Source organism: Anas platyrhynchos, chromosome 32 (genome assembly GCF_047663525.1).
Source record: "Anas platyrhynchos isolate ZD024472 breed Pekin duck chromosome 32, IASCAAS_PekinDuck_T2T, whole genome shotgun sequence".
Taxonomy (NCBI): Eukaryota; Metazoa; Chordata; class Aves; order Anseriformes; family Anatidae; genus Anas; species Anas platyrhynchos.
The window spans coordinates 509064-580152 of record NC_092619.1 but is presented as its reverse complement, the minus strand read 5'-3'; the positions used below and the strand labels follow the sequence as shown (position 1 = coordinate 580152).

Genomic DNA, 71089 nt, shown 5'->3' with positions numbered 1-71089 from the left:
TTGTGCTCTTGCTCCCACAGGAGCTGCAGGAGAGGCCAAAGGGACAGCGTGCCTTTCTCCTCCTGCAGCACTCTAATTTTAGGGCTGCAGACCACCACCTCACCCCACCTGTCCCCCACCCAGCACAGCCAAGTTCCTGCCGTGCTCTCCTTCCACCACCACAACCCCACTGTCCATCATCCCACCCGAAGTCCTTACGTGTGCAGGTGACATGAGTGCCATTGCTGTGGGTGCAGGCCTTGTCCTTGGAGGTCCCCCAGGGGCAGAAGAGGATGGTGGATTCATTCCCCACACACTGCAGCTCTCTGTCCCAGACAGGACCGGCCCCTTCTCCCAGCTGAGCTGCCCCATGGACAGACAGGGCTGTGCCACACTGCAGCTCCCTGCACACCACCTCAACAGCTTTGTCATCCAAGTGGGAGTGACAGACAGCTTTCCACTGGTCCCTGTCGTAGACCTCCAGAATTCCTGAGCAGGGGCTGTCCCCTCCGACCAGCCGCACAAATCCTGGAGCAACCAAGGAGACCTGTGAGTTCCCAGAGTCCTCTGGCACTTCTGTGCCCACCTCCCACCTCATCCCTGAGGTGACCACATGCAGAGCCCCATGGCCAGCCCAGTAACTCTCAGTGGGTGCTGGTGGCACAAACACATCAGAGCCCCCCTGCTGATCCTCAGAATCCAGCCCAGCACCCATGGGCTGCCCTCTCTCCCAACCCCCAGCAGCGGTCACTGCTCAAATAAACTGTTTCTTGGATCCCCTGGGTTGCCCGGCTCCAGACCCAGCACTGCAACACCTGCAGCACGTGGACCCACGGAAATGGGCCCAGGCACTGGGGGCTGCTGTAGCCTGCTCTGCCCCAGGCCAGGTTCTGGTCTCAGGCCAGTTAGAAGAAATCCTTGGATCTGCCAAAAAGCCCCTTTTTCCCAGGGGCTGCTGGGGCTCTTGGGGAGCTGCTGTTACATGGGGCACATCTGGGGAGCAGGTAAACGGGGAGGTGTCCTCAGGGAGGGATAGTGTGGTGCCAGGCATGCATATCCCCAGCCACCAGCCAGACAGAGGGCAGGAGAGCAGGCAGAGAGCTCCCGGTATGAGGGCAGGCAGAGAGGAGAGCCAGGAGGTGCTGGCACAGCCCCTGGGGCACAGGGCAGGCAGGAGAGGCTGAGCAGTGGGTCAGCACGGCCTGGAGGGGCCGTGTCCCTGGGGGCTGGCTCTCATAGGGTGACCCCGGGACAGAAACAAGGTGCCACTTGCCACCCTGCTCCTCTGTGCAAGCCCAGTGCTCCTGCCCTCTGAGCAGCCCCTCTGCTATGGCTGAGGTTCTCTTGTCTGCTGGGGGTACAACCCAAAAGTCCTGGGCCATTGCACGCCCTTCCCTGAGGCTGCTGGTGGCTGGGGGAGCTGCTCTGGATTCCCCTGGCATAGGGACCAGCCTGCCAGACAGGGCCTGGGCGAATGGAAGAGAAAGATGGGAACCAGGCAGCACAGTGGGGAAGGGTGAGGGCTTTCCTCTCCCAGCCCCAGGCACCTTTCCAGGGTTGACTTCTCCAGCTCAAGGACAGGTCTGGGTTTGGGTATCTGGGCTGGGCTCCACTGGGCTTTGCCTTGGGATGTGGGACAACAACAGTGACAGACCAAGCTTATCAGTGCCCTGACCTAAGAGGTGTTACCCTTTTCCCCTTTCCCATCCCCAAAACATGGGGAATGGGCTGAGCGGTTACCTGAACATATCACTCCAGCATCCAAATCGTGAGAACAGTAGGATTCACCGCGTCCTATGTGACTGCAGTCAGACAGGGCAGACTCGGTGCCACGACAATCAACACCAACCATCCAAATGGGCCCAGATCCTGGCCCAAAGTGTCCGTACTGAGGAGCTGCAAGAGCATCCCCACAGCCCAGGTGCTTGCAAACCACTGCAGCATCTTTCTTGTCCCACAAAGCTCCACACACGGTCCCCCACTGGCCCTGTTGTTTCACCTCCACTCTTCCAGCACAGCGACTGCCGCCATCCGCCAGCCTCACCTCCGCAGCCCCTTCAAACATCAACAGGGGAACGGTCAGGAGAGCTTTGAGCCCCACAGTGAGGGTCTCAGATTGTCCCTGGATCAGGCACAGTCACAGACCCCAAGGTGGGAACCCTGCTCCCATGGGCTGTCCCTGGGGCAGTGGGATGTCCCCATGTGCTGTGCTGGGCTGGGAGTGCCCAGCTCCAGTCCTCCTCAGCCATCTGCTGCCCCACAGCCCTCAGCACCTTCTCCCACCCCAGTGGCTCCCTGCCCCTGCCCATGCCCACTTGCATACCTCCCCCAGCCCTGCACAAGGCTCCTGTTCCTCCCCAGTCCAGCACCCCTTGAACAGCCCCATGTTCCTTGACCAATACTTTCCCCTGGCCCACCTGACCCAGGCTCCTCCAAAATGCACCAAAACACCTAGGGCTCCCTGTCTGTACAGGGGGCACCGAGTCAGTCTCAAGGTTCTCCCCCAGCCTGAGTCCTCTCCTCATTCCTGCTGTCAGCCCAGCCTCTAACCTTGGCCAGGCCTCCCAGGAAGGATACCTCTCTGCCACCTTTGGTGCAGAAGCCCCAGTCACCTTTTGTCTGGGGGTACAACCTTCCCTCCTAGGATCAGGGTTTATCCATAACGCAGGGGCAGGGAGCAGCACGCAACATCTCCAGGACACCCCAGGCATTGGCTGTCAGCACCTGGGCCTCCTCCAGCTCCAGAGGTTTGGTGCTGGGGAACAAGGGGTCCCAAAAGGGTACCTGAGGACAAGGTGTCTAGAAATGCAACTGGACATGGGCTGCCAAAAACATGGGAGCTGTGGAAATGGATTACACTCTCCCATCCAGACAGGAACAGGCTGAGAGACAGAGAACTTTCTGCCTCTCATATCAGTGGTGCCTGCAAAGCAACCCCACTCCCAGAGGCATCCCAATGACCCCACTGCTGCCTGCTGGCCACAAGCTGTTGAACAAAGCAGCTGGTACTTACCTCTGCAAGGCTGCACCCAGAGGAACAGACACAGCACCCAAGGGGAAAAGAGTCCCGCTGTCCCCATCCTGAGGCTCCTGTCCTGACAGCACGGCCCTGCTGCTGCAGCTCCTGGGGGCCAACGGGGCAATGGCGATGATGGGAGGGCAATATATCTGTGCAGATGCTGTCCCAGCTGCAGGAGGAGCCAATCGAAGCAGCAGGCACCTTTTTAGACGTTATCGGCACTTATCTCCCCTCCGACGCAGCCCAGCTCTCCAATGAACTTCTCCAGCGCTCTTCATGACCATATATGAGGGACAGCTCCGCTGCGGCTCTCACGTCACTGCGGTGGGACATCATCGTGGGGTAGGGCTGGGTGTGGGGGCAGATGGCTCTGACACCCGTTGCAGCCTGCTGCGGGAGCACGGAGCATCTCCTGAGCTGTAGCATCCAAGAGCCCAAGGTGCGATTGTCCGGCCATCTCTGCACCATGGGATCCACGGGGCTGGTCCTGCAGCAGGGCTGTGTCAGGCTGGGAAGGGACCAGCCCCTGCCCCTGCTACAGCCCCTGCTGTGCTGGCAGCAGCAGCTGGGAAAGGCCCTTGGGCAGGGCCAGAGCCCCATGATGGGGGTGCTGGCTGTCCCGTCCCTCCCCAGGGAGCCTCCTGTGGGGTCCCGGCAGCAGCCAGAGCTGGTCCAGGGCCTGCCCTGGCAGCAGAGCTGCAGCCCAGAGCCTCAGGCGTCTCCGTGGCTCTCAGCGTGTCACCCAGGGGCCGTTATTCCCCGCGGCGGGTCGGGAGCTGGAGCCTGCCTGCCACTGCAGGTGCACAAACCGCAGCCCACGTGACATGGCGCCCGGGCAGGAAGACGGTGGTTTCCTCCTGGCCCCGTGCCCAGGCATGGCCCTGCGGTGCCTCCCAACCTCCTCACAGCTCCAAGCCTGGCAGAGTCCAAGAAGTGTTGGGACAATGCTCTCAGACGTATCGTTTATTATATATATATATATATATATACATAAATACACACATATATATATACATTTTATATTTTTAATAGAACACACATTTTTCTGAATATATACAATATATATATTACTTATACATTAATATATTATATTTTTATATATTTTATTAAATTAAATATTATTCTTACATATTGTATGTATTATTATATAGTTCATTTTATATAATATATAATTACCGATATTATATTATAGATTATATTATATTTTTATTTGATATATATTTATATTACATAAAGTATTGCGGTATATTATACAGTATTATGTTATCTTATACAGTGTAATATATTATATTAATTATATTATATATTTTATTTTATTTTATTTTAATTTAATTTTTATTTTATTTTTATTTTATTTTATTTTATTTTTCATTACATTAATTTTATATGTATTATACATATGTAAAAGGTTTGGGTTTTATGAATATATACATTATATATTTTAATATTTTTAATATACATTTACAGTTTGTATAGTTTTTTAGATACATATATAATTTATTTTGTTGTCTGGTGGCTGGAGTTTGACTCACTGATCCTTGATTCTTTCCAGCTCGGGCTATTTCATGATTCTGTCCAACACAGCTCCAGGTGATGCCATAGCATCTTCACCTGCCAAGGGCCTGCTCTTGGCCCATATTCAGACAGCAATGACCTCACAAACACTTACACAAGTTCTTGGTCTGTTCCAGGCCTGCCACCTCCTCAGGCACCAGTGACCTCACAGGTACCTTTACAATCCGTGGGCCTTGCCCTGACCTATCAGCTAATTGATCACCAGTGACCTCCCCACAGACCCACACAAGCCATGTGCTTATTCCTGGCCTCCTGGCTTCTCAGGCACCAGGGTCCTCCCAGCATCTAGCACAGGCCATGTTTGCTCTCAGCCAGTTAGTTACACAGGCACCACTGGCATCCAAATGACATCCATAGGCCAGGGGCCTGCTCCTGGCCTATCAACTCCTCAGCTGACCATGACCTCATAAGCACGTGTAGCCTAATGGAAGGTGTCCCTACCTGTAGCAGGGGGTGTGGACTAGATGGTCATTAGGGTTCTTACAACCCAAACCATTCTATGACTCTGTGATTCTCTGATATCCGTGCAGCTGATGCATACTCTCCATGGAAGTAGTCAGGCTCCAGTGACCTCCCAAGAACTTATCTGGCCATGCACCTGCTCCTGCCCTGTCGGCTACTCAGCCAAGAGTGGTATCACAAGTCCATTCCCCAGGCATGGGTTTCCTTCCTGCCTGTCATCTTCTCAGGCAACAGTGACCTCACAAGCTCTTACGAGAGCTGTGGGCCTGCTGCTGGTCTGTCAGCTCCACAGGCACCACTGACCTGAGCACCACATAGACACCTATTTAGTTTCTACTCCCCTATGAAGTAGTGTGATGCACCAGTAGAGAGGTGCCTGGGGTTTCTGTTGGATTTCAGGAGAAATCAAGCATGGGGTGCCATATCTGACGTTACATCATAAGTTCCCAAAGACCCACACTAGCCATGTGCTTATTCCTGGCCCGCAAGCTTCTCAGGAACCAGGGTCCTCATAGCGTCTAGCACAGGCCATCCTTGCTCTCGGCCTGTCAACTACTCAGGCACCACTGTTATCACAGAACATTCACCTGCCATGGGCCTGCTCATGGCCTATCAGATCTTCAGCTGACAGTGACCTCGTAAGCACATATGAGCTATTGGAACATGTCCCTGCCTATCATATGTCGTGGTTTAACCCGGCCGGCAGCTAAACACCACGCAGCCGTTCGCTCATCCTCCCCCCTCCCTCTCTGGGACGGGGGAGAGAAATGGAAAGTGAAGCCCGTGAGTTGAGATAAAGACAGTTTAATAAGACAGGAAAATAATAATAATAAAAATAATAATAACAATAATAATAATAATGATACAATGGTGATAATAGGAAAGTAATAATAATATGTACAAACAAGTGATGCACAATGCAATTGCTCACCACTCGCTGACCGATGCCCCGCCTAACCCCGAGCAGTCCGGCCCCCTCCCCCCGGCTAGCCACCCCTATATATTGTTTAGCATGCCGTCAGATGGTATGGAATACCCCTTTGGCTAGTTTGGGTCACCTGTCCCGGGTCTGTCCCCTCCCAGCTCTTACTGCACCCCCAGCCTGCCCGTTGGCAGGACAGAGCAAAAGGCTGAGATGTCCTTGGCTTAGTATAAGCACTGCTCTGCAACAATTAAAGCATCGGGGTGTTATCAGCACTCTTCTCATCCTAAGCCAAAACACAGCATTCCACCAGCTACTAGGAAGAAAATTAATTCTGTTCTAACTGAAACCAGGACATCTATCCACCCCTTATTCCATACCATTTATGTCATGCTCAGGTTACACTCTTTTCCATACATTCTAATTAGTCACCTATAGTAATCATGGTAGTGATAACATACAGTATAATATACTAATTAACATGGTACTATTCAGTTCATGGGCTATTCTCACCCAGTATTAAATCTCCTTGAGGTACACACTGGACCTCTCCGTTCTTTTGCATCACCCACCAAGTGGATCCAGGTCCCTGAACGAAAACAATTCCACGAATAGGTTTGCCTTTTCCTGAGGCAGGAGTAGCCCAGACTGTTTTACCCAGCATATTTTTTACATGCACTACAGGAACTTTATCCCCATCTACAGTACGTAACAGGTTTGATTGGGCAGGTCCAGCTCGGTTGGTAGATCCCCTAGTATTGACTAACCAGGTGGCCTTTGCCAAATGCGTATCCCAGTTTTTGAACGTCCCAGCGCCCATTGCTTTCAAGGTAGTCTTTAACAGGCCATTGTATCGTTCAACTTTCCCGGAGGCTGGTGCATGATAGGGGATGTGATACACCCATTCAATACCATGTTCTTTGGCCCAAGTGTCTATAAGGTTGTTTCGGAAGTGAGTCCCATTGTCTGACTCTATTCTTTCTGGGGTGCCATGTCGCCATAGGACTTGCTTTTCAAGGCCCAGGATGGTGTTCCGGGCGGTGGCATGAGGCACAGGATATGTTTCCAGCCATCCGGTGGTTGCTTCCACCATTGTAAGTACGTGGCGCTTGCCATTGCGAGTTTGAGGGAGTGTGATGTGATCAATCTGCCAGGCCTCTCCATATTTATATTTCAGCCATCGTCCTCCATACCAAAGAGGCTTTGACCGTTTGGCTTGCTTGATTGCAGCACATGTTTCACAGTCATGAATAACCTGTGCTATAGCATCCATGGTCAGGTCCACCCCTCGATCACGAGCCCATCTGTATGTTGCATCTCTACCTTGATGGCCTGAGGTGTCATGGGCCCATCGGGCTATAAATAATTCACCTTTATGCTGCCAATCCAGGTCCACCTGAGCTACTTCAATCTTAGCAGCCTGATCCACCTGCTGGTTGTTTTGATGTTCTTCAGTAGCCCAATTCTTGGGCACATGAGCATCTACATGGCGTACTTTCACAGCCAGGTTCTCTACCCGAGCAGCAATATCTTGCCACAATGCAGCAGCCCAGATGGGTTTGCCCCTACGCTGCCAGTTGTTTTGCTTCCATTGCTGTAACCATCCCCACAGGGCATTTGCTACCATCCATGAATCGGTGTAGAGATAGAGAACTGGCCATTTTTCTCGTTCAACAATGTCTAAAGCCAGCTGAATGGCTTTCACTTCTGCAAACTGACTCGATTTGCCTTCTCCCTCAGCAGCTTCTGCAACTCGTCGCGTAGGACTCCATACAGCAGCCTTCCATCTCCGATGCTTCCCCACAATACGACAGGACCCATCAGTGAACAGGGCATATTTCTTTTCATTCTCTGGCAACTGGTTGTACAGTGGGGCTTCTTCAGCACGACCCACCTCCTCCTCTGATGATACCCCAAAGTATTTGCCTTCTGGTCAGTCCATGATCACTTCCAATATTCCTGGGTGACTGGGGTTTCCTATTCGAGCCCGCTGAGTAATCAGTGCAACCCACTTGCTCCATGTAGCATCAGTTGCATGATGTGTAGAGGGGACCCTTCCCTTGAACATCCAGCCTAGTACCGGCAATCAGGGTGCTAGGAGGAGCTGCGCTTCAGTACCGACCACCTCCGAAGCAGATCGAACTCCTTCATATGCTGCCAATATCTCCTTTTCAGTTGGAGTATAGCGGGCCTCAGATCCTCTGTATCCCCGACTCCAAAACCCCAGGGGCCGACCTCAAGTTTCCCCAGGTTCTTTCTGCCAGAGGCTCCAGGTGGGGCCGTTCTCCCCGGCTGCAGTGTAGAGCACATTCTTTACATCTGGTCCTGTTCGAACTGGCCCAAGGGCTACTGCATGGACTATTTCCTGCTTGATTTGTTCAAAGGCTTGTCGTTGTTCAGGGCCCCATTCAAACTCATTCTTCTTACGGGTTACTTGGTAGAGCGGGTTTACAATCAGACTGTAATTTGGGATGTGCATTCTCCAAAACCCCACAACACCTAGGAAAGTCTGTGTTTCTTTTTTGTTAGTTGGTGGAGACATAGCTGTTATTTTGTTGATCACATCCATTGGGATTTGACGACGTCCATCTTGCCATTTTATTCCTAAAAACTGGATCTCTTGTGCAGGTCCTTTGACTTTATTTTGTTTTATGGCAAAACCGGCTTTCAGAAGGATTTGGACTATTTTCTTCCTTTTCTCAAAAACTTCCTCTGCTGTTCCACCCCAGACAATGATGTCACTGATGTACTGCGGATGTTTAGGAGCTTCCCCCTGTTACAGCGCAGACTGGATCAGTCCATGGCAAATGGTAGGGCTGTGTTTCCACCCCTGGGGTAGCCGACTCCAGGTGTATTGGACACCCCTCCAAGTGAAAGGAAACTGGCCTGCACTCTGCTGCTAAAGGGATAGAATAAAATGCATTAGCGATATCAATTGTGGCGTACCCCTTGGCTGCTTTTGATTCCAGTTTGTACTGGAGTTCCAGCATGTCTGGCACTGCAGCACTCAGTGGTGGCGTGACTTTGTTCTGGCCTCAATAGTCCACTGTTAGTCTCCACTCACCATTAGACTTTCGCACTGGCCATATGGGACTATTAAAAGGTGAATGAGTCTTGCTGATCACTCCTTGGCTCTCCAATTGACAAATTAGCTTATGGATGGGAATCAGGGAGTCTTGGTTGGTGCGATATTGCTGCCAGTGCACAGCTGTGGTAGCAATTAGCACTTGCTGTTCTTCGACCCTCAGCATCCCCACAACAGAAGGGTCCTCTGAGAGACCAGGCAAGGTTGACAACTGTTTAATGTCCTCTGTCTCTAAGACAGCTATGCCAAAAGCCCTTTTGGGTCCTTGAAATATCCTCTCCTGAGATAGTCTATGCCAAGGATGCACAGAGCATCTGAGCCAGTCACAGTATGATGTTTTTGCCACTCATTCCCAGTCAGACTCACTTCAGCCTCCAATATAGTTAACTGCTGGGATCCCCCCATCACCCCATAAATGCAGATGGGTTCTGGCCCTTTATAGCTTGATGGTATTATAGTACACTGTGCACTGATATCTACTAAAGCCTTATACTTCTGTGCATCTGACATGCCAGGCCACCAAATCCACACCGTCCAATAAACTCGATTGTCCCTCTCCTCCCCCTGGCTGGAGGCAGTGCCCCTCTGATCCTAGTCAGAATCTCTGTTTCTGTGTCTAAAGTACTGCATGCTGGAAATTGGAGCAGCAAATTTTTCAGAGAACCCCTTTTCCCCAATTGTTTTCTTTTGCAACTCCCATACCCGTGCTTCCAGGGTCAAGGAAGATTTTCCATCTCATTTTCTCATGTCCTCTCCATGGTCACGTAGGTAAAACCACAGTGTGGCACGGGGTGTGTACCCACCATATTGTCTTCCTTGTGCGGATGAATGCTTACAGTGAGACACTGGTTTGTACAGGTGGGGAAGAAAATAAACTCTCTTCAAGTTGGTGGACCTTTTCAGGAAGTTTCTCCAACGTATTCTCTTTTAGTTGGTGGACACTGGTTTGTGTAGGTGGGGAGGAAGATACGGAGGTAGATAAACTCTTTAACTTGGTGGAATTCTTCTGAAAGTTTCTCCACAGCTGAGACACAGGCCTGTAAGGAAGAGGAGAGACTTTCTTCGTACTGCCAGAGTTGTTTAGCCACTTCATCCACTGTGGGTTCCTCATCCTCTTTCCAGGCCATTATTGCCAATGAGCTGGCATATGATGATGGTGCACTCCGTACAAACTTCCGCCACATGGGTCGTGTACGCCTGACTTCATCCGGATCTGTGGATGTTTTTCTGAGGTCTGGGTCCTAATAAATCACCTCCTGTATGGCTAATTCCCTCAGGTACTGGATTCCCTTCTCCATAGTGGTCCACTTGCCTGGTAGACATAAAAGTTCTTCCTTGAAGGGATACCTTTCTCTCACAGCTGAGAGGAGACGCCTCCAGAGGTTGTGAGATTGTGCTCCATCTGCAATTGCTTTGTCAATGCCGGCATCTCTAGCAAGGGATCCCAGCCGCCTGGCTTCCCTGCCTTCTAATTCCACACAATTGGCTCCAGTGTCCCAGCACCGGAGCAGCCAGGTGACAAGCTGCTCACCTATGCAACAACCAAAATCTTTTCGTACATTTCATAGCTCACGCTGGTATAGCTTTTGGGTAGTTACTATTGATTTTTTGGCATCCTCATCTTCCTCCTCCTGAATCCCTGATGGCCCAGCATCGTCATCTCTATACCTAGATTTGGCAGAAGACTCTCTGTGTTCTAAACGACCTGAATCCCTATACCATTTTTTTACCTCCTCTAGAGGGGCAACTTGCACTGCTACAGCTCGTTTCTCTGACCCAGCCACAGGAGCTGGAGCAGCTGCAGGAACTGGAACTGGAGTGGCTGCAGGAACTGGAGCTAGAGCGGCTGCAGAGTCCATCATAGGGGTTGCAGTGGCCATTGGATCTTTCACAGGACTCGGAGTGTCCACAGGGTCTGTCACTGAGTTGATAGTAATATCATTTGCAGCTCGATAGGCATGAGCCAGGCCCTAGCACGTTACAATGATTTGTGTCACTTTGGAACTGCCATAGTCATGACACCTTTCTTTCAAGCATTCTACCAGTTTTTTAGGATTTTGCAGTTGTTCAGGGGTGAATTTCCAAAAAACTGGAGGTGCCCACTGCTCTAAATGCCTGCCCATATCCTCCCATACTCCCTGCCACTCACAACTATACTGCCTCCGGGCAGATCTCCGGATGAGATTCCTAAGCAGTTGTTTAAATTTAAGCAAAACCTGAAGCACATTCGGGAGGCATAACAACAAGACCATGCTGGTCTAAGTATCCCAAGGATATTCAGTATCTTGGAGAGCTACTGTAACAAGCTCGGAGGATAAGAGGGTGGTGAAGGAGAAAGGGAGAGTGATCAAGGAGGATACAGGGGTGGTGAAGGAGAAAGGGAGAGTGAACGAGTAAGAAAAAATATCTTCCCCTTTCCCCTCCACAGATTGACTCCCTGCTGAAAAAAGGCAATAGGTATGATTGCTAATAGTTTCCGAGGTATCATTTCCAAAGTATAGAGTCGACAACGTTGCTGAGTACAAATACCAAGTTAGAGTCATGACCAGATATTTCATCGTCTCATAAGCCACTGTTACAATGCACAGTACCATAATGATCTGAAACCAGGGCCCGGAGAGGATAAACAACATGACAGAGAGCACATACAGAAAATAATGTGCTGTAATACTCAATTTGGAAAGCAGCTACAGCAGAGTTGAGATGAAAGCAATCAGCATTATGACAAGTGACTATTAAGCAGGTCTAATACTTATACCAATTTTAGTTTAACACACTCTGGTCAGATCTGTCATTATCTCAACCCTTCATGCCTCACGTTGGGCGCCAAAAGGACTGTTGTGGTTTAACCCGGCCGGCAGCTAAACACCACACAGCCGTTCGCTCACCCTCCCCTCTCCCTCTCTGGGATGGGTGAGAGACACAGGAAAGGGAAGCTCATGAGTTGAGATAAAGACAGTTTATTAAGACAGGAAAATAATAATAACAATAATAATAATAACTTTAATATCAATAATAATAACAATAATGATGATAATAGTACTACTAATAATAATGTGTACAAACAAGTGATGCACAATGCAATTGCTCACCACCCGCTGACCGATGCCCAGCCTAACCCCGAGCAGTCCGGCCCCCTCCGCCCGGCTAGCCACCCCTATATATTGTTTAGCATGATGTCAGATGGTATGGAATACCCCTTTGGCTAGTTTGGGTCACCTGTCCTGGGTCTGTCCCCTCCCAACTCTTGCTGCACCCCCAGCCTGCCCGTTGGCAGGACAAAGCAAGAAGCTGAGACGTCCTTGGCTTGGTGTAAGCACTGCTCTGCAACAATTAAAACATCAGGGTGTTATCAGCACTCTTCTCATCCTAAGCCAAAACATAGCATTCTACCAGCTACTAGGAGGAAAATTGACTCTGTCCTAACTGAAACCAGGACAAGGTCCTCGGGTTCTTCTTCCTCACCCCCCCCCCCCCCTTCTTTTTCCTCACTCTTACTCCATTTTTCCCTATCTCTAACTTATGCTCCTATCACTAACACTCTTTCATATCCTACTGTTATCTGTTACCATCACCACCCCACCCTGCCATCCCCTCACCACCTGAGAAGTGACATTTAACATGATTTGGGTGCTTGGGTGCAGAGTTGACTACTATAGTCACATATGTTTATCATGTACTTCATTGAGCTCATTATCATATTCAGACATCTTAACATCCATATTCATTTTACAAATAATCATGCAAAAGCTTTCACTCTAGACACTATAGCTGCCAATATTTTGTTCTGTCACCAAACAGGGTTGTCCTGCCACTAGAACACTCCCTCCTTCAGCTGTCTCTCACACCAAGATTGTGGATCACCATCTTTAAGTTTATACAAGAGAAAGCAGGAACAAGCTGTTCAACTCCCCTTTTGTCCTGTGTTGGTGCCTATCAGTGACACAAACTAGTCTAACTACTCTCCACACATGAAATATCCTGAGTTGGAAGGGATTCACAAGAATCACAGAATCCACGGATCACATGGATCATAGAGTCCACACCATTTCCAGAGTCTTTTGGGGTGATTCACTAGATCCACTGATTTCACTAGAGGAATACCAAATAATTCACCAGGCTCCTTTCTCTATGGCTGCTGTGTTACCTAGTGTAACAAAGCTCTTCTTTACCTGTAGAAGGGAATGAATATTGTCATATCTTTGTGGAAAACACTATGACAACTAAAGCAAAGAAATAACAAATAAACATGAAATAACAAATAAACACAAAATAAAAATAATAAAAACAAAGTAAGTAAAAATAAAATTAAAAGTAGAAAATCAGGGCTTGTAACAAGTTACGTTATGAGTGATATATAGACGAAAACAGGAAGATTAATGCCTCTCAGAAACATTCTGTCATCATTTTCCTAACTGCATCCTTGAGTTCCTGGTTCCTCATGCTGTAGATGAGGGGGTTCACTGCAGGAGGCACCACTGCATACAGAACTGCCAGCATAAGATTCAAGGAGGAGGAGGACATGGAGGAGGGCTTCAGGTAGGCAAATGTGCCAGTGCTGATGAAGAGGGAGACCACGGCCAGGTGAGGGAGGCACGTGGAAAAGGCTTTGTGCCGGCCTTGCTGTGAGGGGATCCTCAGCACAGTCTTGAAGATCTGCACATACGACAGCACAATGAAAACAAAACACAAAAAGAGTAAACATAAAGTAACCACAACAAGACCAAGTTCTCTGAGGTAGGCATCTGAGCACGAGAGCTTGAGGATCTGGGGAATTTCACAGAAGAACTGGTCCAGGGCATTACCTTGGCAGAGGGGGAGGGAAAAGGTATTGGCAGTGTGCAGCACAGCATAGAGAAAAGTACTACCCCAGGCAGCTTCTGCCATGTTGACACAAGTTCTGCTGTCCATTATGGTCCCATAGTGTAGGGGTTTGCAGATGGCAACATAGCGGTCATAGGACATGATGGTGAGGAAAGAAAACTCTGCTGCGACAAAGAGAGCAAACATAAAAATCTGGGTAGCACAACCCAAGTACGAAATGGCCCTGGTGTCCCACAGGGAATTAGCCATGGCTTTGGGAACAGTGGTAGTAATAGTGCCCAGGTCAAGGAGGGCAAGGTTGAAGAGGAAGAAGTACATGGGGGTGTGGAGGCGGTGGTTGCAGGCTATGGCTGTGAGGATGAGGCCATTGCCCAGGAGGGCAGCCAGGTAGATGCCCAGGAAGAGCCCGAAGTGCAGGAGCTGCAGCTCATGTGTATCTGCAAATGGCAGGAGGAGGAACTCAGTGGGAAGCTGCTGTTGGACATTTGCAGTCTCAGGGCATGACTGGCTGTCCATGGTGGAAAAAACAGACACAAGTTAGGTAAACTTCTGTGACCAAAACCTCTAACATATTTCACAGAACCCTCCACAGCAAGACACACTGCTTCTTCCCTGTGAGCCATGTTTTTTTTCTGTCTAATGGTGTCAGGGATCAGGCAGATCCTCTGTGAGATCAGAAGTTAGTACTACTTTACAGCATCTGGTAAAGAGCACCAGGTATGGATCTCAGGTGCACACTGGCCAGAGGTATTTCCCTATTTGCAGATCCTGAGCAGGATATCCAACAATCTTTCAAGAAACAGAGACAGTGGTTTTGGTGCTCTCTAGGTGAAAGGGTGTGGAACAAAACTGTGAGTTTCCTCAAAGACCGACAGACCTTTCAGTGTAATGTTCTCTGATCTTCGGTCATTCATTCAAACCAGACAACTCTATTACCATCCCCCTAGCTGCCCTTCAAAACAGAAAAGTGAAAGCAGAAACTTCACAGAGTACCTTCCCTTCAGATACAGCAGATATTGGTCTTCCCTGTGAAGAATCTTCCCCAGAAATGCAGTGGGGGTGCTGTGGAAATGTGAGCAGCCTGATCTAGGTAGCAGCCTCTGGCAGCAGCAGGACCCTGCCCTGCCCTGTCACAGCTCCTTCCTTCCCTTCTACCCTCAGCTTCTCCCCGCAGCACCCTGGGCAGCTACAATGCAGGCTGAGTGCTGAGCCTGGCAGGCAGCAGAGGCCCTGCCCTGACACACAGCCCCTGGGGCACTGCAGGGACCCTATTCTGCACCACAGCCCTGGCCACCCCTGCCTGCACAACGGCTGCACAGCCGACAGCCAGCCCCTCTAGAAGGAACCCTCATGTCCTGTCCCTTTGTTATTTACGGCAGAGAATCCCTGCTCTGGTCCTTGTCATTCTTCTCTACCATAGAGAAAACAGAGTGCTCCTGAAAGCTCCTGTAGGCTGTGGGATTTACCATCAAATCTGGAGATGGCACCAGGAACAACAGCTGTGCTGCCCTGCAGCCAGAGACTTACCCTATTCAGGGCTGTGAAGATTTCTCCCACTGTGAGCTCTCAGCATCCCCACTCCACACTGCCTTTAACATCTCCCTCCCTTCTCTAAGTTGTCCTTGTCCCCTGCAGGCAGTGCCCCGAGCCCTGCTGCGCTGTGCAGAGGAGCTGTTCCTGGGCAGAGCTGTCTCTCTGCAGTGCTGCCCGCTTGCCAGGAGCTCCCCTTAGGCCCAAGAGCCCAACCCAGCTCAGCAGCACAGCTTCAGCCCAGGGCCTCACTGTCTCTGCCCTGTCTTGTGTCCCTTGAGATATCCCTGGGTCTCTAGGGTTATCAACATTGAAACAGGCTGAAGCAATCCCTGATGTTCCCTCCCACAGCTGAGGAGAGATACTTACTTCCAGCAGTGTCATTTCTTGTAGCAGGAGAAGTTTCATCAGAGAATTCCCTTGTCATCTTCCACTTTTAGGCAGGACACCCAGAATGTGACTGGAAGGGATCGCATTTTCCCAAGCTGAGGGAAGTGATCACAGGGAGTCAACTGATGCATCTCATTCTGAGTTTGATGTCCTAGGCCTGTAATGGGACCCAGAACCTTCCATATCAGCCACAAACCCACACAATTTGGGATTTCTCTCACCTCTGTTCAGATATGTACAAAATACTCTAGGCTAAGCTCCCACGGTAATTAAAGGAGATAGAGAAGAACAGTGAGTTGTTCAAATGCAAACGCCATTTGACATTTGAGGTGCCCGAGGATGTCCGACTTAGCAGTAATCCTTTAAGTTAGGACTTCAGAGACTGCGAATGTAGGTATTAGAGTTTTTTCAGTGTAGACTGCCTAAAAATGTGGCCTCCCTTTGTGCCTTGTCACTAACCTGGAAGCTGTCCCTTGTCATTTAGCTAAACAATATAAACCTCCCCTTTAACATATCTCTCTCCTCCCCAAAAGTGGGAGTAGATTAATGGAGAAGCGGTAATTTAGAGACAGTACTTTCTGAAAGGTGCTTGAAAGCTTAGGCACATGAGTAGACTGCCCTACATCTACTATATTAGTAGGCTTAGACAATGGAGTTGAGTGTAGAGGGGCCTTACGGAGACATCTTGATAGATTGGAACATTGGTCTGTCACCTACAATATAAAATTCAACAAGAACTAGTGCCAGGTTCTGTACATCAGGCTGTGTATTCCTGAATATACATATAGACTGAGGGACAAGTGGATGGAGCATAACTCTGCAGAAAGGGATCTCGGGGCTGATGTTCCACAATGTTCCCTGCAGGGACAATGGTGGAGTTGATCCTGCAGGAGGGCAGCACAGCTGGCAAATAGCAAGCTCACAACTCTGGTCTTGGGGAGAGCAGTCTTTGGTCTCTTGGAAGGTGAGAAGCTGAAACGTCCTTGGCTTGGTGTAAGCACTGCTCCGCAACAATTATAACATCAACATGTTATCAGCACTCCTCTCATCCCAAGCCAAAAGACAGCATTCCACCAGCTACTAGGAAGAAAACCAACTCTGTCCTAACTGAAACCAGGACAGCCCCCTTTAGGTATTGGAAGGCTGCTAGAAGGTCTCCTCAGGGCCTTCTCTTCTGCAAGCTGAAAACCAACAACTCTCAGCCTGCCTTCATAGGAGAGGACCTTGAGCCCTGTGATCATCTTTGTGGCTCTCCTCTGGACTCGTTCTAATATTCCCACTTCCTTCTTGTGCTGGGAGCCCCAGAGCTAACAAAGTATTCTGTGTGGGGTCTCGTGAGAGCAGAGTAGAGGGGGAGAATCCCCTCCCCTGCCCTGCTGGCTATGCTTCTGTTGATGTAGCCCAGGATACGGTTGGATTTCGGGGCTGCAAGCACACACTGCCGGCTCATGGTGAGCTCCACCAACACCCCCACATTCTTCTCCTCAGGGCTGCTTTCAATCTATTCTCTGCCCAGCCTGTATTTGTCCTTGGGATTACCCCAAGGACATGTGGGACCTTGAACTTTGCCTTGTTGAACTTCATGAGTTTTGCACAGGCCGACCTCTCAAGCCCACCTACGCCTCGTCAGCCTCCATGAAGTGCTGCTAAGAATGGCCATAAGTTCTTCAGAAGGGACAGGCAATGAAGGAGGCTCAGTGGTGTAGTGCCTGATATTAGAGAGTGTTTCGATGTTGTAGAGCTCAGGGCTGGGCTCAGAGACTTTCTTCTCTGAGACTGCAGAGTAGCAGTTTCCCTGTGAATACCTGGGTTTACTTCTTTCCTTGTGACTGAGCACACAGTGGGAGATCTCTCACTTTCAGAGGGGCTGCAGTCAGTGCTCATGCTGTGCTCCGCTGTCCCTGGAGGTACCCTGGGTTCTGGAGGCAGCTCCAGATTCCCCTCTTGAAGGACACCACCTATGGGCCACATGTGGGAATAGCCCTGGCTACATAATGCAGTGACCATGCGCTGCCTCTGCTGTGAGCAGATACCCACAGGTGAGTCTTAAATCTAGCCCTTGGTCTCTGACAGGTGACAATGCAACAATGAGCCATTCCATCCTGAACCGAAGCAGGAACAGACTCTTGTAGGGAGCAATTCTTTGGGCCTATTCTTGACACTGGCTTGGCTAGGAAATTCCAGCCTTCAGGCAGTGTACATGAGTTATCCTGTTTATTACCAAAAGTGTTATGAGAGCCTTCACTGACTCACAGTTACTTGTACATGTATAAAGCATTTATATGATACAGAGCAGTTTCAGTCATTCATTGTAGTGGGAAGAATCCAAACATTTATATCAGAATGCAAGGAGCAAAAACAGTCAAAATGACAACAAGGAAAAAGCAATTTTATTAATAATGATAAAAACAAACAGAGAAGCAAAAAAAAAAAAAAAAAAAAAAAAAAAGTGTTGGAATGAGATGCACAATTTTCACTTCTGGAGAGTGAAAAAAACTTTATGAGTACTGAAAAACATTCCCCAAATCAGTTTCCTAACAGCATCCTTGAGCTCCTTGTTCCTCATGCTGTAGATGAGGGGGTTCACTGCTGGAGGCACCACCGAGTACAGAACTGCCAGCAAAAGATCGAGGGATGAGGAGGAAATAGAGGGGGGTTTCAGATAAGCAAACATGATATTGCTGATGAACAGGGAGACAATGGCTAGGTGAGGGAGGCACATGGAAAAGGCTTTGTTCTGTCCCTGCTGTGAGGGGATCCTCAGCACAGCTTTGAAGATCTGCACATAGGACAGCAACAGAAAAGCAAAAAATGCACTACCTGAACAAAAGCTAAAGATGAGGAATGCAACTTCTCTGAGGTAGGCATCAGAGCAGGAGAGCCTGAGGATGTGGGGGATTTCACAGAAGAACTGGTCCAAGGCATTACCTTGGCAGAGGGGAAGGGAAAAGGTATTGGCAGTGTGCAGGACAGCATAGAGAAAAGTACTACCCCAGGCAGCTGCTGCCATGTAGACACAAGTTCTGCTGGTCATTATTGTCCTGTAGTGTAGGGGTTTGCAGATGGCAACGTAGCGGTCATAGGCCATGATGATGAGAAGATAAAACTCTGCTGAGACAAATGCAACAAACATAAAGACCTGGGTAACACAGCCAAAGAAGGAAATGGCCTTGGTGTCCCACAGGGAATTGGCCATGGCTTTGGGGACAGTGGTGGAGATGGAGCCTAGGTCAAGGAGGGCAAGGTTGAAGAGAAAGAAGTACATGGGGGTGTGGAGGCGGTGGTCGCAGGCTACGGCAGTGAGGATGAGGCCGTTGCCCAGGAGGGCAGCCAAGTAGATGCCCAGGAAGAGCGTGAAGTGCAGGAGCTGCAGCTTGCGTGTGTCTGCGAATGGCAGAAGGAGGAACTCAGTGGGGAAGCTGCTGTTGGACATTTGCTGACATTGGACATGGCTGTCTGTTGAAGAGAAGAAGGCAGGACAAAGTTAGAACAGAATTCTCCAAGAAACACCTATTGCAAGTCTTAGAATAGCCCCCCAGACCAGCCTTTCTCTTTGCAGGAGAACCTGTCTGCAGCTCTCTTGCTTGAGCTGTGGCTGGTGCTGGATGAGAGTGGCACTGGGAGCAGGGGTTTTGTGGGCTCCAGAGGAGGTGTTCCTGTTATGAAGCAGGAGGGAAGCAGGAACGTGGAACAACCTCAATTTCAGTCCACTTGTCAGATGAATGAGCCTTGTGAACAACTCATCTGACCACCGAGTTGTCCCAGATTCCCAGCTGCAACTCTGTAGTGGCTGGAGGAGGCTTGGACACTCAGCTCCTGCTGTTCTTGGACAAACTCTTCTTTCCCCCTGCCCGTGCTCACAGACCCCATCCCACACAGCTGTGCTCAGCGCTGTCTTATAGCACCCCCAAACTGAGCCTCTCTCTTAGCACAAGAACTGTTCTGCAGCTCTCTTCCTTGAGCTGCAGCTGGTGTTGCCTGAGGGAGGCACTGGGAGCTGCTTCAGGCTCTAGAGGAGTCCTTCCTGCTGTGCAACACGTGGGAAAAAGGAACATAGGAGAAACTCAAGTTCAGTCCACCTCTCAGATCATTGAGATTTGCAGTGCTGTTGCAAACTTCTCCGACCACTGCGTAGAGCAGTGGCAAGATTTTATTTGCTTTATTTTTTACTAGTTACCTCTGTAGTGCTGGGGGAGAGGAGGCCAGGGAGGGGCTGCTCCAGGGGAAGGTGTCTGCACTGCAGGGCATGGCCACAAGGTGCCCAAATGCCCCCTGCCATGACATTTCTGGCAACAGCTCCTTCTGGCCACCTGCCCCTCTCTCTGCTGCCTGCAGCTGTCCCTGCTGGGAGCTGCTGCTCTGCGCCCACCTCTTCTTTCCCCCTGCCCATGCCCATGGACCCCATTCCATGCAGCTGTGCTCAGCGCTGCCCTGCAGCACTCTGCCTCCAACAGGGCCCTGCCAAGGGGCACCTCCATGACTGCAGGAGCTACGGGGCAGCTGACAGAGAGCCCAGCATGGCCAGCCAGGGCTGGGTGTTCTGGGCTGACTGGGGGCACCTGGTTTAGAGCACTCCGAGGGGCTTCTGCCAGACTTCCTCACCTCGCAGTGCAACCCAGCAGGACTCTCAAAGCCTACTGCATCGCCCACTGCCCTCCCAGGAACAAGACCCAGCAGGAGACCCTTCCAGGACCTGCAGCTGTATGGCCCTGCAGCCAGAGACTTACTTTGTCAAGGGCTGTGCAGATTTCTCCTGCAGTCAGCTCTCAGCATCCTCCCAATCCACTCCCAACTGCCTCCAAGCCCTCTCTCCCTCTCTCCTCTCCCCGTGCCACCTGCGGTCAGAGCCTCCAGCCCTGCTGTGTTGTGCAGAGGAGCTGCTTCTGGGCAGAGCTCTCTCTGCACCAGGGCCCTCTTGCCAGGAGCTCTCTCTGTCCCAGGAGCCTGGCCCAGATCAGCAGAACAGGCCCAGCCCAAGTCATTGTAATCACCCCTCCAGGGGCTTTGGTGATGAGCCCATGAACCTCAGGCACTCAGAGACAATCGAAGAAATCTCTCAAGAAGTCCAAGTCAGATGCAAGTTTCCTGCAGTGTCCCCCAAGGGCCAGCACTGACACAGGCTTCCTTGGAGCTCATTAGAGCAGAATATTGAAGGCAGTGAGGACAAGCAGACAGAGGGAAAGTGAAGGTGACACTCGTGTAGGAAAACTGGTTGTGGTTCACCAAGCAGAAGGGCCCATGTATTAATGAATGAATTTTGATGGAATCAAGTAAGGGGCAGTGTCGACAACACTGGACAAGCAGTGATGAAACAAGAGCTGGCTTCAGCATAAAGCAATCCAACATCATACACCACGTGTGCTGCCCTGAAGTAATGTGATGACAGTTGGAGACCAAAGTCATGGACTGACTGAACCCAATAGATGTTTTATAGGGATGGCTTTCCCACAATATAACCAGACCCATCAGTGACCAGTGCATGCTGCTCCCCATTTTCTGGGAGTTTATTAGACAATGACATCTTTTCAATATGTGTCACCTCCTCCTGTAGCAATATTTCCAAGTTGCTGTTCTTTGGTCAGTCCTTGATCACTTCCAAAATTCCAAGACTGGGGTTTCCTATTGGAGCCTGCTGTGAAATTAGTGCGACCCACTTGCTCCATGGAGCATCAGGCACATGATGTGTAGAGGGGACCTTCCCTTGAAACATCCAGCCCAAAAGAGGCAAGTCGGTGCCCAGAGGAGCTGTGTGTCAACACAAACCACTTCCAAAGCAGCTCAACCCCCTTTGTATGCTACCAATATCACTTTCCCAGTTGAAGTAGGTCTTAGATACTTACTATCCCTGACTCCTCAATCCTAGGGGTCAACCTCCCCTCTCCCTTGGTACTTTCTTCCAGAGGTTCCAGATGGGGTGATTCTGGACCCCAGCCAGCCCTGCATTGGGCTCTGCCACCTGCCTCACCCCAGCCTTCTCTAGCGCCTTCCTTGCTGCTCTCTGATGCACACCAGGACCTCCCAGTGTGTGCCAGCCAGCATGTCTGCTGAGGGCCAGGGAGGCTGCTGCAGGGGCAGGGAGCTCAGCATGGCCCTTGCAGCCCCCTGCCCTGGGCCTGCCTCGCCTCTTGGCCTCGGCCACGGCCTATTCTCCACTGTCAGGAGCGCTCTTGGCATGCACTTCCTGGCCTCTCCTTGCCTGCACACAGCTGCTGCCCACTCAGGATGCTGGCACAAATGTGTCCTCACAAGCAGCACCACCCCATGGGCTGCTTCTCCTGGCCTCCCCCACTGCACTGCCTTGACTCCTTGTCTCTGCTGGGCCGCATCTCCTGCACCGAATTGGGCACCATCTCCTGCATCTCTTGGCTGTCAGCTCCCTCTCTCCTGCCCTGTAGTATGACAGTGCCATGGTGGGGTGTGTTTCCAGTGGGCTGTCCACCAGACACAGTAATGAAGACTATGAGCAGGACTAGAGGGGTCCTGCTTCCAGCCAGAGGGAGGCAGGGAGGAAAGGGACAATCGGGTTTACTGGACTGTGTATATTTAATGGCCTGGCACATCAGACCCACAAATGTATCAGGCTCTACTGGACACCGGTGCACAGTGTACCTTAATGCCATCAAGCTATAAAGAGGTAGAACCCACCTGTATTTCTGAAGTGACAGGTGGGTCCCAAGAGTTAACTGTCTTGGAGGCTGAAGTGAGTCAAACTGGGAAGGAATGGCAAAAGCTCCCCATTGGGACTGGCCCAGAGGCTATGTGCATCCAAGACATAGTCTTCTTCAGGATTTGTTACTTCAAAGTTCCAAAAGAGCACGGGTGGGGCTTTGGCATAGCAGCCTTGGAGACAAAGGACATTAAAGAGTTGTCTACCTTGCTTGACCTTCCACAGAATCCTTCTGTTGTGGGTTTGCTGAGGGTTGAAGAACAGCAGGTGCCAATGGCTACCATGGTGGTGCACCTGAGGCAGCGTCACGCTAACTGAGACTCCCCGATTGCCATCCATGAGCTGGTTCATCGGCTGGAGAGCCAATGTGTAGATGTAGAACTTAGTAGCGTGGTTTAGTGATGGACTTGTCAGTACTAAGGTAAAGTTGCATGACCTGGGTTACACATCCATTGAGGCACAATGCAGTTCTTTTGCCTTCTGCATCTATAGCACAGGAAGCATGACTTTGCTCTACTCTATTGACTGGGCAGGTCTTTTCACATTACTCAGTTTAGTTTTTTGTGGCTGGAAGGGGACAATTTCCCAAAAGCAGCCAAGCTCATGGATACAGCTACAGCCACTTGAAGATATATTTTCTTTAGTTTTCATCCTGAGTTTTCCACAGAAGACCCAAGAGAGACCATGGATGTCCAGGTATCTACGAAGATTCAGGCTGAATTTCTCAGATTCCAATGGTCATTTCATTTCATTTCATTTCATTTCATTTCATTTCATTTCATTTATTTATTTATTTTCCCAAGGAATCCCTGACTTGTCTTAGAAAGGGCTTCATATGCTAGGTTGGGCTGCAGCTACAGGGACAAAGACCACTGCTGGCAGTGGAGGTATCGGACCTCCAGACTCTGCTTTTCCTCCCAATGCAGGTCTCTAAAGAAATCACCCTGGATGAATACCAATAGGAGAATGATGCTCAAAACTGAAATGCAGCAAAATTCAGCCTTTAAAGCAATACAAGATTTGTATTAGGTGCTTTTTGAAATCTTCTTCCTTAATTACATCATGCAAGCTCTGCAATTAGCTGCACAAGGTGTGAAGGCTTGAAGAAAACTATGGAAGAGATGTTAGAAGTTTCTTCATTTTAATGAGTTCCATGGTGTATTATGGTGCTGAGTCTATGAAGCTCAGGTACTGAGAGAAGAGTGATGTAACCGCTTGAGCAAGTAAAGTCAGAAGGAAAAGTTGAAGTGACTTGGAGTATTAATGGGCCCCACTGAGGGCTGTTACCAAGAGATTCTCCTCAGGGACTTGTTAGGGCACATAATTGGAGACCATGACTTCAGACACGCTAAGCACTGTGATGAGAAATGTCTTGGTTGGTTTTGGTGAAACAGAAGAGCCAAGGCCTGACTCCAGCCACTGGGAGGGGAGACCTGCACCCCCACATCCATCTCAAGGCTCTTCCTGGGGTCTGTGGGATGTTCTAAGCAGTGTGATACCATAAGAAGTACAGTGGTATGACAGCTCCCTGCCTCTGCAAGGGTTGCAAAGAAGCAAGGAGGCCTCACTGCAATGACTACATCTCATCACCTCATAAGCTCTAGATAAGGGACAAAAATGTCAGGGCTTTTGGGGCCTTCCATTCTTGCCAGCAACCTCCACCTTCTCCTCTGCAGGCTTTCCTATGCTGTCCCACACTTTGTCCTATTTCCTGGAAGCCTATAGACACCCATCTCTGTTCTTCACCTTGCTCTCACCCTGGCATTTCCATCATTTCACGAATGTCTCACCAACCTTCACCAGCTGTTCCTTGAAACACAAAACCAGGGTTTGATTACAGACACTCTTTGGGTGACCTCTGGCACCACAGCAGTATACTTTGAGAGACCTTTTTTCCTCTTTGTGGCCAGTGCCAACCTTCCAAGGTGCAATTTCACAGAATCACAGAATTTCTAGGTTGGAAGAGACCTCAAGATCATCGAGTCCAACCTCTGACCTAACACTAACAGTCCCCACTAAACCATATCCCTAAGCTCTACATCTAAACGTCTTTTGAAGACTTCCAGGGATGGTGACTCCACCACCTCCCTGGGCAGCCCGTTCCAGTACCTAACAACCCTTTCAGTAAAGAAATTCTTCCTAACATCTAACCTAAAACTCCCCTGGCGTAACTTTAGCCCATTCCCCCTCGTCCTGTCACCAGGCACATGGGAGAACAGGCCAACCCCCACCTCGCTACAGCCTCCTTTAATGTACTTATACAGAGCAATAAGGTCACCCCTGAGCCTCCTCTTCTCTAGGCTGAACAAGCCCAGCTCCTTCAGCCGCTCCTCGTAGGACTTGCTCTCCAGGCCCCTCACCAGCTTCGTCGCCCTTCTTTGGACCCGCTCAAGCACCTCGATGTCCTTCTTGTAGCGAGGGGCCCAAAACTGAACACAGTACTCGAGGTGCGGCCTCACCAGAGCCGAGTACAGGGGGACGATCACCTCCCTAGCCCTGCTGGTCACACTGTTTCTGATACAAGCCAGGATGCCGTTGGCCTTCTTGGCCACCTGAGCACACTGCTGGCTCATATTCAGCCGACTGTCCACCATCACTCCCAGGTCCTTCTCTGCCTGGCAGCTCTCCAACCATTCCTCACCCAGCCTGTAGTTCTGCTTGGGGTTATTGCGCCCCAGGTGCAGGACCCGGCACTTGGCCTTGTTGAACTTCATACAGTTGACCTCAGCCCATCGGTGCAGCCTATCCAGATCCTCCTGCAGAGCCTTCCTACCCTCGAGCAGATCGACACACGCACCTAGCTTGGTGTCATCTGCAAACTTACTGAGGGTGCACTCAATGCCGTCATCCAGATCATTGATGAATATGTTAAAGAGGACCGGCCCCAGCACCGAGCCCTGGGGGATGCCACTAGTGACTGGCCTCCAACTGGACTTGGCTCCATTTACCACAACTCTTTGGGCCCGGCTATCCAGCCAGTTTCTAACCCAACGAAGCATGCGCCAGTCCAAGCCAAGAGCAGCCAGTTTCTTGAGGAGAATGCTGTGGGAGACGGTGTCAAAAGCCTTGCTGAAGTCAAGGTAGACCACATCCACAGCCTTTCCCTCATCCACCTAGCGCGTCACTTTGTCGTAGAAGGAGATCAGGTTCGTCAAGCAGGACCTGCCTTCCATAAACCCATGCTGGCTGGGCCTGATCGCCTGCTTGCCCTTCAAGTGCCGCATGATGACTCCCAAGAGGATCTGCTCCATGAGCTTCCCTGGTACTGAGGTCAAACTGACCGGCCTGTAGTTCCCCGGGTCTGCCCTCTGGCCCTTCTTGTAGATGGGCGTCACATTTGCTAGTCGCCAGTCAGCTGGGACCTCCCCCGATAGCCAGGACTTTTCTGGCAGTTTTCCTCTCCTGCTCTTTCCTACAACCAAAGAAAGTTTCACATGGGTGGAAACCAGTCCTAAAGTAGGCATCCCAACCCATTGGCCTTCTTGTGGCCTGTCAGCCAACCAGATAGAAGTCACCTCACCAGCATCTTCCAAACCACAGTCCTTCTGCTGGGTTTAGACATACCCAAGCCTTGTGCCTCCTGCTGTCCATTCGTGGACTCAAACAGAAGGGTCAGGACAACCCATATCTGGGCCTTCTTTCTGTCTGGTTCCTTCTCATTATGTAGGCAGAGTGGATCCCACAGTCAGCATGTCAACCAGGTGCCTTCTGCTGGCCTACCAGGACCACTGGCAAATGTCAGCTGAAAAGTACAGAACCTAGGTAGAAGTGTGGCCTGTCAACTACTTCAGACAGAAGTGACCTCACGGTCCATTTCTGTGACACTTTCCTGCTGCTGCCCTATCAACTGCAGAGACAGAAGTGACCTCACAGTCACTGCCACAGACACATTCCTCCTGCTGGGGCAGGAGATCCTGAGGCAGAGCTGAGCTCATCAGATCATTCCCATCCATCTCTTCCTTGTGGCCCACAAGATGATAAGGTCCACGGTTCCTCACATTCATCTTTGAATGCCATGTGACTGCATGTGGTGGATTTATGTGGCAAGGTTTTGGTAGTGGGGGGCCATTGGGGTGGCTTCTGTGAGAAGAATCCAGAAGCTGTCCCATGTTAGATAAGGGCCTTGCTGCTGGCCAGGGCTGGGCCAATAAGCGACATTTTTTGTGCCTCTATGAGAGCATATTTAAAGACAGGGAAAAAAAAAAAAAAAAAAAAAAAAAAAAAAAGTTATTGCAGAACAGCAGCTGGGAGAGAGAAAGGAGTGAGAAACTGCCTTGTAGGTGCCATGGACAGTGAAGAAGGAGGGGTAGAGGTGCTCCATGTCCTGGAGCAAAAGTCCCCTGTGGCCTGTGGTGAGGACCATGGTGAAGCAGGCTGTCCCCCTGCAATCCATGGAGTACCACGGTGGAGCAGGTGGACCTGCACTGATGGAGGCTGTGGCCTGTGGAGGACCCTCTCCAGAGCAGATTCCGGGCCAGACCTGTAGCCTTTGGAGAGGAGCCCACGCAGGAGCAGGTGACCTGGCAGGAGCTGCTCCCCATGGGGGACCCAAGCAGCCCCTGCACAGCCCCTGAGAGGCCCAGCCCCAGTTCCTGCCCCCCAGTTTTTGCTCCAGAAGGACTCCCCTAGGTCCTGTGTCACTTGTCCCACCTGGGTGTCTTGGCTACCCCAGGACATCCTGGAGGTAGTGGCCACCTCTGACTGGAAAACTGAAACCAGCCATGAAAGTAGATTGAGGAAACAGTTGAAACCTGTACAGAAAAGGACTCGATGTAATAGCTGAAAGAGCTTGCCAGCACCACCAGCTTTTTTTCTATGAATGTTCATTATTTATTTTCCCAATTTTCTATTGACAGCATCATGGACAAGTGCAATAAAAAAAATCATGCTTTCTTGATGAATAGTTTTATGCACACACTTACCAAAATACATTTCCCAACATTGCTAATGCTTTTTTTTTTTTGTTTTTTTTCCCTCCCCTTATTCTGTCTTTGAAGAGCACTCCAAGGGAAAGAGTCATTGAATTAAAGAATTTAATTCAATTAAGTTGAATTCATTTTCAAGTCCCCAGAAATATTGCTAATCCAAATGCTTGACAGCCCAGTCCAGAAAGGCAGGGTAGTGTGACATAGCAGAGAGTGGCATCTGCAATGAACCTGTAAAGGGGTGAGAAAAAATCTCACAGGGACACTGGGGGTTGTTTCTGGAGGCACAAAGAGCAACGTCAGGGCTGTGTGAGGTGTTTATGTCTGAACCGGTTCCTCATACACATGGGGCTGTTGAGAGACATGAGTCACAGAATCATCTAGGTTGGGAGAGACCTCCAAGATCACCTAGTCCAACCTCTGACCTAGCACTGACAAGTCCTCCACTAAACCATATCACTAAGCTCTACATCTAACTATCTTTCAAAGACCTCAAGGGATAGTGACTCAACCACTTCCTTGGCAGCCCATTCCAATACCTAATGAACCTTTCAGTAAAGACGTTCTTCCTACAATCCAAACTAAACCTCTTTAGCCCATTCCCCCTTGTCCTGTCACCAGGCATATGGGAGAATACACCAACCCCCACCTCGCTACAGCCTCCTTTAATGTATCTGTAGAGAGCGATAAGGTCGCCCCTGAGCCTCCTTTTCTCCAGGCTAAACAACCCAAGCTCCCTCAGCCGCACCTCATAAGACTTGTTCTCCAGACCCCTCACCAGCTTCATCGCCCTTCTCTGGACTCGCTCAAACACCTCAATGTCCTTCTTGTAGCGAGGGGCCCAAAACTGAACACAGTACTCGAGGTGCGGCCTCACCAGAGCCGAGTAGAGGGGGATGATCACCTCCCTAGCCCTGCTGGCCACACTGCTTCTGATACAAGCCAGGATGCTGTTGGCCTTCCTGTCCACCTGAGCACACTGCTGGCTCATATTCAGCCAACTATCCATCAATACTCCCAAGTCCATCTCTGCCAGGCAGCTTTCCAACCACTCATCTCCCAGCCTGTAGCGTTGCTTGGGGTTGTTGTGCCCCAGGTGCAGGACCCGGCACATGGCCTTGTTGAACTTCATGCAGTTGACCTCAGACCATTGGTGCAGCCTATCCAGATCCTCCTGCAGAGCCCTCCTACCCTCGAGCAGATAGACATATGCACCTAACTTGGTGTCATCTGCAAACTTACTGAGGTTTCACTCAATCCCCTCATCCAGATCATCGATAAAGATATTAAAGAGAATTGGCCCCAGTCCCTGGGGGACGCCACTAGTGACTGGCCTCCAACTGGATTTAACTCAATTCACCACGACTCTTTGGGCCTGGCTATCCAGCCAGTTTCTAACCCAACAAAGTGTTCATGAGACCAAGCCATGAGCAGTGAGTTTCTCGAGGAGAATTATGTGGGAAACAGTGTCGAAAGCCTTACTGAAGTCAAGATAGACCACAGCCACAGCCTTTCCCTCATCCACTAAGTGTGTCACTGTCATAGAATGAGAACAGGTGTGTTAAGTAGGACCTGCCTTTCATAAACCCATGCTGGCTGGGCATGACTGCCTGGATGCCCTGCAAGTGCTGTGTGATGGCACGAGCTTCCTTGAGCTTCCCCAGCACCGAGTTCAGACTGACAGGCTTGTCGTTCCAAGATCCTCTTTCCAGCCATTTTGTAGGTGTTCATCTCATTTGCTAGTCGCCAGTTTACTGGGACCTCCCCTGATAACCAGGACTGCTGATAAATGATGGAAAGTGGCTTGGCCAGCTCCTCTGTCAGTTCTCTCAGTACCCTTGGGTAGATCCCATTCGGCCCCATCAATTTGCGTACATGTAAGTGCTGTAGCAGTTCGCCAACCATTTCCTTGTGGATTATGAGTGCCACACAGCAAAGGATGGAGATTCTCCTTAGTCCTTCTTTTCATGTTTATGTATTTATAAAAACATTTTCTGTTATTCTTAACAGCAGTAGCCAGATAAAGCTCCAGGTGAGCTTTGGCCTTTCTAATTTTGTCCCTGCACAGCCTTACAACATCCTTATAGTCTTCCTGAGTGGCCCACCCTCTTTTCCAAATGTCATAGAGTCCCTGACTTGCACACCACGTGCAGTGCACTGCATAGCTTGCAATGTCCCTCTTGGTCCTGTAGCCACTGCCAGAGGCTGGAAGGCACCTCAGCCCTGCGGTGCTTTCTCCTGCTCTGCCCTCCTCTGAGATGCCCCAAGGCATGAGGAATGGGCACAGGGACCTCGGTTCAAGGAGTCACATCCCAGGACTGCACTCAGGTGGCTTCCCAGGAGACGTTACTTGGCCTCATGACACTATCTTGCCCCACTGGCCTTCATGAAATATGCGGGAATAACTGATGGCCTTTGTGCTCCTTTGTGTTCATCTCTCCTGTATGCATACAATGTGGCTGATGGCACCAGTAGCAAAGGGTTTCTCTCCCCATATCTCCACTGCACACAAACAGGGAGTTGCTCTTCTCCTGAGACATAAAATCTCCCAGGGAACAATTTGCAGGTGAGTATATCTGTGCTGGCCTGGACAGACAGAGCTGCACCCCTTCACCATGCAACTCCCATTCCATACAGCCCTGAGATGGTGCTGCTCTGCAGACTATTAAAAATGTCCAAAAAAACACCAGAACTCATCTTGTGCCTGAAATGCATTACATTATCAGTCATATGCAGAAGATGAAGGGAAAGTTCTTGATTCTGAAACACAACAACACATCAGTTTCGTCAAGGCATCCTTCAGCTCCTGGTTCCTCATGCTGTAGATGAGGGGGTTCACTACTGGAGGCACCACCGAGTACAGAAATGACACCAACAAGTCCAGGTATGCAGAAGAGATCGAGGAGGGCTTCAGGTGGGCAAACATGACAGTGCTGAGAAACAGGGAGACCACGGCAAGGTGAGGGAGGCACGTGGAAAAGGCTTTGTGCTGGCCCTGCTCAGAGGGCATCCTCAGCACGGCCCTGAAGATCTGCACATAGGACAGCACAATGAAGACAAAACATACAATGGTTAAACAGGCACTAAAGATGAGAAGCTGACCTTCCCTGAGGTAGGCATCAGAGCAGGAGAGCTTGAGGATCTGGGGGATTTCACAGAAGAACTGGTCCAGGGCATTACCTTGGCAGAGGGGCAGGGAAAATGTAGTGGCCGTGTGCAGGACAGCATAGACAAAGCCACTGCCCCAGGCAGCTGCTGCCATCTGGGCACAAGCTCTGCTGCCCAGGAGGCTCCCGTAGTGCAGGGGTTTGCAGATGGCAACATAGCGGTCATAGGCCATGACAGTAAGAAGGAAATACTCTGAACCAAAGAAGAAGACTAAAAAGAAGACCTGTGCAGCACACCCTTGATAGGAGATTGCCCTGGTGTCCCAGAGAGAATTGGCCATGGCTTTAGGTGCAGAGGTGGAGATGGAGCCCAGGTCGAGGAGGGCAAGGTTGAGGAGGAAGAAGTACATGGGGGTGTGGAGGTGGTGGTCGCAGGCTATGGCTGTGAGGATGAGGCCGTTGCCCAGGAGGGCAGCCAGGTAGATGCCCAGGAAGAGCGCGAAGTGCAGGAGCTGCAGCTCGCGTGTGTCTGCAAAAGCCTACAGGAGGAACTCACTCACAGAGCTGCTGTTGGGCATTTGCTCTTTCTGGGCATGGGGTCTTGCCCAAGGAACAGAAAGATGGTGATTATTAACAATAGAAGTAGATGAGAAAAAGGATTTCCATTTTTCATTTGAGACTCCCAACATTCTAGCTCACTTCCAGGAAGATATTTGGCAGATCCCTTTCTTGCACTTGGATTGATGCTGCCTGAGGCTGTCCTTTGGAGCACAGGACTCTGCTGTGAGCAATGCAGGAGTCAATCCTGTCCTACACCAATAGGTAAAGAACATAGGTGGACTTGGAGCTTTATTTCTAGCTTACCCACCACTCCTGTGGAGAGTCTCTAAGGCAGAAATTCTGCACATTTCTCCTTCACTGGAAGTGAAATATTGTGGATTCTGTGGATCCTGTGGATCCTCTCTGTGGTTTCAGTTGATCTGTGCTGCAGGAAAACTGCACTCAGAGGTTCACCTGAGAAGAACCTGAACACTGCTGAGAGCAAAGGAATCCAGGCTCAAAGGGCACATCTCCAGACCCCTCACCCTGTCTCCATACTCCCCTTCTCCCAAGCACCCTGAGGGCTCACTCCATGTGCGTCTGAAGCCCCCACCCCAGCCAGCCTGGAAACAAGAACAGCAGCATCACGGCCAGGTAGAGAAGAAAGGAGGAATGCCAGTGTGTTACTGCCAGGGGAGGCAAGGCCAGGGAGGGACAGACAGACACTCAGCAGACCCTCTTGTGCTGCAGCTCTGCCTGATGAGGAGGCAGCTCCTGCTGGGGACACTGGGGGCTTGAGAGCAGAGGTAGTGCTGGTGGGAGAGGAGAACAGGGAATGTCCCAGGGAAGGCGCCTGCCCTGCAGGGGATGGCAGGGCGGTGCCTGAGCCCTTCCTCGCACAGCATTTCTGGCAGCAGCTCCCTCTCACCACTTGTCCATGTCCCTGCTGCCTGCCCATGTCCCTGCTTGGAGCTGGTTCTGTATCCCTACGTCTCTTCCCTGTCCATGGCCAGCAGACCCCATCCCACAAGCTGTGTGCTCAGACTCACTCAGATTTCCCTCCACTGCAAGAATCTGAAAGCACAGAAACAAAAAAATCCTTCCTCTTCAGATTAACCAAGCTTCAATCTTCCTCTGGAAATGCCCTTTTATAAATGTCATTGTCTACAGCATCTTCTACTCCACATTAAATGTAGAGTAAGAGTCATCCTGAGAGATTCTATCAGCCATCAGATGTGCCAGCTGTAGAAGACCGCTTTGGCAACTGCACCTACACTGCCTGCTGCCAGAGACTCACAGTGCAAAGAGCCTGCAGATCTGTCCTGCCACACGCTGTCCAGTTGTTGCACTCCTCACTGCCTCCAAGCCCTCTCTCCTTCTCTCCTCTCCCCATGCCAGCTGCGGTCACAGCCCCCAGCCCTGCTGCGCTGTGCAGAGGAGCTGCTCCTGGGCAGAGCTGTCTCTCTGCAGCACTGCCCGCTTGCCAGGAGCTCCCCTTGGGCCCAGGAGCTTGGCCCAGCTCAGCAGCACAGCACCCGACCATGGCACCACTTGCACTGTGCCATTGGGCTCCCTCGAGGTGTCCCCAAGGCCTCAGGACTGACAGCTCCTGAGGGCTACAGCGTCTCTGCTGGGGTGTGGTGTTTGAAGCAGACTGATGTCATCACCAACTGCCCTTCTCTGTACACAGGAGAGACAGATTTTACAAGTGTGATTTGTGCTATTAGAGTGTGGTTGTCAAACATGTTGTGCTTTAACCTGTCGGGAACCTAAGCAACACAGAGCTGTTAGCTCTCACCTACCACTCAATAGCTTATTTGTTGAAATATAGACAGTTTCAAAAAGACAGAAAATAAAGATATAAGAATAACAGTAACAATAATAAGAAATAATAACACATTTTATTAATATTATTATTATTAAATGTATAAAGCAAGTGATGCAGAATGCAATTGCTCATCAGCCACTGTCTGATGCCCAACCTTTCCCCAAGCAGGAGTCCCCCTGAACCTGGCCAGTCTGGACTAGGATCTTCTGTGCAGGTCCCTTGAGCTTACTTTGGTTTAGGGTAGTACAAGCTTTCAGAAGGATTAGGACTATTTTCTTCCTTTTCTCAAATACTTCTTCCACTGTGTTGCCCCACGTGATGAGGAAAACAATGTATTGGAGGTGTTCAGGAGATTCCCCATTCCAGTGCAACCTGGATCAATCCAGGGTAATTGGTAGGGCTCTGTTTCCAGCGCTGGTGCAGTTCATTCCAGGTGGACAGGACACCCCTCCAACGGCAAGCAAAGTGTGGCCTTCACATTGCTGTCAAAGGGTTGAAGAAAAATGCATTAGCAGTATTAATTGTGGCATAGCGCTTGGCTGACTTTGACTTCAGTTCATACTGAATAAAGTTCTAGCATGCCTGTCACAGAAACACTCAGTGGTGCTGGGACTTCATTTAGGCCACAGAAATCCACAGTTAGCTTCCTCTCACCATTAGAATTGGTCATATGCAATGGCCATATGGCCATATTAAAGTCTGAGTGAGTCTTGATGATCACTTCTTGGCTCTCCAGTCAATGAACCAGCTCATGCATGGGGATCAGGGAGTCTCTCTTAGTACAGTATTGCCGCAGGTGCACTGTTGTGGTAGTGATTGGCACCTGCTGCTCATTGGCGACCTGCACCTCCACAGCAGAAGGGCCCTGTGAGAGAGTGGGCAAGGTAGACATAACTGGTTGATGTCCTCCATCTCCAAGGCAGCTATGCCAAAGTCCACCAATACTCTTGTGGATCTTTGACGTACCCTCTCCTGAAGCAGTCTATGTCAAGGTTGCACAGAGCCCCCAGGTCAGTCCCAATGGGTTGCATTTGCCACTCCTTCCCAGTTAGACTCACTTCAGCCTCCAATACAGTTAATTCTTGGGATTGATGTGACAGGACATAGTCCTCAAAGTCCAATACACCCAATTGCCCCCTTCCTCCCCTCCGGCTGGAGGCAGGGCCCCTCTAGTCCTGCTCATAGTATTCATTACTCTATTTGGAGGACTGCCCACTAGAAACAGGAGCAGCAATTTTCTCAGAAGAACCACTTTTTGTGAATGTTTTTCCTTGCGCTTCATGTATCCGTGCCTCTAGGCTGGAGGTAGATTTTCCATCCCATTTTCTCATGGCTTCTCCGTGGTCACACAATTAAAACCATAGGGTTGCACGTGGTATGTACCCCCTATATCACCTTTCTTGAGTAGAGAGACACTTCCGCCTGACAGCTGAGGTATTGGTTCGTACAGGTGGGGAGGAAGATGTAGTCTCTTGTAGCTCTTGGACCTATTCAGGCAGTTTCTCCATATATGAGGTACAGGGCCATAGGGAAGAAGCGAGACTTTCTTCATACTGACAGAGTTGGATAACAAATTCATCCACTGTGTGTTTCTCATGGTATTTCCACCTCATTACTGCCAATGAGCTGGCATATGATGATGGTGCACTCCATACAAACTTCTGCCACATGGATCATGTGCACTTGACTTCATCTGGATCTGTGGACAGCTGTTTGTTGTCCACCTTCAGCATGGGTAATTTCCTCAGGTACTGGATACCTCTCTGCATAGTGGTCCACTTTCCTGATTGACGTACAGATCTGTCTTGAAGGTGTGAGATATGTTCTTCTGATTCGTGTCAGTATGGAACAGTGCTAGGGCCGCATGGTATGATGAATGTGACCTTCTGTCTTACATACCCTTGTATAACCACAAGTCTAAGACAAACAGAATGGTTAATGGATATAGTTCTTGTACCTTGCAAAGGAATGTTTTAACAATTTGTGTCGCTAGAGAGCAGTTCTGTCTGTCTCTGGGTCCTGCACTGGCAATTTAATTCTTCCACAGATGTGGTTTCTTCCCTTTCCTCCCCGTGTCCCAGTCTCCTCCTCATTACAGTCAATTTATCAAATCTTCAGAAATATTCCTCAAATCCATGAGCCTATTTGCTTTTGTTACTGATTCCGAACTCTTATTCCTAACAGTTACAGCCTTCTTGCCTTCTTTGTGGTTGATTTAGCACTGCTATAGATGTGACTGGACTGTCCCTGTGAATGGCCTGTGAGGAATGTTTTAACAACTCGTAAAGTGTCAATAGAGAGCTATTTGTATTTGTATGTTCTTTCTTTGAAGTCTCTGATGTCTGGGGGTTTCAGAACAACTGCTAATAACTAGTAACTGTTATGACTTCTGAATGGGACACTATGCAAGCCCCTGATATCTGGCCAGGCGGCCAGGAGATTAAGGAGAAGAAAGAAGCTGAAGGATGGCTAGAAGACAAAACTTGCAGGGAACACTGTGTTAGCTTTTGACATGCTGCCAAGAAGTACAAAGGGGAAGGACAAGAAAAAAAAAACTGAGAGGAAGATTACGAGCCTTCAGCATGAAAGACCCCCAGAGACCCCCAGAGGGACCAGCGGAGACTGATGCGCATGCTCCAGTAGGAGGGTTTGGATCCCGGAAGCTAATTATAATAACCTGTATTTTTTAGAAGTAGTAATGAATATATATCAGCCTAGGAGCATAAAAATCAGCTGCTTGATGTAACTGGTGTGTGTTTAGGTGGAGCAGAGACTCCCAACGCACCCAGCGCTGTTTGCTTACCTCTATTCTTTTAAAAAATTGTAAACTTTGATTATAATCCTATTTTGGGACTGAGTGATTTATAACAATTTAGGGGCTTGTCCGGGATGGCTATGGTTCCTGAATTCTGATTTGATCTAGGAGAGGCGCCCCACCATTTGGTGGCTCCTGTTTGAGTCAGGTCAGGACTAATGCCATCTTGAACCTGAATAAAGGAAAGCAATTTGATTGCCTTGGGGCAGATCTCAACTACTTAAGTAGTTGTTTAAGCTTAAACAAAACCTAAATCACATTCAGGAAACATCACAGTGGGAACATGCTGGTTTGATCAACCCAAGGATATTCAAAGCTTTGAAGAGCTAGTGTAATTAGCCTGGAGGAGAAGCAGGAGGTGAAGGAAAAAGGGAGAGTGAAGAAGTGGGGAAAAGCATCCCCCACTGCCCTGCATAGATTTACTCCCTGAGGAGAAAAGGCAAAGAGTGTAAAAGGGTGTCATTATTAACAGTTTCTAAGAGATTAAGAGATGGTTCCTGAGGTATAGAAGTGGCAATAATTTTATCCTATCAGAAGTCAGTGTTATCCAATACAGCAAAAGAGTAACCTAAACCCAGCCCCCAGAACAGTGGGATAACCAGCATGACATGGAAGACAGACAGTTAGTAATGTGCTATACAACACAATTCTGAAAACAAGCACAAGAGACCCTTGATAAAAAATAAATAAAAAAAATAAATAAATTAAAAAAAAAAAACAAACACAGCATTGTGATCAGCAACTCTTAAACTGATCTAATGCTTATAACAATTTACTTTTAAAACGCTGTGGTCAGTTCTGTCATCTTAACCTTTGTGCTCCACACTAGGCAACAAAAAGACTTGGTGTGGTTTGACCCAGCAGGCAGCTCAACACTACTACAAAGCCATTCATCCAATGGGATTGAGGAAAGAACTAGGAGAAAAAAAAAAAAAAAGAAAAAGTTCATGGTCGGAGACAAAGGCAGTTTAAGAGGACACAAAAAAAATATTATTATCACTATCATTGTCACTATCATTATAATTATTATCATTATGATTGACACCAATAGACTAATGTCATGATATTTTTGTGTGCATATCAAAAGACGGAAAAGGTGGTGATGATTAATTGGGAAATGTTGGACCTCAGCATTATGTATATGATATAGAATAAGTAGTGGATATTGTCTTAGGTTTGGCTGTGATAGAGTAATTTTATCTTCCTAGTAGCTGGTATGATTCTGTCTTTCATATTTACACAATTACAGAAGAGTTTGGGTATGAAAGGACCTTACAGAGCACATAATTCCAACCCACCTGCCATGGGCAGGGACACCTTCCACTAGACTGGGTTGCTCAAAGCCCCATCCAACCTGGCCTTGAACACCTCCAGGGATGGAGCTTCTCTGGGCAGCCTGTTCCTCACCACCCTCTGAGTAAAGAACTTATTTCTAATATCTAACCTGAATTTACCCTCTTTCCATTTAAAACCATTACCCCTAGTCCTATCACTACACTCTTTAATGAAGAGTCCCCCCCCAGCTTTCCTGTAGGCCCCTTTAGGTACTGGAAGGCCACTGTGAGGTCTCCCCAGAGCCTTCTCTTTTCCAGGCTGAACAACCCCAACTCCCTCAGCCTGTCTTCATACAAGAGGTGCTCCAGTCCATTAATCATCCTCATGGACCTCCTTTGGACTTGTTCTAATAGCTCCATGTCGATCTTATACAGGGGGCCCCAGAGCTGAACTTGTTTTTTGGCCTCACCAACAATGAGTTACAGAGGGACAATCATATCCCTTATCCTGCTGACCACAGTATTCCTGGTACAAGCCAGGATGCTGTTGGCCTTCTTGGCAACCTGAGCACACTGCTGGCTCATATTTGACTATCTACCACCATGGCCCTTATCCTCAGGCAGCTGTCCAGCTTCTCTTTTCCCTGCATGAGTGGGATTGTTGTGCCCCAAGTGCAGGACCCAACACATAGCCCTGTTGAACTTCATAGAGTTGGCCTCAGCCCATGGGTTCAGCCTATCCAGAGCCCTCTGCAGAGCCCTCCTACCCTCGAGTAGATCAGCTCTCACTCCTGACTTGGTCTTGTTTACAAACTTACTGAGGGAGCACTCGATCCCCTCATCCAGATCATTGTTGAAGAAATTGAAAAGAACTGGACCCAGTACTGAGCCCTGGAGGACACCACTAGTGACTGGCCTCCAGCTACATTTAGTTCCATTCACCATGACTCTTTGGACCCGGCCACGCAGTCAGTTTTTAAGCCAATGAAGCGTACATACATCCAGGCCTTGACCAGCCAGTTCCTCCAGGAGAATGCTGCGGGAAATGGCTTCTAAAACCTTAGTGAACTCTAGGTAGACCACATCCACAGCCTTTCCCTTGTCCACTGAGCACATCACCTTGTCACCTTGAGATCTGATTTGTCAAGCAGGGCCTGCTTTGATAAACCCATGTTCACTGGGCCTAATCACCTGGTTGTCCTGTTGTGTGATGGTACTCAAGATAATCTGTTCCATGAGTCTCCCCAGCTCTGAGGTCAGACTGACAGGCCTGTAGTTCCCTAGGCGGCCATCTATCTAGTTGGAGTAGCAGTTCTCTAAGCATTTCCTCATGGGTTATTAGAGCTTCATTCTGCTCAAGGTTCTTATCGACCAGCTCAGGGGCTGAGTACTAGGTGAACAACTGGTCTTGCTGTAAAACACTGAGGTAAAGAATGCACTAAGTACCTCAGCCTTTTCATCATCTCTTTTAATTCTATTTTCCCACATCCAGTAAAAGAAGAAGATTCTCCTTAATTCTCTCTTTTTTTCCTTTGTATTTAGAAAGAAAGAAAGAAAGAAAGAAAGGAAGGAAGGAAGGAAGGAAGAGAGAGAGAAGGAAGGAAGGAAGGAAGGAAGGAAGGAAGGAAGGAAGGAAGGAAGGAAGGAAGGAAGGAAGGAAGGAAGGAAGGAAGGAAGGAAGGAAGGAAGGAAGGAAGGAAGGAAGGAAGGAAGGAAGGAAGGAAGGAAGGAAGGAAAGAAGGAAGGAAGGAAGGAAGGAAGGAAGGAAGGAAGGAAGGAAGGAAGGAAGGAAGGAAGGAAGGAAGGAAGGAAGGAAGGAAGGAAGGAAGGAAGGAAGGAAGGAAGGAAGGAAGGAAGGAAGGAAGGAAGGAGAGATAGAGAGAAAGAGAGAGAGAAAGAGAAAGAGAGAAAGAGAGAGAGAGAGAGAGAGAGAGAGAGAGAGAGAGAGAAAGAAAGAAAGAAAGAAAGAAAGAAAGAAAGAAAGAAAGAAAGAAAGAAAGAAAGAAAGAAAGAAAGAAAGAAAGAAAGAAAGGAAGGAAGGAAGGAAGGAAGGAAGGAAGAAAGAAGGAAAGAAAGAAAAACATTTTTTATTGTCTTTAACAGTAAAAGATACATTGAGCTCCAGTTGGGCTTTGGCCCTTCTAATTTTTCCTTTGCACAGCCTAACAACATTTAGGACTCAGCTTCAGAGAAAATGACAGTATACATGAGAAGCACAGAAAAAGTGGAATTGAACAGCCTTCCATCCTCTACCCTTCTGTAAGCCTGTTCTGCAGCTCCATTCAAATAGTTACTGTTCAAACATGGTGTGACACCACCTGCAGATGGGTGTCACAGTGTGTAGCTCCTCGTTTTTGAGGGCACGGGATATTGCCCAGAGAGCTTGTGCCAAGGAGGGGTTCAAGGTCTAAAGTACCTGCCCTGTGTAAAGGGGCTTGAAGGCTTGAAGGAGTTTGGGTTTCTCTGGCTCAGTGGCATGGAGCATCCAAGCAGAGCTAAAGTAGCCTGAGACTGCCTGAAGGGTGGTTTTGGAGATGCTTTAGCTTTCCTCTGTAGGGAAAAATGGCATGAAACAGAAATAATGCCACAAAGTTGACTTCAGGATGTTGAGACTGGACATGAAGAGAAAGAAATCCCCTTCTCCTATTGCTCCAGGAAGAGCCCTGAGCAGTATGTGAAGGGAAAGGATCTCCCTTCTCAGAGGCCGGGATCAAAGCCTGGCCCTTGTGCTTGGTGAAACACATCCAGTTTTCCTACACATCAACGTCACCTTTACATTGTCTTTGTCTACTTGTCCTGACTGTCTCCGGTGTTCTGCTCTAACGAGCTCCAAGGGAGCCTGTGTCAGCGCTGGCCCTCGGGGGACACTCCAGGAAACTTGGACTGACTTGGACTGACTTGGACTTCTTGAGAGACTTCTTCAATTTGCTCTTTGTGCCTGAGGTTCGTGGTGTCATCACCAAAGCCCCTGGAGGGGTGATTACAATGACTTGGGCTGGGCCTGTGCTGCTGAGCTTGGCCAGGCTACTTGGCGTAACGGGAGCTCTTGGCAAGAGGGCCCTGGTGCAGAGAGACAGCTCTACCCAGGAGCAGCTCCTCTGCACAGCGCAGCAGGGCTGGAGACTCTGACCGCAGGTGGCGCAGGGAGAGGAGAGAGGGAGAGAGGGCTTGGAGGCAGTTGGGAGTGGATTGGGAGGATGCTGAGAGCTGACTGCAGGAGGAATCTGCACAGCCCTTGACAAGGTAAGTCTCTGGCTGCAGGGCCATGAGGCTGCAGGTCCTGGAAGGGTGTCCTGCTGGGTCTTGTTTCTGGGAGGGCGGTGAGTGATGCGGTAGGCTTTGAGACTCCTGGTGCAAGGTGAGGAGGTCTGGCAGAAGCCCCTTGGAGTGCCCTAAGGCACTTGGAGTGCCCCCAGTCATCCCAGAACACTCGGCCCTGGCTGGCCATGCTGGGCTCTCTGTCAGCTGCCCCGTAGCTCCTGCAGTCATGGAGGTGCCCCTTGGCAGGGCCCTGTTGGTGGCAGGGTGCTGCAGGGCAGCGCTGAGCACAGCTGCATGGAATGGGGTCCATGGGCATGGGCAGGGGGAAAGAAGAGGTGGGCGCAGAGCAGCAGCTCCCGGAAGGGACAGCTGCAGGCAGCAGAGAGAGGGGCAGGTGACCAGAAGGAGCTGTTGCCAGAAATGCCATGGCAGGGGGCATTTGGGCACCTTGTGGCCATGCCCTGCAGTGCAGACACCTTCCCCTGGAGCAGCCCCTCCCTGGCCTCCTCTCCCCCAGCACTACAGGGGTAACTAGTAAAAAATAAAGCAAATAAAATCCTGCCTTGCTTTACGCAGTGGTCGGAGATGTTTGCAACAGCACTGCAAATCTCAATGACCTGAGAGGTGGACTGAACTTGAGTTTCTCCTATGTTCCTTTTTCCCACGTGTTGCACAGCAGGAAGGACTCCTCTAAAGCCTGAAGCAGCTCCCAGTGCCTCCCTCAGCCAACACCAGCTGCACCTCAAGGAAGAGAGCTGCAGAAGAGTTCTTGTGCTAAGAGAGAGGCTCAGTTTGGGGGTGCTATAAGACTTGCATTAGGTTTTCCTCAGAGAAGTCTGTTCTAACTTTGCTTTGCCTTCTTCTCTTCAGCAGACAGCCTTGTCAAAGTCAGAGAATGCCCAACAGCAGCTCTGTGAGTGAGTTCCTCCTGCTGCCATTCGCAGACACACGCAAGCTGCAGCTCCTGCACTTCGGGCTCTTCCTGGGCATCTACCTGGCTGCCCTGCTGGGCAACGGCCTCATCCTCACCGCTGTAGCGTGTGACAACCGCCTCCAAACCCCCATGTACTTCTTCCTCCTCAACCTTGCTCTCCTCGACCCGGGCTCCATCTCTACCACTGTCCTTAAAGCCACGGCCAATTCCCTGTGGGACATCAGGACCATTTCCTATAAAGGATGTGCTGCACAAGTCCTCTTTTTCTTATTCCTTTTTGGTGCAGAATTTTATCTTCTCACCATCATGGCCTATGACCGCAACGTTGCCATCTGCAAACCCCTGCACTATGGGAGCCTCCTGGGCAGCAGAGATTGTGCCCAGATGGCAGCAGCTGCCTGGGGCAGTGGGGTTCTCAATGCTGTGCTGCACACGGCCAATACATTTTCCCTGCCCCTCTGCCAAGGTAATGCCCTGGACCAGTTCTTCTGTGAAATCCCCCAGATCCTCAAGCTCTCCTGCTCAGATGCCTACCTCAGGGAAGTTTGGACACTTCTGTTTAGTATTTCCTTAGCATTAGTTTGTTTTGTCTTCATTGTGCTGTCCTATGTGCAGATCTTCAAGGCTGTGCTGAGGATGCCCTCTGAGCAAGGCCAGCACAAAGCCTTTTCCACGTGCCTCCCTCACCTGGCTGTGGTCTCCCTGTTTCTCAGCACTGTCATGTTTGCCTACCAGAAACCCCTCTCACTCTCCTCCCCAACTCTAAATCTCGTGGTGTCATTTCTGTACTCAGTGGTGCCTCCACCACTGTAGATGAGTGAACCCCCTCATCTACAGCATGAGGAACCAGGTGCTCAAGGATGCAGTCTGGAAATTCTTGCAATACATGCTTCTTCAAATCAATAATGTGTTTTAAAGATCCTACTTTATTTCTGAAACGGAGGAAAATCTTTTGTTTTCTTTAATACTCCTTTGTTTTCTCTTATTGCAGTTTTCTTCCATTTGTTCCATTGCTTTGTATAAGCTTATTCTTAGCCTCCTACCTGTTATATTTTTCTTTACTTTGAGACAATCATCATCTGGAGCTATGATTGGGCCTCTTCTATAGATACAGATAAAAAAGAAGCCATGAGAACTTCATTGGTCTCAGCTCCTGTTTGTTTCCACCTGCTCTAGAGCTGGGGGAGCAGCCCCAGCATGCAGGAGGGGTCAGGGCCCAGAGCCCAGCTGCCACATGGTGGAGTGTTGTGGTTTAACCCGGTCAGCAGCTAAACACCACATAGCCGTTGGCTTACTCTCCCTCCTCCTTCTCTGGCATGGGGGGAGGAACAGGAAAGCGAAGCCTCTGGACTGAGATAAAGACAGGTTATTAAGACAGGAAAAAAAATAGTAAGAATAACAGTGTTACTACTAGTAATGTGTACAAAAAAAGTGATGCACAATCCAATTGCTTACCACCCACTGAACAATACCCAGCCTAGCCCCAAGCAGCTGGTCCCCCCACCCTGGCTAGCCACCCCTATATATTGTTTAACATGATGTCAGATGGGATGGAATACCCCTTTGCCAGTTTGGGTCAGCTGTCCTGGGTCTGTCCCTTCACAGGTCCTGCTGCACCCTCAGCCTGTCCACTGGCAGGACAGAATGAGAAGCTAAAACGTCCTTGGCTTGGTGTAAGCACTGCTCTGCAACAATTAAAACATCAGCATGTTATCAGCACTCTTCTCATCCTAAGCCAAAATCACAGAATCACAGAATCACAGAATTTCTAGGTTGGAAGAGACCTCAAGATCATCGAGTCCAACCTCTGACCTAACGCTAACAGTCCCCACTAAACCATATCCCTAAGCTCTACATCTAAACGTCTTTTAAAGACTTCCAGGGATGGTGACTCCACCACCTCCCTGGGCAGCCTGTTCCAGTGTCTAACAACCCTTTCAGTAAAGAAGTTCTTCCTAACATCTAACCTAAAACTCCCCTGGTGCAACTTAAGTCCATTCCCCCTCGTCCTGTCACCAGGCACGTGGGAGAACAGGCCAACCCCCACCTCTCTACAGCCTCCTTTAAGGTATCTGTAGAGAGCAATAAAGTCACCCTTGAGCCTCCTCTTCTCCAGGCTGAACAAGCCCAGCTCCTTCAGCTGCTCCTCGCAGGACTTGTTCTCCAGGTCCCTCACCAGCTTCGTCGCCCTTCTCTGGACCCACTCAAGCACCTTACAGAATCACAGAATCACAGAATTTCTAGGTTGGAAGAGACCTCAAGATCATCGAGTCCAACCTCTAACCTAACACGAACAGTCCCCACTAAACCATATCCCTAAGCTCGACATCTAAACGTCTTTTGAAGACTTCCAGGGATGGTGACTCCACCACTTCCCTGGGCAGCCTGTTCCAGTGTCTAACAACCCTTTCAGTAAAGAAGCTCTTCCTAACATCTAACCTAAAACTCCCCTGGCGCAACTTTAGCCCATTCCCCCTCGTCCTGTCACCAGGCACGTGGGAGAACAGGCCAACCCCCACCTCACTACAGCCTCCTTTAAGGTATCTGTAAAGAGCGATAAGGTCGCTCCTGAGCCTTCTCTTCTCCAGGCTGAACAAGCCCAGCTCCCTCAGCCACTCCTCATAGGACTTGTTCTCCAGGCCCCTCACCAGCTTTGTCACCCTTCTCTGGACCCGCTCAAGCACCTCGATGTCCTTCTTGTAGCGAGGGGCCCAAAACTGAACACAGTACTCGAGGTGCGGCCTCACCAGAGCCGAATACAGGGGGACAATCACCTCCCTAGCCCTGCTGGTCACACTGTTTCTGATAAAAGCCAGAATGCCGTTGGCCTTCTTGGCCACCTGAGCACACTGCTGGCTCATATTCAGCCGACTGTCCACCATCACTCCCAGGTCCTTCTCCGCCTGGCAGCTCTCCAACCACTCATCTCCCAGCCTGTAGCTCTGCTTGGGGTTGTTGCGCCCTAGGTGCAGGACCCGGCACTTGGCCTTGTTGAACTTCATGCAGTTGACCTCAGCCCATCGGTGCAGCCTATCCAGATCCTCCTGCAGAGCTTTCCTACCCTCGAGCAGATCGACACACGCACCTAGCTTGGTGTCATCTGCAAACTTACTGAGGGTGCACTCAATGCCCTCGTCCAGATCATTGATGAAGATGTTGAAGAGGACCGGCCCCAGCACCGAGCCCTGGGGAATGCCACTAGTGACTGGCCTCCAACTGGACTTGACTCCATTTACCACGACTCTTTGGGCCCGGCTATCCAGCCAGTTTCTAACCCAACGAAGCATGCGCCAGTCCAAGTCAAGAGCAGCCAGTTTCTTGAGGAGAATGTTGTGGGAGACGGTGTCAAAAGCCTTGCTGAAGTCAAGGTAGACCACATCCACAGCCTTTCCCTCGTCCACCCAGCGCGTCACTTTGTCATAGAAGGAGATCAGGTTCGTCAAGCAGGACCTGCCTTTCATAAACCCATGCTGACTGGGCCTGATCACCTGCTGGCCCTGCAAGTGCTGCATGATGACTCTCAAGAGGATCTGCTCCATGAGCTTCCCTGGTACTGAGGTCAAACTGACAGGCCTGTAGTTTCCTGGGTCTGCCCTCCGGCCCTTCTTGTAGATGGGCATCATGTTTGCTAGCCGCCAGTCAGCTGGGACCTCCCCCGATAGCCAGGACTGCTGATAAATGATGGGTAGGGGCTTGGCCAGCTCCTCTGCCAGTTCTCTCAGTACCCTTGGGTGGATCCCATCCTGCCCCATTGATTTGTGCAAATCTAAGTGCCGTAGCAGTTCGTCAACCAGTTCTTCGTGGATAGTGAGGGCCACATCCTGCTCCCCATCCCTTTCCACCAGCTCAGGGTAATGGGTATCCAGAGAACAACAGGTGTTGCTGCTAAAGACTGAGGCAAAGAAGACATTGAGCACCTCCGCCTTTTCCTCATCTCTTGTAACTAAGTTTCCCCCTGCATCCACCCTACCAGTTACTAGGGGGAAAATTAACTCTGTCCTAACTGAAACCAGGACAAAGAGAGAGCCCTGGTGGCCCTTGGGCTGTCCCTCACTGCCTGCTGGGCTCTGCCTCTCTGCTGCCTTTGGGTCAGCCTAGTTTTCTCTAGTACTCCTTTGTTTTCTCTTATTGCGATTTTCTTCCATTTCTTGCTTTGATCTACATAAGCTTATTCTTAGCCTCCACCTGTTATTTTGTTCTTTACTTTGAGACAATCATCATCTGGAGCTATGATCAGGTCTCTTCTATAGATACAGATAAAAGGAAGCCACGAGAACTTCATTGGTCTCAGCTCCCATTTGTTTCCACCTGCTCTGGAGCTGGGGGAGCAGCCCCAGCATGCAGGAGGGGTCAGGGCCCAGAGCCCAGCTGCCACATGGTGGAGTGTTGTGGTTTAACGCAGTCGGCAGCTAAACACCTCAAAGCCTTTCGCTCACCCTTCCCCCTCCCTCTCTGTGAAGGAGGGGCGAAATGGGAAAGTGGAGCCTGTGGGTTGAGATAAAGACAGGTTATTAAGACAGGAAAATAATAATTATAATAGCAATAATAATAGTGCTATTACTAGTAATGTGTACAAAACAAGTGATGCATAATGCAATTGCTCACCACCTGCTGATTGATGCCCAGCCTAACCCCGAGCAGCCCACCCCCCACCCCCTCTAGCCACCCCTATATATTGTTTAGCATGACGTCAGATGGGATGGAATACCCCTTTTGCTAGTTTGGGTCAGCTGTCCAGGGTCTGTCCCTTCACAGCTCCTGCTGCACCCCCAGCATGCCCACTGGCAGGACAGAGTGAGAAGCTGGGACGTCCTTGGCTTGGTGTAAGCACTGCTCTGCAACAATTAAAACATCAACATGATATCAGCACTCTTCTCATCCTAAGCCAAAACATAGCACCCTACCAGCTACTAGGAGGAAAATTAACTCTGTCCTAACTGAAACCAGGACAAGGAGCGAGTCCTGGTGGCCCTTGGGCTGTCCTTCACTGCCCGCTGGGCTCTGCCTCTCTGCTCCCTTTGGGTAAGGGCTGCTACTTCCCTGGAGCCATGACTGCAGCAGAAGAAGGCCTTTTCACTGCTGCTCTCATTTCACTTCCACAGTCCCCACTCTTTCCTTGCCAATTTTGTTAGCCCACAGATCTCGTGTACCCAGGTGACAGTCTTTTGCCTGTGGCAGTCCTGTGATTGTAGGCAGCAGAAGGGAATGTGCCAGTGACAGAGCTGGCCTTCCTGCTAGCACCACAGTAAAAAAAGGGCTGCTTAGGGCAAACCCAGAAGCCTGGACACCTCTTCCAGTGCTGCTGTCAGGAGCAGAGCCTAGGGGTTGTTCCCTGCTCTTTGTTTTCTGGGCAAGTTCATGGAATGAAGGACACCGGCTTAAAGTCCCAGGGTGGTCTGACAGCAACCAAGTCCTGCACCATTTATGGTGGCATTTGCCCAATTAGACAACAACCGGTTTTGGACTCATCTACATAGCACTGTACCCCCTGCAGTAGGGCCGATGGCCGATGTCTGCCTGGAGAGGAATCTGGAGCTGCCAGGAGATGTCAGGGGAACTCAGGGACAGTGTGTTCCATGTGCAGTGACTAGAACCGCATCTGAATGGCCATCAAAAGAAGGGTCTGGTAAAGTTGAATCTGAGGACTCCATGGGCTATGGGGGCTCTGCAATGCCATGAGAAGAAGTGAACTGCCAGCAGGCAAAGGCCCATAAGATGCAGAGTAATTGAGGACACCCTCTTTGGAGATTCATGGGCAAGGTCTGGTGCAGCACTTGCCTGCCCTTTGTGACCTTAGAGACAACCCATAATGCTGCAAGTACTGCCCTGTGCTGCTGAGACACTAGGGCAGATGGAAAGGGGCTCAGCAGCAGAGATCCCCATGGAGTTGGGTCTACTGACCACCCGGAGAAAAACAGGCAGGGCAGAATCCACTGGGGGTCCTCAGGAACCACAGACCCCTGGCTGTGCACAGCAGCACCACTCAGGGTCCTCCATTTCCTGAGCCGTGGCTGGCCCCAGCCCGGCAGGGAGCTCAGCATGGCCCTTGCAGCCCCCTGCCCTGGGCCTGCCTCTCCCCTTGGCCTCAGCCCCGGCCTTGTCTCTGCTGGCAGGAGGGCTCTTGGCATGTGCTCCCTGGCCTCCCCTCACCTCCAGACAGCTGCTGCCCACTCAGGCTGCTTTCACAAATGTGTCCTCACAAGCAGCACCACCCCTTGAGCTGCTTCTCCTGGCCTCCCCCACCCCACTGCCTTGACTCCTTGTCTCTGCTGGGCTCCACTTTCCACACCCAAATGTGTCCCTTGGCTGTCAGCTCCCTCTCTTCTTCCCCACAGGATGGTATATATGGGGTGGGACGTATTACTGTTACGTGTGGAAGTGTTACTGTAATCCGCATTGGTGATAGCACAAAAAGAAAGTTCCTTTATCAGTGACCTATATCCTTCTTCAGGTGAATTTTCAGGATCTATATTCATCGCAGGAGAAGAAATACTGATGGTCACCTGTACTTGCATCGTCATCGCTTTGTCCATCATGGTGTACTCCCTCATCTTCCAGGCACTTCCACCCATCCTGAATAAACAATCCCTGTTGAATGTCCCCTTTCCAGCTGCCTGTCTGGACCTATGCACTTCCCATGGTTCTCCTACTTCTTCCTCCCCTTATTCTTTGATCATTCAGACTGCTCTCACTGACCCAGTTGCTACTTTGAGATGCATTGAGTTCAAGCTTGCCCATCGATTAGCGGTCTGCCTAATTGTTTCTGTTGTAAGCTCCTCATCATTTATCATTGAATTAACATCATATGGAATAACAGTAATCTTAATACCTATAAATTCCTGTCAATGAGTATAAAATACTTAATTTACAGTCACGGTTTTGGGAAGGTAAACCTGACTGGAGACATACAAGATGAGAAGCTTGTTTTGCTGTTTGGAAAATTGCTCCTTGTTTATTCCTGCCTGTTTTATAATAAGGAAGAACCTTTCTGTGTGCAGCCAGGTCTCTAAGGAAAGTAGGTGGGAGCTGGTGCAAAGGGGCTCTAACATCCAGCTGCAGACTTCAGTGCAGAAGTGTGGTGTAAGGAAAAGTGATGCAAGCGCCAGGTGGCCAGTGAGAGAAGTGTCAGGGTTGGGGTGGTGAGGAGCAAGGTTGCCCATGCAGACCTCAAGAGTCTGCTTTTCCTCCCTATGGACGTCTCCATTGGAGACGCCCTGGATTAATATCAACTGAAGAAAGATGCTCAAAACTGAAATGCAACAAAATTCATCCTTTAAAATTAGAAGAGATATTTATTAGGTGATTTTGAAATCTTCCTCCTTAACTACAGCATGAAAGCTCTCCAAGTAGCTGTTCAAGTCTTGAGGACATGAATAACACTATGGAAGACATATGTTTTTTTTAGGTGCTTCTGCATTTTAATTAATTCCATGGTGGATTTTGGTGCCTAGTCTGTGAACATCAGGTACTGAGAGGAGAATGATGCAATTGCTTGAGCAAGTAAAGTCAGAAGGAAAAGTTGAAGTGACTTGGAGTATTAATGGGCCCCACTGAGGGCTGTTACCAGGAGATTCTCCTCAGGGACTTGTTTCGGCAGATAATTGGAGGCCATGATTACAGATACGCAAAGCACTGTGCTGAGAAAAGTCTGGGTTTGTTTTGGTCAGACAAAAGCAGAAAGGCCAAGGCATGACCCCAGCCTGGAGGAGAGATTCTGCACCCCCATGTCTCACTCTGGGCTCTTGTTGGAGTCTGTGGGGTAGGGGGTGATTCCCATAATATTATGTGAAGGACAATGGTATGACACCTCCCAGCATTTGCACACAGTTGAATGGAGAATACATGGTCCCAATGCCATGAGTATAACTTGTCCCCTCATAAGCCATGGCTGCGGGGACAAAGATGTCAGTGCTGCTGAAGCCTTTCATTCTTGTCAGAGCCCTCTGCCTTCTCCTCTGCAGGCTTTCCTATGCTGTCCTACTCCTCTCTGAAAGCTGCAGACAGCCACTTCTCTTCCCCACCTTGCTCTCACTCTGCTATTCCCATGATTTCACTGATGCCTCTCCACTCTCACCAGGTGTTCCTTCAAACACAAGGGCATGGGCTGATCCAAAATCGCTCTGGGTGACCTCTGGACCCACAACACCAGTTCCAGTGCCTCGCCTCCAAGCCAAGAACTTCATCTGAATATCTAATCTAAATCTACCCTCTTTCAGTTTAAAAGCATTCCCCTTGTCCTATAACTGCACACTCTGAGAACAAATCTCTCCCCTGCTTTTCTGTTGGCCCCCTTTAAGTAGTGGATGGATTCTATGAGGTCTCCTCAGAGCCTTCTCTTCTCCAGGCTGAACAACCCCAATTCCTCAGCCTGTTTTAATAAGTGAGGTGCTCTAGCCCCGTGATCATCTTTGCGGTCCTCATATGGTCTTACTCTAATAGCTTCATGTCAGTCTTATACTGGGAGCCCCAGAGCTGAACACAGTACTCCAGGTGGGGTCTTGGGAGAGCAGAGTAGAGGGGGAGAATCACTTCACCCATTCTCCTCCCAGCCTGTATTTGCCTTGACCCAGATGATGGTTGGACCAGATGATCACAGAATCACAGAATCATTTAGGTTGGAAGAGACCTCCAAGATCAACGAGTCCTACCTCCGACCTAACACTGACAAGTCCTCCACTAAACCATATCACTAAGCTCTACCTCTGAACGACCTTTCAAGACCTACAGGAATGGTGACTCAACCACTTCCCTGGGCAGCCCATCCCAATGCCTAACAACCCTTTTGGTAAAGTTCTTCCTAATATCCAACCTAAACTGGCACTTCAAATGTCACTCAGATGTCACTCTGCCATCTCCAATATCACCTACTGTCTGCATCCGAACAGCTCCCTCCTGCCTCTGCCTGCATTCAAAGTAATCCAATTGCAATGAGACAAGCAGCTTACATGCTGCCTGGTTTGTGCCCACCTGAACCGAGGCAAAAAGAATCCCAGCTCCTGTGGGCTTCTGTAAGGCATGGGACAGGCAGCTAAGCCCCTTTCTAGCCTCTGAACTGCAAACAAAGTATGAGATGCCTGGTTTCACTCAGCTGAAACCCTTCCATAAGCAGGGGGAGGGAGATCCTTGGGTGGGTGTTCTGCCAAAACCAGGACATGGAAAAGTGATCCAGTTGGCCTTAGTTATCTGAGAGAAGAGGCCCAAACCCTCCTCATCACAACCTCACTTCTGAAAGTTGTAGATTGCAATGAGGTTTCCCCTGAGCCTCCTCTTCTGCAGACTAAACAACCCCAGCTCCCTCAGCTTCTCGTCATAGGACTTATGCTCCAGACCCCTCACCAGTTTTGTTGACCTTCTCTGGACATGCTCCAGCACATCGATGTCTGACGTGTAGTGAGGGGCCCAAAACTGAACACAGTACTCCAGGTGTGGCTTCACCAGAGCTGAGTACAGGGGGATGATCACCTCGCTGCTCCCGCTGGCTACACTATTTCTAACACAGGCCAGGATACCATTGGCCTTCTTCCCACCTGGGCACACTGCCGGCTCATGTTCAGCCAAACATCGATCATCACTCCCACGTCCCTTTCCTCTTCACAGCCACTCTGTCCCAGGCCTATAGCATTGCATGGGGTTGTTGTGGCCAAAGTGCAGGATCTGGTGCTTAGCCTTGTTAAGCCCCATCCCATTACCCTCAGCCCAGCCTATCCCAATCCCTCTGAAGGACCACCTTAGCCTCAGGCAGATCAACATTACCTCCCAACTTGGTGTCGTCTGCAAACTTACTGAGGGTACATTCAACCCCTCATCTAGGTCATCAATAAAGGTATTAAACAAGATAGGCCTCAGTACCAACCCCTGGGTAACGCCACTTGTAACGGGACGCCAACTGGGGTTAACTCCATTAACCACAACCCGCTGGACATGGCCCTCCAGACAGTTCTTCACCCAGAGAAGACTATACACAGCCAGGAGCGATGACCCAAAGGGATTAAATAGATGCTCCAATAGGTGTTCCAGCCCACCTCCCACTACCAAAAGCACCTCCCAGCCTGCAGCAGAGGAGCCTGCTGGGGAAGAGCTAGAGGGCTGTGGGGACACACCAGCAGGAGCTGGTGCCAAGTCCTGCCCAAGGGTCCAAGACGTCTCCACGTTCACCTCTTGCAACTGAAGTATCTCTGCCCATGGGTGCTGGGCAGGCATCCTTAGGCTCCATGGGGGCCCAAGGCAGCAGAAGGTGGGCACTGCAAGGGACTGTCTCCTGGGGCTTCCCAGAGATCCACTTTGTCTGGAAACTGCCTGTGGCTGGCAGGATGGAAATGTCTCTGTCAGTACGAATAGTGTCCAGGGACCAGGGGCTCTGTCAGCCCCAAAGCCAGACCCCGATCCTGCTGGCTCTAAGATGTGTCCCCTCCCAACCGCTGGATCTTTGAGCTCTTCTCCCCTCCATCAACCTCAGGGAGATGCCCAGATACATGGTCAGGGAAGACTGGATCTGGGGCAAAGCCCCCAGAGGGTTTTAATATGAGGAAATACCAACACACAGCATAAAAACAGGGGAATACCAAGAGGGGAAATACCCATGTGTGTCTGCTGACTGCTGGAAAAGGGAGACTATTTCCTGGCACTCACGGCTCTCCCAGTGGCACTGAGCTCTCCTCCCTCCCGGCTGCACCCAGCTGCTCAGCAGGGCTGGTGTCTGCTGGCCTGGGGCTCTGGAACTCTTGTGCATGGAGCTCTGGTGTCACATCCTGGGTGTCCTCATGGGGACATGCCAGAGACACCTCTTCAACATCGTCATAGCCCGTGGTCTCCAGGAAAGGTGACGAGGTGTGTCCATCAGCCCCAGGGACCCCAGCACTTCTCCGGGAGTGCAGGCTTCCCCCTGTAAGCATCAAGGCAGGCTGCTGGGGTTGGGCCTGTGGGGTGCCCCTTCGGGCTGTTTATCACCTTCCTCATCCTCACCAGCCTGAGACACTCAGCCCATTCTCCCAGCCCCCACAAAATATCCCAGGACAGGTTCTCCATGTGGAGCTGGTCAGGCTTTCAATATGGCATGGATTCTCCTAGGCCTGGGGTTGGCACCTAGGAAGTGGCAGTGTTGCATTGCCCTCTCACCTGTGGCTGCATGCCTCAGCCCATCTCCTTCCTCTGGTGTCCTGGGCACTTCCCAGTCCCCCTGCCCAGGGACAGGATCCTCCCCAGGGTCAGAAACCTCCCCAGCATCATCATAGCCATCTGCTGGGTAACCTCCAGGCAGGACAGGGACATCTGAAAGGAGAGGGAAGGTGGTGGCAATGAGAAGAGATGTTCTGCAGAGCAGAGGATGGGAGGGTGTGTGGGGACACAGGGCTGACATGCTGCTGGTGTCAGGGTCACAGCAGAGCCTTCATGCTTCCAGCTCTGATGATAACACTCGGTGGCACTGCTGTCCATGTGGTCTGTCTGCAGGGAGGAGAAATGGAGACCTTTCTTCACCCCCCCCCCCCCACCACTTATCCCTGGGTGTGGCCCCAGACAATCCTCCTACTCATGTGCCTGGGGTAGGGCTGCAGCTGGATCAGGGACCCCTCTGAAAAAGAGCGTGAGGATAGCTGCAGTGGGTGCGGTGGGATGAGCCCTGCTGCCCTGACTGGTGGTCAGAACTGCTGGGGTGGGCACCCACAGAACTGGGGGTGCATGGGGAGGAGACCAGTTCCTTGGAAAGAGACAATTCTCAGAGGGACTCCAATAGCTGCCGTGGGAAAGCCCTTCACTTAGTCCTTGGTTCAGGGACAAGCAGAGAGGGGCTGTCCCCTCTGGGATGGGCAGAGCTGGTGTGGAGGAAGCTCCTCTGTGGGGGCCAACACCTCGATGCACTCACACAGACCCCATGGTCCAACCATTTCAAGGACCATGGGCAGGAGCTGCAGGGCACAGCCCTGGTCTGAGACAGGGAGAATGGACACAGCAGATGTGCCCCCGCAGGTTACCTGCACCCACCTGAGAGACTGAACCTCGCCTGCTTCTCCCACGCCAGGCTGTAAGCGATCTCCTCATACACGGCCTCAGGGAAGGGCTCCCCAGCTCTCCTGGAGCCTGGGGACAGAGGCAGGGCTGGTCTGGGAATGGGCAGAGAGGGACAGGACCCCACTGGGCTCCCCCAGCCCCATTCCCTAGGCCAGCACAGGGCTGTCCCCACAGCACAGCCCCACTGTGTTGTGTTGGCACTGCAGCCACATCCCCAGGGAGGGCAGCATCCCCATGGAGATGGTCTGGGGCAGCATCAGCCTCACATTTGGAGACAGCCCTTGTGCCCCTTTGGCCCCCAGGTCATGTCCCAGTGCAGACCCTGCACCAATTCCCACATTTCTGCTTTTTATGGAGCTGCTCCATCTATGCCCCACACAGCAACAGCACAGCCCGTGCCCTGCTGGGGGGTGGCTAACACCACGGTGATGGACTCCGCTGCTCCACGTTCCTCCTGCCAGTGCTGCCCAGATCACTGCCAGCAGTGCATCCTCCCCTTCTCACCTAGCCCAGCTCTCACATTTCTCTTCTCACCCCAGAACTGATGCCTCAGGCTCTGGGCTCTCTCCACCCCTTGATGTTGGTGCCCCACGGTCTGTCAGTCAGTGGGGCAGCACATGGGGCAGGAGGCAGCACACGGCTCTGTTTCTGTGCCCCAGGACACCAACACCCCCAGCCCTGCCTGGAGTCATCTCCCCCCAAGGACCACTGGGGAAGGACCCACCTCTGCGCCGAGCCCTGGCACTTCGCACCTGCCCAGCCAGGAGGGCCAGGAGCAGGCAGAGGAGGGCCCCCAGGATGATGCAGATGACGACAGGCACCGAGAGTCTCTCACTGCTGGTGGTCGGACGGCCCCGTGGGGGATCTGCATGGGCAGGAACATGGCAGGGGCAGCATCAGACAAGGGAGAGTCTGGGGGCAGGACATGCCACTGCTGACCACACAAGGTAGCAGGGGCTGGGAGGGACAGGGCTGGGTGATGGGGCAGGTCCCACCCTGCTGGGTACATCGCAGACTTCTCCCAGCTCCCTTGATATCCTGGGAGTCTCACAGCCCAGCAAGGAGCCCCTTCCCCTGGATGTGGGTCACAGCGTGGACATGGACAGACCCAGCCCCAGGGGAAGGACAGCTTACCTGCTTGTGGGGGGGGTGTTGCTGTCCTGGGTGCAGCTGCAGGGGAGCAGAAGGAGAGCTGGGCTGAGAGGCTGGGGCTGTGGCACCAGGCAGCCTCCCTGGCAAATGGCGCCAACATGGGCCACCTGAATTGTCCCTCCTTTGGGGCTGGGCAGGGTGACAAGGACAGGGCCCAACACCACTGCTCTGTGCTGCTCACAGGACAGTTCAGGCAGCCCAGGGGATGTGCTGGCACATCCAGCCCCACAGAGGCTGCTCCCCACCCACCACCAGCCTCCCACTCTGCAGAGACACCCTTGCTCGGGCCAGCACTGGGGCCATGCCAGGATCCAGCAGGGCAGATACCCAAGCCAGCTCCTTGCCAAGCCCCCAGCCATGTCTCCCAGCCCCACTGCTCACCTGAGCAATGCACAGCCGCATCTGCCTTATGCTGGCAGGCACCGCTGTCCCCTGGATGGGCCCAGCAGTCCTGCAGAGACAGCTCCGTCCCCCTGCACTCCATCAGCCACATGGGGCCCGTCCCCTCTCGAGCAGCAGCCCGGCCCAGGGCATAGAGCGCGGGGCCACAGCCCAGCTGCCTGCACGCCACCTCGGCATCCCGCATGTCCCAGGCATTGTCACACAGCGTCCCCCAGGTGCCGCGGTGCCAGACCTCCACTCTGCCCGAGCAGCCGTCCTTGCCTCCCACAGCACGGATCTTCTCCCTGTCTGGGGAGGCAGCGATGTCCCATGTCACCAGGACAGCTGGGACAGCCCTGCCAGGTGAGGGGGGCACGCGCAGGGGCAGCTCCCTACCTGTGCAGCTGGTGGAGTTGGGGCATGCAGCCACCTGCGGCCTTTCTGTCCATGTCCCAAAGGAAAGAGAAGTTGGGCTGAAAAGGGATGCTCTGGGGACATGCAGAAGAGAGCAGAGCTGACCTCTGCTCACACGTCCCCATGCTGCCTGGGTCAGGGCAGCAGCAGAACCCTGTTCACTCAGGGGACATACACGGCACTGCAGGGGGGACCCAAGTGCTCAGCCCCACAAGGACCCTGGTTCACAGAGCAGCAGGAGGCTGTCCCAGGAGGGAGGACTCCTGAAAGCCCTGCATGGTCTCCTCTGAGACCTTGCCTGGAGTTGCCTCTGCATCCCCCAGGGAGCTGCTGGCAGCCCGGCTGTTGACTGCTGCTGGTGGACATGGGTGGCTACAAGAGCTGAAGTCACCTTTGTGTACCAGTAGCAACAGGGTCTAATGCAGGAAGTCAAAGCCCCTCTGGGTTCCTTCTCTGCATTTCACCATGCCCAGTGGGGAACAGGACCTGGTGCCTTGATGGCTCAGATTTACCATTGCAGGTGATGTGGGTCTCTTCTCGGCTGTCATCACACGACTGCGGATTCCAGGGATCAGAGGGACACTGCCAGAAGGAGCTGCTGCTCTTCCCACACTCCACGTAATCCAGCCATGCAGTGCCAGAGAGCTTGGCATAATTTAATAATATTTCCCGGTCCCCTTCATTCCCGCAGCCCAGCTCCTTGCACACCAGTGACACCGTCTCGGTGGTCATGGAGTTGGAGCAAACGCTGCCCCACGTCCCGTTGTAGAAAACCTGCAGGCGCCCGGAGCAGCCGTCGCTGTTCTCCAGCCTCAGGGCCGTGAACTCTGGAAGGAGGAAAGGCCCCAGGGACGTCCTTGGATGTCAGTCGCTGATGGCCTTGGCCCTACCTGGCTCTACCCTCACCCTGGCCTTACTGGCCCCAGTTCCCAGAAACGCACTCCAAACACAGACCTGAACAGACGACTCCCGCGTCCTCCTTGTGCCTGCAGTCATGCTGCCCCCAGGCCTCGGCAGGGCAGTCCCAGAGAGCAGCTTCGGCCCCGGAGCAGTTGACGCCATCCAGCCAGATCTGCCCGGAGCCCTCCCCAAACCGAGCAGAGCCGGCTGCCTCCAGGGCCCCTCCGCAGCCCAGCTGGTGGCAAACGACGGCGGCGTCGGCCAGGTCCCAGGCGTCGTCGCAGACAGTGCCCCAGCGCCCCTGGTAGTAGATCTCCACTCTCCCGGCACAGCGCCCGGCCCCGTCCACCAGCCGGACCTTCCGGCTCCCTGCAGCGGGGAGATCCCCGGCCGTCAGGGGCTGGCTGCACTCCCAGACCCACACCTGGGGGACATGCAGCACCACTCACCCCGGCACACGACCCCCACATCCTCCATGATCCCTGCTGCCAGTGTGCTCTCAGGCAGGGAGGTGTTGCAGAGGCTCAGGTCAGCCTCGTGCCCTGCACACTGCACCCCACGCAGCCCCACAGGTCCTGGTCCTTGCTCGGCCCTCACGGGGGTGTAGGCTGCCTCTGCCTCTCCACACTGCAGCTGCCGGCACACCACGCTGGCCTCCTGCATGTCCCACTGCTCATCCAGGACTCTGCCCCACGTCCCGTGCTGGAAGACCTCCACGCGCCCGTCGCACCGGCTCCCTCCACCCACCAACCGCAGGGGCATGGGGTGAGTTAGGCCTGGTGAGAGCAGACATTCAGCCAGGCTCTGCCATGAACTCCCCAAATTTGTGTGGCCGTGTCACACACCAGGGGCAAATGGACTTTGCAGCACTGCCCAGCACTCACCTGAGCAAATGACAGCAGCAGCGTTCTCCTGGGAGCACGGCGAGGCCCCCAGGGCAGTCACCGGGCACTGCCCCAGGTGGGCTTCAGTCCCGTCACAGTGGAACGAGTCTCTCCAGACGGGGCCGGTTCCTCTCCCAAAATGCCCTCCTCCAGGAATGGACTCAGCAAAGCCACAGCCGAGGTGCCGACAGAGAACGTGGGCGTCCGAGAGGTCCCAGCGGGAGGCACAGAGGGTCCCCCACGTCCCCAGCACCGCGACCTCCACCCTGCCCTCACATGCTCTGCTGCCATTCACCAGCCTGAACCCTGTGTACTCTGGGGACAAAGGAGTGTGAGAGAGGCCACATTTGTGCTCTTGTTCCCACAGGAGCTGCAGGAGAGGCCAAAGGGACAGCGTGCCTTTCTCCTCCTGCAGCACTCTAATTTTAGGGCTGCAGACCACCACCTCACCCCACCTGTCCCCTGCCCAGCACAGCCCAGTGCCCACCCTGCTCTCCAGCCCCCACCACAACCCCAGTGTCCATCATCCCACCCCAAGTCCTTACGTGTGCAGGTGACATGAGTGCCATTGCTGTGGGTGCAGGCTTTGTCCTTGGGGGACCCCGTGGGGCAGAAGGAGAGGACGAATTCATTCCCCACACACTGCAGCTCTCTGTCCCAGACAGGACCGGCCCCTTCTCCCAGCTGAGCTGCCCCATGGACAGACAGGGCTGTGCCACACTGCAGCTCCCTGCACAGCACCTCGGCAGCTTTGGCACTAAAGTGGGAGTGACAGACAGCTTTCCACTGGTCCCTGTCGTAGACCTCCAGACTTCCTGAGCAAGGGCTGTCCCCTCCGACCAGCCGCACAAATCCTGGAGCAACCAAGGAGACCTGTGAGTTCCCAGAGCCCTCTGGCACTTCTGTGCCCACCTCCCACCTCATTCCTGAGGTGGCCACATGCAGAGCCCCACGGCCAGCCCAGCAGCTCTCAGGGTGTGCTGGTGGCACAAAGATGTCAGGGCCCCCCTGCTGCTCCTCAGAAAACAGCCCAGCACCCATGTCCTCTTTTCCAAGCCCCCAGCAGCAGGCACCGCTCAGACAAACTGCTGTTGCCCGGAGCCCCTGGGCTGCCCGGCCCCAGACCCAGAACTGCAGCACCCGCAGCACATGGGTCCGGGGAAACAGGCCCAGGAACTCGGGGCTACTTCAGCCTGCTCTGCCCCACAAGGCTCAGGCCAGTTAGAAGAAATCCTTGGATCTGCCAAAAAGCCCCCCTGTTCCCAGGGAATGCTGGGGCTCTTGGGGAGCTGCTGTTACATGGGGCACATTGGGGGATCCTCCGCAAAGGGGGGTCCTCCGGCAGGGACAGTGTGGTGCTGGGCATGCATGTCCCCAGCCACCTACCATGCATGGGTCAGGAGAGCAGGCAGAGAGCAGCCCTGGTTTGACACGAGCTCCCGGTGTGAGGGCAGGCAGAGAGGAGAGCCAGGACGTGCTGGCACAGCCCCTGGGGCACAGGGCAGGCAGGAGAGGCTGAGCAGTGGGTCAGCACAACCTGGAGGGGCCGTGTCCCTGGGGGCTGCCTCTCATGGGATGACCCCGGGACAGGAACAAGGTGCCACTTGCCACCCTGCTCCTCTGCCCAAGCCCAGTGCTCCTGCCTTCTAAGAAGCCCCTCTGCTTTGGCCGAGGTTCTCTTGTCTGCTGGGGGTACAACCCAAAAGTCCTGGGCCATTGCACGCCCTTCCCTGAGGCTGCTGGTGGCTGGGGGAGCTGCTCTAGATTCCCCTGGCATAGGGACCAGCCTGCCAGACAGGGCCTGGGCGAATGGAGGAGAAAGATGGGAACAAGACATCACAATGGGGAAGGGTGAGGGCTTTCCTCTCCCAGCACGAGCCACCTCCCCAGGCTTGGCTGCTCCAGCTTCAGGGCCAGGCTCAGTGTGCTCCCACTGGGCTTTCCACAGGGACAAGGGACACCAGCAGTGACAGACCCAGCTCAGAGTGCAACTTGACACACAGAGCCATGTTCTGGTGTCCACTTGTTGCTTCCTGAGCTCACAGCCAGGTCCCTTAGAAGCATCCTCATCCCAGAAGTAGGGAACAAGTTCAGTCCTTACCTGAGCATGTCACTCCAGCATCCTCCCTGTGAGAGCAGTAAGATACCTCCCGTCTTATGTATGTGCAGTCAGACAGGGCAGACTCCTTGCCATTACACTGAACATCATCCATCCAAATGGAACCAGATCCTGGTCCAAAGTGTGCATTCCGATGAGCTTCGAGAGCAACCCCACAGCCCAGCTGTCTACAAACCACTGCAGCATCGGACTTGTCCCAGTCGTCATCACACACGGTCCCCCACTGGTCCTGATGTTTCACCTCCACTCTCCCAGCACAGCGACTGCCGCCATCCGCCAGCCTCACCTCTGCAGCCCCTTCAAACAGCAACACAGGAAGGGTCAGGAGAGCTTTGAGCCCCACATTGTGTATCCATGAGGACCCCCTCCCCAGGCAGACTCCCAGTTCCCAGGGTGGGATCCCAGTCCCCATAGGCTGTCTCAGGGGCAGTGGGGGGTTCCTCCTCTCCCCATGGGCTACACTGGGCTGGGGGTACCCAGCTCTAGCCCTCCTGGGCCATTTGCTGCCCCACAGCCCTCACCACCTCCTCCCACCCCAGCGGACCCCTGCCCCCACTCATGCCCACCCCCACACAGCCCCCAGCCCTGCACAGGGCTCCCACTCTTCCCCTTCCCATTGTCCCCCAAACAGACCCATGCCCCTTGAGCAGCTTCCATTGCCCATTGTCTGCCACAGGCACCTCCCAAACCCACTGTCTGGGTTGACCACAAGGATACCAACAGCCAACGTCCCTTCCCCATGCCTGCTGTCAGACTGGCCCCTGTGCTTGACCAGGGCCCCCAAGAAAAACACCTCACGGTGCAGATGCCCCAGTCCCCTTCTGTTAATGGGACAAAACCTGCCCTCCTGGAGTCAGTGCTTCCCCAGATCCCAGGGGCAGGGAACAGCACACAACCCCTCTGGGGCACCCCAGATATTGGCTGTGCCCTGGAGATCACTGAGAACCACCCTCACTGTCTGGAACTCCTCTAGATCCAGAGGCACAGTGCTGGGGAACAAGGGGTCCCAGAAAGGTACCCAAGGACAAGGTGTCTAGAAATGAAGTCAGGCTTGGGCTGCCAAAAACATGGGAGATATGAAAATGGATTACCCCCTCCCACCCAGACAGGCACAGATTAAAGAAGAGAGCTGAGAGACTGAGCACCTTCTGCCTCTCATATGAGTGGTGCCTGAAAACAACCCCACTCCCAGAGAGATCCCAATGACCCCACTGCTGCCCACTGTCCCAAGGCTGTGGAACAGAGAAGCTGGCACTTACCTCTGCAAGGCTGCACCCAGAGGAGCAGACACAGCACCCAAGGGGACAGGAGTCCCTCTGTCCCCATCCTGAGGCTCCTGTCCTGACAGCACGGCCCTGCTGCTGGAGCTTCTGGGGACCCACAGTGAAATGGAGATGATGGGAGGGCAATATATCTGTGCAGATGCTGTCCCAGCTGCAGGAGGAGCCAATCGAAGCAGCAGGCACCTTTTTAGACGTTATCGGCACTTATCTCCCCTCCGACGCAGCCCAGCTCTCCAATAAACTTCTCCAGCGCTCTTCATGACCATATATGAGGGACGGCTCCGCTGCGGCTCTCACGTCACTGCGGTGGGACATCATCGTGGAGTAGGGCTGGGTGTGGGGGCAGATGGCTCTGACACCCCTTGCAGCCTGCTGTGGGAGCACGGAGCATCTCCTGAGCTGTAGCATCCAAGAGCCCAAGGTGCGATTGTCCGGCTGTCCTTGCGCCATGGGATCCAGGGGACTGGTCCTGCAGCGGGGCTGTGTGAGGCTGGGAAGGGACCAGCCCCTGCCCCTGCTACAGCCCCTGCTGTGCTGGCAGCAGCAGCTGGGAAAGGCCCTTGGGCAGGGCCAGAGCCCCATGATGGGGGTACTGGCTGTCCCGTCCCTCCCCAGGGAGCCTCCTGTGAGGTCCCGGCAGCAGCCAGAGCTGGTCCAGGGCCTGCCCTGGCAGCAGAGCTGCAGCCCAGAGCCTCAGGCGTCTCCCTGGCTCTCAGCGTGTCACCCAGGGGCCGTTATTCCCCGCGGCGGGTCGGGAGCTGGAGCCTGCCTGCCACTGCAGGTGCACAAACCGCAGCCCACGTGACATGGCGCCCGGGCAGGAAGACGGTGGTTTCCTCCTGGCCCCGTGCCCAGGCATGGCCCTGCGGTGCCTCCCAGCCTCCTCACATTTCCAAGCCTGGCAGAGTCCAAGAAGTGTTGGACAATGCTCTTAGACATATAGTTTATTATATATATATATATATGTAAATATAAATACACACATATATATATACAGTTTATATTTTTAATAGAACACACTTTTTTATGAATATATACTATATATATATTACTTATACATTATTATATTATATTTTTATATATTTTATTAGATTAAATATTATTATTATTTATTGAATGTCTTATTATATAGTTCATATTATGTAATATAAAATTACCGATATTATATTATAGATTATATTATATTTTTATTTGATATGTATTTATATTACATAAAGTATTCCAGTATATTATACAGTATTATGTTATATTATACAGTATAATATATTATATTAATTATATTATATATTTTATTTTATTTTATTTTATTTTATTTTATTTTTCATTACATTAATTTTACATGTATTATACATATGTAAAAGGTTTATTTTTTATAAATATAAACATTATATATTTTAATATTTTTAATATATATTTACAGTTTGTATAGTTTTTTAGATACATATATAATTTATTTTATTTTCTGGTGGCTGGAGTTGGACTCACTGATCCTTGATTCTGTCCAACTCGGGCTATTTCACGATTCTGCCCAACACAGCTCCAGGTGATGCCACAGCATCTTCACCTGCCATGGGCCTGCTCCTGGCCTGTAGTCAGGCAGCAATGACCTCACCAACACCTACACAAGTTCTTGGCCTGTTCCAGCCCTGCCACCTCCTCAGGCACCAGTGACCTCACAGGTACTGTACAATCCGTGGGCCTTGCCCTGACCTATCAGCTACTTGATCACCAGTGACCTCCCCACAGACCCACACAAGCCATGTGCTTATTCCTGGCCTCCTGGCTTCTCAGGCACCAGGGTCCTCCCAGCATCTAGCACAGGCCATTAATGCTCTCAGCCAGTTAGTTACACAGGCACCACTGGCATCCAAATGACATCCACAGGCCAGAGGACTGCTCCTGGCCTATCAACTCCTCAGCTGACCATGACCTCATAAGCACATGTTGCCTAATGAAGGTGTCCCTGCCTGTAGCAGAGGGATGTGGACTACATGGTCACTAGAATTCCTACAACCCAAACCATTCTATGACTCTGTGATTCTCTGATATCCGTGCAGCTGATTCATACTCTCCATGGAAGTAGTCAGGCTCCAGTGACCTCCCAAGAACTTATCTGGCCATGCACTTGCTCCTGCCCTGTCGGCTTCTCAGCCAAGAGTGGTATCACAAGTACATTCCCCAGGCATGGGTCTCCTTCCTGCCTGTCATCTTCTCAGGCACCAGTGAAGTCACAAGCTCTTACGAGAGCTGTGGGCCTGCTGCTGGTCTGTCAGCTCCACAGGCACCACTGACCTGAGCACCACATAGACACCTATTTGGTTTCTACTCCCCTATGAAGTAGTGTGATGCACCAGTAGACAGGTGCCTGGGGTTTCTGTTGGATTTCAGGAGAAATCAAGCATGGGGTGCCATATCTGACATGACGTCATAAGCTCCCAAAGACCCACACTAGCCATGTGCTTATTCCTGGCCCGCAAGCTTCTCAGGCACCAGGGTCCTCATAGCGTCTAGCACAGGCCACCCTTGCTCTCGGCCTGTCAGCTATGCAGGCACCACTGTTATCACAGGAATATTCACCTGCCATGGGTCTGCTCATGGCCTATCAGATCTTCAGCTGACAGTGACCTCGGAAGCACATATGATCTATTGGAACATGTCCCTGCCTATGATGGGGTTGTGTGTGGGGCTGTGGTGGAACTACATGATTGATAAAGTCCCTTCCAACATTCTGTAATTCTGTGCCACGTACAAAGGGAACAGACACTTCCCTGGTCCTGTTGGCCACCCTGGTTCTGATGCAAGCCAGGATGCCATTGGCCTCCTTGGCCGCCTGGTTACACCACTGGCTCATGTTCAGCTGGCTGTAAACCAGCACTCCCAGGTGCTTTTCTGCTGGACAGCTTTCCAGTCATTCTTCCCCAAGCCTATGCTGCTGCATGGGGTTGTTATGACTCAAGGGAAGGACCCAACACTAACCATTGTTGAATGTCATGTGTTTGGACTCAGTCCATCAATCTAGCCTTTCCAGATCCCTCTGCAAAGCTTTCCTATTCTCCAGAAGATCAACTGTCCCAGCTAACTTGTTATCATCTGCAAATGTACTGAGGGTGCACTTGTTCTTCTCTTTCAGATCATCCATCAAAATAGTAAACAAACTGGATCCAGTACAGAGGCCTGGGGAATGCCACTGATACTATCCCCCAACTGGATTGATCTCTCTTCACACAGAATCTTTGAGCATGGCCTTGAGACAGTTCTTCAAGCAGCAAACTGTACACTTGTCCAAGCCATCAGTGGCCAGATGGGTTGTCATTCTGCAGGATTGTTGCTGGTGAGTCCACACTGCGAAGATGTAACTACTTCTGTTATGTTTTTTGTTGTTGTTGTTGTTGTTTGTTTGTTTGATTTGTCTTGTTTTGTTTTGTTTTTTTCTAATGCCCTGTGCTCGGTCTTTTCAAACCAACTAAGCATGAATCTGGTACTTGTGATGAGCTGGTGCTCATCTCGTGTTCCGTATACTTGCTAGCATGTATCATTCTCCTTGAGTTTGCACAACAGTGGCATTCTTGCACTCCCTTTTATGTCTGTGTGCTTGAGTCTTCAGCACCAATGGTAGTTCAGGAAGACTGGGAGGAATGGCTGTAGGGAAAGCATGAGGTTGGATCTGTCATGGTGGGACCTAGGTCAGCATTCAGTGCAGTGACTCAAGCTGTGACACAGCCAGGAGTTCCACACTTTGGGGGAATCCCAAAGGTAGCTCCTTCCTGAAGGGCTATGCCATCCTGAGTCCTGTTCTTGCAAGTGCAGCATCTGTCAAAGAGTTGACATAAGTTTGTCTTCAGAAGAAAGGCCCCATCCCCAGAGGCTGCCTAGAGCTCTCCACAGTTCCGATGTGGAGTCTTCTCCTGAGGGGCCTCTCCAAGGGCTGCAGCTTCCTTCAGGCCACATCTACCTGCTCCTACATGGGGTCTTCCATCAGCTGCAGCTTGGAGATCTGCTCCAACATGGTGCACCACAGGGGAGCTTCTTCTCCAGCACCTGGAGCACCACCTCACCCTCTTTCTTTACTGACCTTGGTGTCTGTGGGGTTGTTTCTCTCACATTTTCTCACTCTTCTCTCCCAGCTATTCCTTCATGTCACTTTTTCCCCTTCCTTGAAAATGCTCTCACAGAAGTGCAACCAACATCAATCACTGGCTGAGCATTGGCCAGCAGCGTGTCTGTTTTGGAGCCAGCTGGAACTGGCACTTCCCTAACAAGGGGCAACTTATGGATGCCTTACAGAGACTACCCTTGCAGGCCCCCCGCTACAAAAGCCTTTCCATGTAAGCCCAGTACAACTTCCCACCTGCAAAGTAAAAACAGAGCCCAGACAAGCACCAGCAGACCCATGAGCTGGCAATGCCGGCAATGGCAAGGCACTGCTGCTGCTTTGGGGCTGCTAGCAGATGAAAACCCTGACAGAACTGCTCAGAGCTTCTTTTTTTTTTTTTTTTTTTTTGTCTCTGTCTTCCATGGATGAGATAAAACAAGGAGGGTTTTGGCAGGGGGTGAGCTATTCCTCAATTGTGCTTAGGTGGGAGGTTAGAAACAAGCCCAGGTGTTTGCACCAAACCCAAAACACACACACATCCCAGAGCAACAGGGACCACACTATCATGGCCCAGCTCTGCACACCCATGCGTTTCCTGACAGGACACATTGGGTGACACACACGCTGGTGATTCCAGGACCAAAGGGAATCCTCATAGGTATTCCAGCTTGGCTCAGGGCATGTGCTTACCCTACTCTGAGCTGGAAAGATCCCCAAAGTGCTCAATGCAGTATTTCCAGCCTGTGGAGTTCAAGTAATAGTCAAACAAGCTTTGAGAATGTGCCCCAACACACACCTGCACAGTCATGGGCCTCCTGCTGCCTCCTGAGACCCTGAGACACAGCTGACCTCAGCAGAACATCCCCACCCATCTCCTCTTTGAGTCCTGTGAGCTGACCACATCCATGTCACCTCACCTGCCTCCTCCAAGACCAAGCGATTGCTGCAGGACCTCTCATGCCCTGCTCAGCTTCATGAGGTCAAACTGCTTCAGTTAGGTTACTAGACCACAGGAATACAGGATTTGGGGCTTAGGTGTTCAGGTTAGGGTTTAGGGATTAGATTTTGCCTTCCAGGGTTAGTGGTTGGGCAGAGTATTAGAGGGAGACCTGTGTTTACTACGTTGGCTTCTAGTCTGTGTGTAGTGTAGAGACTATGTTATCTGTTGGGATTTTTGTCAGGGCTCTGTTGAGGAATCATGTCATGGAATTCAGTGCTAAGGATGAAAGGCTGAGGAATAGGGTGAGAATTGAGCTAAGAGTGTACGGTAAGGCCTTATGGGTTTGGGACTTGGCTAACCAATGCCAGGTGAGGTTTGAGGTTAGTAGTGGACTCCTTGCAGAGAGAGGGATAGCATTTAGGTGTAGGGGTAGGGCCTACGGTTACTGCTTAGAAATATTGCCAGGGCTTGACACGGATGTTTTCCTAGTAAGTGTTGCAGCAGCACAGCCTTGTCTGAACCCCTCTCACCTTTCTGTTAGCCAAGTCCCTCTTCTCTCCCCCAAATTTCCCGCCTTTATTCACCCAGATTTCCCCTGGCCTCCCCAAATGTGTCACCCTGTTGGGGGCAGCTTCCTGAAGGCCTTTGTGACCTCAGAGGTTCTGCCTCCCTGCTGTTGTCCAGACAGGGGCTGGGACACAAGTGACCTCACAGCCAGCATCCACAGGGCTGCAAGGAGCTGTTGTGATCATGAGGCCTCTTTCCAGCCTACCCAGGAGCACCAGGTGCATTCCCTTCACAGTCCCTTGGGTACTCTGCCTGCCAACCAGCTCATGCTTCAGAAGGTCTTCTACATGTCCAGACTCACGTTTCCTCATGCAGCCTTTAGCAACACCATTGCATCCTAAAGGAAATGCCCACCCATATGTGGAAAAGTGATTCAAGAACTTTATATATACTTTGGGAAAACATATATTTTAGGCAAACTCTGCAGAGGAGTTGGTGTTACAGTTATGACAGCTAGGATTGCTTTATTCAGATGGTATTCTAGGGGACCATACCTCCAATGGGAAGTGAACTTTAGACTCTCTCTGTCCCACTGGCATTTATGGCACCCTTAGGGAACAGCTTATGGCACTTGAAGTTACTCAGGTTCATTTCACCACACCCATACAGAGTGCAGTCTCGTATGGACAAGGGAAACATGAACTCCTAATGTAGTCATTTAGTGTCCATATCCAGAGGAAGAAACCATCTGTGTGAGCTGCAGAAGGGGCCCAGTGCTGGGAACAGTGGTTGCAAGTTGAATAGTTTCTGGCACTTGTGTTCACTCAGGTTCATCTCACTGCACCAGTACTATGGGCAGTCTCATATGGACAAGGGAAATGTGGATTCCTGATGTAGTCATTTGGTGTCCTTCCATGTAGAAACAAACCACCTCTGTGCGCTGGGCCAAGAGCCCAGTGCTGGGAAAGGTGGTTGTGAGGGGCTGCTCTGGGACCATTGCCCTGGGGCAGCATCTGCCAGGGTGTCCAGAGGACGAGGGCCCAGCCCAGCCCCTGCTCTGCTGCTCTTCCCTGTCTTTGCCAGGAGACCAGCACAGCCTAGACCCTCCCCAGCTCTCCACACCTCCCCGTCCTCTCCCCAGCCCAGTCCAGCCCAGCAGAGCAGCCCAGGCTGGAATGGCCCCAAAGCAGCAAGTGGAAAAGTGGAGGGCAGTGGCAGTGTCCCTGCTGCTGACATCTGCAAATTACCTCACCTCCTCGCCTTCCCCTTGTAGAAGAGACACACAAGCCTCATTGAGTCCAACTCATTTCCAATGTCAGAGACATTTTGGGGTGATTCATTCAATCTAGTCTTTGAAATTTCACCACAGGTTTAACAACTAATTCAGCAGACTGCTTTCTCTGTGCTTGCTGTGTTCCCTGCAGTTGCAGAGCTCTCCTTTGCCTGTTCCAGCCCAGATTTAGCACCTTACCTCTGGGTGGCTCCACCTTGGACATGTTCATGCTCTGTGGGCTCCATGCCCTGTTGACTCCCTGGCACACACTGTCCCTGCCAATCCCCTGGGCTCTCCTGGTGACTTCCACTTCTCTCCAGACAGACACCTGCCCGCCTTCACACCTATTGCATGCTGTGGATACAGGCAAGTGAAGTCACCATCTCTATGGGTGCCAGACACCAGCTGGCAATTCCAAAATCAGCCCTTCCTGCCTAAAAGCTGATCCTTGGTGATCAGCTGATCTCGTTGCCCTGAGCCCACAGAGAAACAAGCTAAGCAAGGAGCCTCCTTTGAGTCCATTCCTTTGCAATAACCATGAGATGAGATGTGGGAGAAGAGCTGAGCGTTCAAGCACTGCCCTCAGTGCCAGATGTCCTTTCATGCTGGAGGTGCTGGTACGGAGCCAGTTGTGTTAGAGACCCTGGCCTGTGGACAAAGGACTTCCCCACAGCTGCTCAGGTTGCAAGCAACAAGAGCAATCAGAACTCACAGCAACAGAAGGGCTCTGAAGGAGAGTGTGGGAGGTGAAAGAGAGCACCTCAGAACAGACCAAGCCCTCAGGCTCCCTGGCAATGCTGCTGTACCAGGACTCTTCTCCCCTCCACCTCTGCACACAGCCAAGTGCCTCTGCAGTTCCACCACAGGTGTCTGAGGAAGGATCTCAGGCAAGAAAGTCACTGCAGGGTCCTTTCTTTTATTTAAATATACAGAGAGCCTGGCTCATTGTTTCCACCAAGTTTTGGAGTCACTCAAGCAGGCATATACTGAAATGAAGGGGAGGAAAAATGTTATGTCTTTGTGCCTTTGTAGACACAATCATAAGTAAGGCAAAACCAACCAACCAAACAAAACAGCAAGTCACACTCACAGAAAACAAACATTTGGGAATATAATGAGTAACATTGTAAGTGATATGCTGATGAAAACAGGCCATTTATTGCTTCTGACACACTCCAGTGATCACTTTCCACACTGCATCCTTGAGCTCCTGGTTCCTCATGCTGTAGATGACGGGGTTCACTGCTGGAGGCACCACCGAGTACAGAACTGCCAGCAAAAGATTCAGGGAGGAGGAGGACATGGAGGGGGGTTTCAGGTAGGCAAATGTGCCACTGCTGATGAACAGGGAGACTACAGCCAGGTGAGGGAGGCATGTGGAAAAGGCTTTGTGCCGTCCCTGTTGTGAGGGGATCTTCAGCACAGCCCTGAAGATCTGCACATAGGACACCACAAGGAAAACAAAACACCCCGATGCTACAGTGACACTAAGCATAAGAAGCCCAACTTCTCTGAGGTAGGCATCTGAACAGGAGAGCTTGAGGATCTGGGGAATATCACAGAAGAACTGGTCCAGGGCATTGCCTTGGCAGAGGGGGAGGGAAAATGTATTGGCAGTGTGCAACACAGCATAGAGAAAAGTACTGCCCCAGGCAGCTGCTGCCATGTTGACACAAGTTCTACTGTCTATTATTGTCCTGTAGTGCAGGGGTTTGCAGATGGCAACATAGCGGTCATAGGCCATAATGGTGAGAATTGAAAACTCTGCTGAAAGGAAAAAGAAAAAGAAAAATACCTGAGCAGCACAACCTGTGTAGGAAATGGTCATTGTGTCCCACAGGGAATTGGCCATGGCTTTGGGAACAGTGGTGGTAATAGTGCCCAGGTCGAGGAGGGCGAGGTTGAGGAGGAAGAAGTACATGGGGGTGTGAAGGCGGTGGTCGCAGGCTACAGAGGTGAAGATGAGGCCGTTGCCCAGGAGGGCAGCCAGGTAGATGCCCAGGAAGAGCCCGAAGTGCAGGAGCTGCAGCTCGTGTGTGTCTGCGAATGGCAGGAGGATGAACTCTGTTGGGAAGCTGCTGTTGGACATTTGCAGCCTCAAGGCATGGATGGCTGTCAGTTGTGGAAAAGACACGGAACAAGTTAGAGAGAATTCTCTGTGCAATACCTATAGCTATATATTATGTTACATCGAGACCTCCTCAGGAGGACAAACTGCTACTTCCTTTTGAGGAACAAGTTCTCCTGCCTCTAGATCTCGGTTTTACTTCCTAAGGGTGTAGAGGGACCAGACAGATCCTCTGTGGGCTCAGCCAGAGTCAGTACTGCCCTACAGCGTCTGCTGAAAACCACGGGGGATGGATTTCAGGTGCCCACTGGCCAGAGGTATCTCAGTATTTTAGGTGCTGAGCAGGACATCTAACAATATGTTGGGAAACAATGAAGTATGTAGGTTAAACTGTGTGGAGGAAAATTGTGAGGCTCCACACAGACCTACAGGTCTCTTTCAGTAGAATAATCTAACAGCCTCACTGACTGACACAACCTGACAACTCCATTAGCATTTCTCTCACTGCTCTTCAGGGCAGAAAAGTGAAAGCACAGACTCTCAAGAGTACTTTCCCTGCAGGTAGTTCTGGAGTCGATCTTCCTTGTCAAGAATCATACCCAGAGATACCCTGTGGGTACTGTGAGCTGCCTGCCCCACGCACCAGCCTCTGGAGGCGGAGGGGGCTCCTTCCATCCACAGTTTCTCCCTGCAGAACCCTGGGCAGCTCCTCGGGCAGGCTGAGCACTGAGCTCGGCAGGCAGCAGAGGCCCTGCCCCAGCACACAGCTCCTGGGGCACAGCAGGGACCCTGCTCTGCACCACACCCCTGGACACCCCTGTGTGGTGGTTTGACCATGCTAGGCAGCTAAACACCACAACCGCTGTCTCACTCCCCCTCCTTAGATGAGGAGGAAAAGAAGTAAAGTAAAGAAAAACTCATGGATTGAGATAAGGATAATTTAATTAAATGAACAAATGAATAATTATTAAGGAAGTACTATTATTATACTATTATAATACTATTATTATCTAAACAATTTAAAGAAAAAAGAAAAAAAAAGGAAAGGGGGAAAGGGAGAGGGAAAGGGAAAAAAAAATAAAATAAAGGCCATGTAGAAGTGCAGAGGAAAGAAATTACTCTCTACTTCCCACAAATGAGTGATGCTTGACCATATCCTTGAAGCAGAGACTCAACACACGTAGCTGGTGTTTGGGAGGAGGACTGACATTTTCACGAGAGCCCACCCCTCCCTTCTTCTTCCTTTTTCCACCTTTTATTGCTGAGTGTGACATCATATGGTATGGAATATTCCTTTGGTTGGTTTAAGTCAGCTGCCCTGGTGATGTTCCTTTTCTTGCTTTTTTTTGCCCACACCCTAAGAGTGTTAGAGAGAGTACTGATGCTGTGCCAGCACTGCTCAGCAGCAGACACAGCACTGGTGTGATAGCACCGCTGTTCTAGCTACAAGTGCAGAGCACAGCAGTGTATGGGCTGCTGCAGGGAAAGTTAACATCCCAGCCAGACCCAGTACACCCTGCTTGCACCTTGCCTGCGCAGCATGCAGCTGTAACCACAAGAAGAAACCATCATCCCCTGTCCCTGTGACAGCTTTGGCAAGGTAATCCCTGCTCTGGAGCTTCTCATTCTTCTCGTATCCAAAGACACTCTGAGAGTCCTCCTGAAAGTTCCCATAGGTTGAGGGATTTTCCAGCAAATCTGGAGATGGCACCAGGAGCAACAGCTGCGTTGCCCTGCAGCCACAGACTTACCCTGTTCAGGGCTGTGAAGATTTCTCCCGCTGTGAGCTCTCAGCATCCCCCCTCCACACTGCCTTTAACATCTCCCTCCCTTCTCTCAGCCACCCTTGTCCCCTGCAGGCAGTGTCCCCAGCCCTGCTGTGCTGTGCAGAGGAGCTGCTCCTGGGCAGAGCTGTCTCTCTGCAGTGCTGCC

At 51.3% G+C, this 71089-nt stretch overlaps 1 protein-coding gene and 1 pseudogene across 1 annotated transcript; both read right to left on the bottom strand.

The window, feature by feature from the left end:
• Positions 1-30100: 30100 nt before the first annotated feature.
• Positions 30101-31063, bottom strand: LOC140000427 (olfactory receptor 14C36-like; annotated as a pseudogene).
• A 2526-nt stretch (positions 31064-33589) lies between these two features.
• Positions 33590-57798, bottom strand: LOC119714642 (scavenger receptor cysteine-rich type 1 protein M130-like). Its single transcript, XM_072030310.1, has 13 exons — positions 57420-57798; positions 56875-57189; positions 56440-56766; positions 56045-56359; positions 55577-55917; positions 55073-55106; positions 54677-54985; positions 54278-54313; positions 53868-54008; positions 53117-53212; positions 52253-52405; positions 34542-34636; positions 33590-33718 (listed from the first exon to the last, which is right to left on the bottom strand). The coding sequence occupies exons 1-13, from the start codon at positions 57796-57798 to the stop codon at positions 33590-33592; spliced, it is 2670 nt and encodes an 889-aa protein (XP_071886411.1).
• Positions 57799-71089: the final 13291 nt, after the last annotated feature.

Bases quoted from the DNA above. Each gene is read 5' to 3' on its own strand.
- LOC119714642 (XM_072030310.1), bottom strand. From the start codon at position 57,798: ATGAGGTGGGAGGTGGGCACAGAAGTGCCAGAGGGCTCTGGGAACTCA. The intron at 57,190-57,419 runs GTAAGGACTTGG...CTTTGTCCCCAG, and splicing joins CACTCATGTCACCTGCACAC to AGTACACAGGGTTCAGGCTG. The intron at 54,314-54,676 runs GTGAGCAGTGGG...GCTCCCCTGCAG, and splicing joins TGCGGCTGTGCATTGCTCAG to CTGCACCCAGGACAGCAACA.